This window comes from Anomaloglossus baeobatrachus, chromosome 1, assembly GCF_048569485.1.
Source record: "Anomaloglossus baeobatrachus isolate aAnoBae1 chromosome 1, aAnoBae1.hap1, whole genome shotgun sequence".
NCBI lineage: Eukaryota > Metazoa > Chordata > Amphibia > Anura > Aromobatidae > Anomaloglossus > Anomaloglossus baeobatrachus.
The window spans coordinates 165,691,356-165,763,444 of NC_134353.1; positions in this window are offsets into that span (position 1 = coordinate 165,691,356).

Consider the following 72,089-nt stretch of genomic DNA (forward strand, 5'->3'; position numbering starts at 1 on the left):
TCCCATCGCCCAACGACTCCAGTTCAAAACATTAACCATGACATACAAAGCCATGCACAACCTGTCTCCTCCCTACATCTGTGACCTAGTCTCCCAGTACCTACCTGCACGCAACCTTAGATCCTCACAAGATCTCCTTCTCTGCTCCTCTCTTATCTCCTCTTCCCACAATCGTGTACAAGATTTCTCCCGTGCATCCCCCATACTCTGGAACGCTCTACCTCAGCACATCAGACTCTCCACTACCGTGGAAAGCTTCAAGAGGAACCTCAAGACCCACCTCTTCCAACAAGCCTACAACCTACAATAGCCCTCAGCCCAGTAGACCACTGCGCAACCAGCTCTGTCCTCACCTATTGTACCATCACCCATTCCCTGTAGACTGTGAGCCCTCGCGGGCAGGGTCCTCTCTCCTCCTATACCAGTCTGTCTTGTACTGTTAATGATTGTTGTACGTATACCCTTTCACTTGTAAAGCGCCATGGAATAAATGGCGCTATAATAATAAATAATAATAATAATAATAAAGGATTTTTCAATGTGTTCTGTTTATTTCTGTTGACTTACAGTGTTAGTAATGTTTAGGTCTCATAGACCTCTCCCCATTACTAACCTCAGGCTTGATGACTGCTCTGATATTTTGACAACTCACAGCTGTCACTAACCCTTATATTACCCCAATTGCCACCCCACTGGGGCAATAGGCATGAGTAGGAGAAAGTGCTGGAATTAGCGCATCTAATAGATGCAGGTATCCAAAATAATTTTAATATTTTTATATAGTCATACATATTTTATCCAATTCCCTTCTCACTGTGTTTAATTTATTAGCACAGCAGTCAAATACATAATCCCGTTGTTTTTTTTACCCTGACAGGTTCATGCAGACCCTGTCCACTGCTTGCAGCTTTCAAAATTGTGAGACTAGCTATCTTCTCAATAAACCCCATTTGTTTTAGAGTTGATACTGTCCCCTTTCATCTTTTTACGTGAGCGCTAGTGTTATGTTTTAAATTGTGATTTACACCTAGGTACCGCATCGGTAACATATTCTCTGATTAAAGTCCTTCCCATCACTTTTGTCTGCATGTAGTACACATGCCAATGTGAGATTCCATACCCACAGCTTGTCACTTCAGACTTCTCTCTTCTCCGGTTTTCAACAGCTCTATGCAACATAGTACGCTTAAAAATAAAGGTATCATTATATTGCCCCATAAATAAAAATATATATACTGTGCCCATGAATAATTTTCCCTTACTGTGCTTTCTGCACAAAATATCTCCCCACACTGCTCCTCCCCATAATATTCAACCCCACTGCCCCTCTCCATATTATTATGCACACCACCCCTCCATAATATTCCCCCATTGCCCCTCTCCATAATATTACCCACACTGCCTCACTCCATAATATTCCCCATATGGCCATTCTCTATAACATGCACCATACTACTCCTCTCCATAAGGTTCACCATGCTGCCCTCTCCAAAATATTCCCCACACTGCTATGCTCCAAAGTAATGTCCCCCATTTGCTACCCCTCTCCTTTATATTCCCCCACAGCACCTCTCTCCGTAATATCTCTCGACATTGCCTTTCTCCATAATATTCCCCATACACTTCATAGTAACCTTCCACTTTGCTCTTATCCATAATATTCCCCACCCTGCTTCTCTCCGTAAAATCCCCCCACACTGCCCCTGTCCATAATGTCCCCCACACACTTCTCTTATACATAATGTCCGCTACACTCCTCCTATTCATAATGTCCCCACAAAGTGCCCTGTTATGATCCGGAACCATGGAAGATCACAATAGATCATTGGCAAAAATGTGACAAGAGCATTGGCAACTAATCTGGCTGCCATCCCTTTACTAACCATCAACACTAGAAGTAGCTGAGGGGTGAACTATCATCCTATGCACCGCAAACCCAGCCGGTGAACTAGCTATCCTAAAGGAAGGAAGGATGAATAACTCTCTGCCTCAGAAATAGACCGCAAAAAGTATAGCGAGCCCCCCACATTCAAAGACATATACATGATATAGGAAAATACAATACACAGATGGATGATAGGATTAGCAAAGGTGAGACCCCACTAACTAAATCGGAAAGGACAGGAAAGAGTCTGATGGTGGCCAGAGAAAAACCCTACAAAAACCCAAATACCTGATAGCACAAAAAGTTCCTCAGATCGCACGATCAGCACTCCATCCTATATCAGGCGCTCTTGTCATACCAATGAACAGAAAATAATAACAATTACAAATTCAAGAAGCAACAAACACATGGACTTATAGAAGCAAACATTCCAAACATAGCTGCAGGGAGCTTTCCAGCTAAGCAACAGCGAGGGAAGATTCCTGCATGCAAATAAACTGACAATAACCACAATAATTGACAACCCAGATAAGAACAAAACAACTTAAGGCAATGTGCGCACGTTGCGTACAGTCACTGCAGAAATTTCTGCAGCGATCTGAAGAGCACATGTGCGCTTTAAATCGCTGCAGAAATGTCCGTAGTGAAAAAAAAAAAAGCCGATTCCATGCGCTCTGCCTGCAGCTCCTGCTGTAGACAGAGCAGGAGCTGCCGGCAAAGCGCAGGAAAGAAGTGACATGTCACTTCTTAGAACGCAGCGCTTCGGCAGTAGCCGAAGCGCTGCGCTCTAAAACGCCACGTGCGCACAGCCCCTGCACAATCTCCATAGACTGTGCAGGGGACGCAGGACGCATGCAGTTACGCTGCGCTACAAAGCGCAGCGTAACTGCATGTATTTACGCAACGTGCGCACATAGCCTAAGAAAGAACCAAGCACTTATCTGAGGTAGATGTAGTCTGGAGCAAGATGAAAAGGTTGGTGAACCACAGAACAAATGATAACCGGCCCAGACAGCCATGAAGCAAAAGCTTAAATAGGCAGAGAGTTAGCAATGGAAACACCCATTGCTCCAGCACACCTGGTCTCTGTCCAAACCATTCCTGGCCACAAGAGGGAGCCTCACAGCAGCAGAAGCATAACTGACATTCACAACAGTGCCCCTCTCCATAATGTTTCCCCCACACTGCCCCTCCCCATAATGTCTCTCACATGCGGCCTCTCTTTGTAATATTCACCCACACTGCCGCTCTATGTAATATCCCTCACGTTTCCTTCATCCATATTATGCCTCCTCTTTGACCATATCCATAATGTCCGTCCACACATACTGCACCTCTCCATGCTGCCCTTCTCCACATTATTCCGGCACACCACTCCTTGGCATAATGTCTTCCCCCACCGCCCCTCTCAATAATATCCCTCTACCTTGCTTCTTTCTGTAATATCCCCCAACACTACCCATCTCCATAATGTCTCACACACATTGGCCCTCTCCATAATGCCCCCTCTACACTGCTACTCTTCATAGTATTTTCCCCCCTCCCAATTTGATCTTACAAATAATGTCCCCCCACACCACCCCTCTCCATAATATCCCCCATCCTGCTTCTCTCTGTAATATCCCCCACACACTGCGCCTCCCCATGATATCCCCCTCACTGCCCCATTCCTTAATATCTCCTACACTGCTCCTATCCATATCTCCCACACTGCTCCTATCCATAATGTCTCCCCACACTGCTCCTCTTCGTAATATCCCCCACACTGCCCCTCTCCACAATGTCCCACACAAACTCCCTCTCTCTATAATGTCCGTCACACACTGCTCTTATTCATAATGTCCTCCCACACACTCCCTCTCTCCATAATTTTGCTCCCACACTGCTGCTATCCTTAATATTGCCCTGACACTGCTGCTGTCCATAATATCTTCCTTATTGCATACTATGGCTCCTTAATTTCCCCCGTTGTCCTATAAGGTGCCCTTATAGTAATTGTAATACTAATACCACTCTTCCCTCCTATAAGATATCTAATCTTTGACTCCTCATGGAGAAAATTTTGATTCCAGCCAAGTCTTTGCTTCCTCTGTGCTGCGTTGACAAAAGCAGCAGTGTGATGAAGTCACAGTGTGCTGACGTCAGCACACTGGTGCTTGTTGGGGCAAGAGCTGAATAGCTCTCCCCTGCTCTGTCACTGTCCCAATGGTAAAGTATTTAACTGTATTGACGTCTAAAAGACACCAATACAATCGAATATGGGTAGATGAGAACTGGAGCCTCCTGGTTCTCCCAAGGCATCCTGCTCTGCTTGAGATAATTATCTTACTCTAAAGTCCAATGACTCTCAAGTTTCAGTTCCTCTGAAAAGCATAAAGTGAGGAATTCCATTGTTTGCATTTATATTTACAATTAGCTGTGCTATCCGACTTCGCCCGGGTGAATAACTGTTGTTAACAAAATAGAATGTATTAACATTCCCGGGATAGAATGTATAAATAGAATGTATTAACACCCGGGATAGTAACTGTCTCTTTGTTTCTCTCCCATTCTCTGTCTGTCTCCCCCTCTGTATATATCTCTCTGCCTCTCTCTCTATCTCTTTGTCTGTCTGTCTCTTTCCCTGTCTGTCTCTGACTGTCTCTGTCTCTTTCTCCGTCTGTCTCAATCTCTTTCCCTGTCTGTCTATCAATCTCTGCCACTTTCCCTGTCTGTCTCTTTCCCTGTATGTCTCTTTCCCTGTCTCTCTCTTTCCCTGTCTGTCTCTTTCCCTCTCTTTCCCTTTCTGTCTCTTTCCCTCTTTCCCTCTGTCTCTTTCCCAGTGTCTCTTTGTCTGTCTCTTTACCTGTCTTTGTCTGTCTCTTACCCTGTCTGTCTCTTTCCCTTTCTTTCCCTGTCTGTCTGTTTCCCTGTGTCTGTCTCTGTCTCTTTGTCTGTGTCTGTCTCTTTCCCTGTCAGTCTGTCTCTTTGTCTGTGTCTGTCTCTTTGTGTCTGTCTCTTACCATGTCTATGTCTGTTTCTTACCCTGTCTGTGTCTGCCTCTTTCCCTGTCTGTGTCTGTCTCTTTCCCTGGCTGCATTGTGACACGCCAACATTCCATATAAGGGCGTGGCTGTGCATTCTTCTGAAGTTCTGGCTGCACTGTGGCTATCAGCTCCATTCGCTTTATTGGAGGCAGGTTTTTTGGTGAATAACTGTAAAGCGCGAGGTTAAAATTTCCCCTCAAAACATAGCCTATGACGCTCTTGGGGTCCAGACGTGTGAGTGTGCAAAATTTTGTGGCTGTAGCTGCGACGGTGCAGATGCCAATCCCGGACACACACACACACACACACACACACACACACACATTCAGCTTTATATATTATATACTTAAAACAATAATCTTCATTATTGCAACCTTACGTGCTACTAGTGTCTGGCAACAAATACAGTCATATGAAAAAGTTTGGGCACCCCTATTAATGTTAACCTTTTTTCTGTATAATAATTTGGGTTTTTTCATCAGCTATTTCAGTTTCATATATCTAATAACTGATGGACTGAGTAATATTTCTGGATTGAAATGAGGTTTATTGTACTAACAGAAAATTTGCAATCCGCATTTAAACAAAATTTGACCGGTGCAAAAGTATGGGCACCCTTATCAATTTCTTGATTTGAACACTCCTAACTACTTTTTACTGACTTACTAAACCACTAAATTGGTTTTGTAACCTCATTGAGCTTTGAACTTCATAGGCAGGTGTCTCTAATCATGAGAAAAGGTATTTAAGGTGGCCACTTGCAAGTTTTTCTCCTATTTGAATCTCCTATGAAGAGTGGCATCATGGGCTCCTCAAAACAACTCTCAAATGATCTGAAAACAAAGATTATTCAACATAGTTGTTCAGGGGAAGGATACAAAAAGTTGTCTCAGAGATTTAAACTGTCAGTTTCCACTGTGAGGAACATAGTAAGGAAATGGAAGAACACAGGTACAGTTCTTGTTAAGCCCAGAAGTGGCAGGCCAAGAAAAATATCAGAATGGCAGAGAAGAAGAATGGTGAGAACAGTCAGACAATCCACACACCACCTCCAAAGACCTGCAGCATCATCTTGCTGCAGATGGTGTCAATGTGCATCGGTCAACAATACAGCGCACGGTACACAAGGAGAAGCTGTATGGGAGAGTGATGCAAAAGAAGCAGTTTCTGCAAGCACGCCACAAACAGAGTCACCTGAGGTATGCAAAAGCACATTTGGACAAGCCAGTTACATTTTGGAAGAAGGTCCTGTGGACTGATGAAACAAAGATTGAGTTGTTTGGTCATACAAAAAGGCGTTATGCATGGAGGCAAAAAAACACGGCATTCCAAGAAAAGCACTTGCTACCCACAGTAAAATTTGGTGGAGGTTCCATCATGCTTTGGGGCTGTGTGGCCAATGCCGGCACCGGGAATCTTGTTAAAGTTGAGGATTGCATGGATTCAACTCTGTATCAGCAGATTCTTGACAATAATGTGCAAGAATCAGTGACGAAGTTGAAGTTACGCAGTGGATGGATATTTCAGCAAGACAATGATCCAAAACACCGCTCCAAATCTACTCAGGCATTCATGCAGAGGAACAATTACAATGTTCTGGAATGGCCATCCCAGTCCCCAGACCTGAATATCATTGAAAATCTGTGGGATGATTTGAAGCATGCTGTCCATGCTCGGCGACCATCAAACTTAACTGAACTGGAATTGTTTTGTAAACAGGAATGGTCAAATATACCTTCATCCAGGATCCAGGAACTCATTAAAAGCTACAGGAAGCGACTAGAGGCTGTTATTTTTGCAAAAGGAGGATCTACAAAATATTAATGTCACTTTTATGTTGAGGTGCCCATACTTTTGCACCCATCAAATTTTGTTTAAATGTGGATTGCACATTTTCTGTTAGTACAATAAACCTCATTTCAATCCAGAAATATTACTCAGTCCATCAGTTATTAGATATATGAAACTGAAATTGCTGTTACAAAAACCCAAATTGCTATAAAGAAAAAAGGTTAACATCAATAATTTCATATGACTGTATATATACTTCTTGGTATTTTTCTACTTTTTTTTCTAAATCCAGGTACAAATGTTACAAACAGTACATTTTTTTGGACATATATGAACCTTCGTAGAAGGTTCGTAAATGAAATTAAATTTCTAAAGAAACTATAGAGGAAGCCTTAGCTCCCCAATCCCATCAAACCTTATGATGTAAAAATGTTTCTGAAAGCGCAGCAACTACCTTAATGTATGCAATAATTTAATTTAAAAATTAGAATTATGGTACTAGAAAACCTATCTGCAGGAAGAACAGTCCTCTGATGATCCCTTTATGCCTTTGTTATATCAATTAGTGGGAGTTTTAGCACCCTGGCCTCCACAAACCTCGTGACGTTTTCTGAAAGTTCAGTTTTATCTACAAAACCTACACAATACAATTTCACAATATATGCACATAAAATATAATGTTACCTAAGTGTCCATTTTGATGAACCGACCAGCGGCACGAACAGACCGCTAATTGGTAAACTTTTACCGATAAATGGTTGTGGAATGCAGGATTACTCAGCGAACTAAGTGATCTATACTAGATAATTCAGCGTGTATAGGCTGCCATGTTTCTTGGCATTGCAATTCCTGTTTACACAGTATGAGGCATTGCCGAGAAAGATGATATTTTATGAGAGATCATTTCACTAAACCAAGTGTTTTGTTCGTTTATAGTTTGATCGGCAGCCTGTTTACATGGTAAGATAGAACTGTTATCAAAACTAATGCATGTCTTTATCAATACATTTTGCTGCTCTTGGATTAAGTAGCAAAAACCAGAACAAATGATTGGTTTCTCTGATTCTCAAAATTAATGAAGACTATGGGTTGGAATGGCTAGACCCCTAGTGGTCTAACATTTGCAGACAGCCCTTTGAATGTTCAAGGATGGAAAACCCATTAAAGTCGTAAAATGCTAAGATTTGTAAAGAAAATTGTTTAAAAGCAGAAATTATCCAATGAACAGTAGAAGTAATGAATGAGAAAAGTTCTGTTACTTTATATATTTTACAGTTCATTAATCAAATTTTCAATCTCATGCTTCATTCATCAGCTATCTAATCTTGGTTTGTTAGTACAGGAGGTGGTTAGTGACCGGATGTCAAGAACAAAATCTGGCACAGGTAAATCGTGTAGATCACGCATACAGGAGATTCAGGAGACTGCAGGAGATGATGATGGATGACAGTTCTTGGTTGTTTCACCCTGGGAAGTTTAGTGCAGAAGTGTTTCCCAATCACTCAAATTATAACTGGCTTTGTTTTAAACATAATATAAAGTCTTCCAGAGACATAAAACATATTGTTGTAAAGAAAAGCACTGGATAGTGAGCGAAAAGAACGTTACAAAGCAGATTTGATGCCTTAAAATAAGATAATAAATTACTGAATCATTTACAACTGTTTTCAAACTCCCATCATAAAAAGCCTGTGAGATTGATAGGGTCTATTTTTGTTTCCTGGTGGTCGATCTATTTATACACTTTTTGCAATGGCCATTAGACAGAAGAGTTGTGTTGTAAATTTAAGCTGAAGGAAGGATTATGGGATGAATTCTCTTTTTCATAGTTTTGTTTGGAATTCCAATTTTTATAATAACATTGGGCATCCATGCCAACAGCTAAGCTGGCTAAGCTACAGATGCATCCGACCTAACGTTTGTGTGATTTTTGGTAAAGATTCTACTTTCTCACAGAACAATTCAATATGCAAGTAGCCTCTTCAGATAGGAAAAGAGCAAGAATTTTAGTACCACCTATTGGAACTGGCAGTATCGACCCTTTAAACGGTTATGCCACACAATTTAGGATAACTAAGCCAAACCCTAAGACTATAGATGGGTGAATAGTCAAATAATCGGGTTCGGATTCTTCATGCTGAATAATTTCTATTATTTGTGTATTCTTACTGAATAACAAACCTAATGCAAGTCAATACGAGACCGAATAATTTTCTGCACGACCTTAGAAGTAGGTCTGGGAGGGCTGTACAAATGCTGTAACGCATGGAAAAGTGCTGAAAGTGAATGAGAACAGCATGAGGAATATGCCCGGATGCATTTCTGACTTTCAGTGGTTTCTGGGAATGATGTTTTCGGAGTATTATGGGGACTAAAGCATGAGAATTATACTTACTGTTCCTTGTTACTGTGACACTGCTTCCTGGTCCAATCATTAAAGTTCATGAATATGCACTGCTTCCCCCGCCCACCCTCTGTAACAGTACTCATTTTAAACCTTTTTGTTTTTGCCATACTAGTGAAACTCTGCATACTACTTTGGATCTACATTACCTCCTTAAAGATCAACCTCCAAAACTGCAGGTATCCAAAATATTTTTAATATTTTTATATATTCTTACATATTTTATCCAATTCCCATCTCACTGTGTTTCCTTTATTAGCACAGCAGTCATATACATAATCCTAGGTGTAAATGTTTATGTGTGATTCTACGTCTCAATACTGTGGGTCCTATATGGTCCAGAGTCTGATGATGGCTGGTAACAACTCCCAGTATCTACTTACCATTTTAAAGGACCTATTGGGAGTTGCAAATCCACATAAGTATATTTGATGCTGACCTAAAACTGCAATTAATCATTGTACTGAACTGGATTAAAAGAACTGAGAGTCCTCAGCGGTTGATACCTTTTAATGGCTAACTGAAAAGATGGTAATAATAGCAAGCTTTCGAGACTGCTCAAGTCTCTTCATCAGGCTCAGTATAACATCAAGTCTGAAGAATGAGATATTTATATTCAACATGACATTGAATAGTGCAGTAAATAAGACAAGTTATGTGAAGCAGAACTATTAGTATGGGAAGGGGACAATCAGTCGTGGCAGTAAATATTAACCTACAATTTGGCCACCAACCATAACAAGCCAGTTCACATGCCAATATAACCAGGTAGTAACACAGTGGCAGAATTTAAACCTAAAATACTACCCAGAAAGAAACACAAACAAATGTATAGAAATATATAAATTTTATTATTTTTTAAAAAAATATTGTTGTCTTTAAAAGGTAGTACAGCAGAAAAGAGTACAAAAAAAGTGTCAACAAGGGCGCCCTTGGAGAAAGCCACGGCGAAACGTGTCAGGGTGTGAATGGTGAGGCTATAATCTAATCTAGCACTGTGTATGATATTTCTTTAGCAGGCATGTCCTTAGATGTTATTGTCTTTTGATTGCTTTGGGCTCTATTTCAAGTCCTTTTCTGCATTATTTAAGTCACTTTTAACATCCCTGCCTAATCAATACCATCTAATCACGGTTGCTAAACACATCTTATAACCTGTATCCTCCTTTGTGTAAAGAACTCTTTATGGGAATATATGATATTCTGTCATGAATTAATGTTATCAAGATTACTATTATTAATTGACAGACTCCTTTTGTAATCAATTAATGGTGTCTATTGTTGACACTTTTTTTATACTCTTTTCTGCTGTACTACCTTTTAAAGACAATATTTTTTTTAAAAAATAATAAAATTTATATATTTCTATACATTTGTTTGTGTTTCTTTCTGGGTGGCAATAAATATTGCAGAAGTTCATAGATAAGGAGTGTGAAAGTTTTATTGACCTCTGATTGAGTTCTGGTCCAGATTTGTGATGCCCCCAGGTGCTCTGAGGAGCAAAATCTCCAGACCTGAACCCCATTGAAAACTTCTGGTATGTAATCAAGAGGAAGATGGATAGTTACAAGCTATCATCAAACAAAGAAGAACTGCTTTGCACCAGGAGAGGCATAAGGTCACCCAAAAGCAGTGTGAAAGATTGGTGGAAAGCATGCCAAGACTCATGAAAGCTGTGATTAAAACTCATTGTTATTCCACAAAATATTGATTTCTAAACTCTTCCTGAGGTAAAACATTATTAGTATTGTTGTTTCTAAATGATTATGAACTTGTTTTCTTTGCATTATTTGAGGTCTGAAAGCAATGCATTTTTTGTTATTTCAACCATTTCTCATTTTCAGAAGATAAATACAAAATGTATTGCTTGGAAATTTAGAGACATGTTGTCAGTAGTTTATAGAATAAAAAAAAATACATTTTACTCAAAAATATACCTATAAAGAGAAAAAGTCAGAAAAAAATGACAATTTTGCAGTAGTCTCTTAATTTTTGCCAGAGCTGTATGGTGGAGGAGGACAACAAGAAAAATAAAAAAAAACATGAACTGTATACCTTTTATAGGATGGGAAGAATAGGAATAAACCTGAAAAAAATGAACATTTGAATTGGCTTTATGTTCCGCTGATGACATCCGCTGGAATTGAGAAGTTGGGGCCAATTCAGGCCTTGTTAATTTTGAGAACAGTCAGCCTGTCATCATTTTTCTTTGTCAGGCGCATGAGCCTATTAGTTAATATGCCCCTCGTGGCACTAAAACCCATGGAATAAACTTAAGCAGGAAGAGACCAGTGACTGCTGCCTGCAAGCCTCAGATTTGCCTCAACTCCATGCAAAAAATAAATAAAGATGTATTCATGATGTATTCATACAATGGGAGAAATGCCCAAAGGCACTTTTTATGTAAATAAATGGACAAAGGATTTGTGGTGTTCTTTCCTTTCAGAATGAATCGGAGAAGTTCATGGTTCATGAATTTTCATTGGCAATGGTCTACAAGGAGATAAAAAAAAAAAGGTTAAAAACTCCTGCTTCAATCTATTTGAAACTTCAGGGCTGCCCGTTGCCTTGAGCCAGCACGGGAGGAACTGCCGCCCACCTTAGGTGGCGCAACATCGGAGTCGGATGTCTGATGGTCCTTGTAGTGCCACTTGTACTGTGAGAAGTGGCCTCAGGGACTCCTTGTTGTTGGCCAAAGAAGTCCCTCTCCTTCTAAATGTACAGTCATATGAAAAAGTTTGGGGACCCCTATTAATGTTAACCTTTTTTCTTTATAACAATTTGGGTTTTTGCAACAGCACTTTAAGTTTCATATACAGTTAGGTCCAGAAACATTTGGACAGTGACACAATTTTCGCGAGTTGGGCTCTGCATGCCACCACATTGGATTTGAAATGAAACCTCTACAACAGAATTCAAGTGCAGATTGTAACGTTTAATTTGAAGATTTGAACAAAAATATCTGATAGAAATTGTAGGAATTGTACACATTTCTTTACAAACACTCCACATTTTAGGTTGTCAAAAGTAATTGGACAAATAAACCAAACCCAAACAAAATATTTTTATTTTCAATATTTTGTTGCGAATCCTTTGGAGGCAATCACTGCCTTAGGTCTGGAACCCATGGACATCACCAAACGCTGGGTTTCCTCCTTCTTAATGCTTTGCCAGGCCTTTACAGCCGCAGCCTTCAGGTCTTGCTTGTTTGTGGGACTTCCCGTCTTAAGTCAGGATTTGAGCAAGTGAAATGCATGCTCAATTGGGTTAAGATCTGGTGATTGGCTTGGCCATTGCAGAATGTTCCACTTTTTTGCACTCATGAACTCCTGGGTAGCTTTGGCTGTATGCTTGGGGTCATTGTCCATCTGTACTATGAAGCGCCGTCCGATCAACATTGCGGCATTTGGCTGAATCTGGCTGAAAGTATATACCTGTACACTTCAGAATTCATCCGGCTACTCTTGTCTGCTGTTATGTGATCAATAAACACAAGTGACCCAGTGCCATTGAAAGCCATGCATGCCCATGCCATCACGTTGCCTCCACCATGTTTTACAGAGGATGTGGTGAGCCTTGGATCATGTGCCATTCCCTTTCTTCTCCAAACTTGTTTCTTCCCATCATTCTGGTACAGGTTGATCTTTGTCTCATCTGTCCATAGAATACTTTTCCAGAACTGAGCTGGCTTCATGAGGTGTTTTTCAGCAAATTTAACTCTGGCCTGTCTATTTTTGGAATTGATGAATGGTTTGCATCTAGATGTGAACCCTTTGTATTTACTTTCATGGAGTCTTCTCTTTACTGTTGACTTAGAGACAGATACACCTACTTCACTGAGAGTGTTCTGGACTTCAGTTGATGTTGTGAATGGGTTCTTCTTCACCAAAGAAAGTATGCGGGGATCATCCACCACTGTTGTCATCCGTGGATGCCCAGGCCTTTTTGAGTTCCCAAGCTCACCAGTCAATTCCTTTTTTCTCAGAATGTACCCGACTGTTAATTTTGCTACTCCAAGCATGTCTGCTATCTCTCTGATGGATTTTTTCTTTTTTTTCAGCCTCAGGATGTTCTGCTTCACCTGAATTGAGAGTTCCTTAGACCGCATGTTGTCTGGTCACAGCAACAGCTTCCAAATGCAAAACCACACACCTGTAATCAACCCCAGACCTTTTAACAACTTCATTGATTACAGCTTAACGAGGGAGACGCCTTCAGAGTTAATTGCAGCCCTTAGAGTCCCTTGTCCAATTTCTTTTGGTCCCTTGAAAAAGAGGAGGCTATGCATTACAGAGCTATGATTCCTAAACCCTTTCACCGATTTGGATGTGAAAACTCTCATATTGCAGCTGGGAGTGTGCACTTTCAGCCCATATTATATATATATAATTGTATTTCTGAACATGTTTTTGTAAACAGCTAAAATAACAAAACTTGTGTCACTGTCCAAATTTTTCTGGACCTAACTGTATCTAATAACTGATGAACTGAGTAATATTTCTGGATTGAAATGAGGTTTATTGTACGAACAGAATATCTGCAATCCGCATTTAAACAAAATTTGACCAGTGCAAAAGTATGGGCACCTCAACATAAAAGTGACATTAATATTTTGTAGATCCTCCTTTTGCAAAAATCACAGCCTCTAGTCGCTTCCTGTAGCTTTTAATGAGTTCCTGGATCCTGGATGAAGGTATATTTGACCATTCCTGTTTACAAAAAAATTCCAGTTCAGTTAAGTTTGATGGTGGCCGAGCATGGACAGCATGCTTCAAATCATCCCACAGATTTTCAATGATATTCAGGTCTGGGGACTTGATGGCCATTCCAGAACATTGTAATTGTTCCTCTGCATGAATGCCTGAGTAGATTTGGAGCGGTGTTTTGGATCATTGTCTTGCTGAAATATCCATCCCCTGCGTAATTTCAACTTCATCACTGATTCTTGCACATTATTGTCAAGAATCTGCTGATACTGAGTTGAATCCATGCGACCCTCAACTTTAACAAGATTCCCGGTGCCGGCATCGGCCACACAGCCCCAAAGCATGATGGAACCTCCACCAAATTTTTCTTTGGGTAGCAAGTGCTTTTCTTGGAATGCTGTGTTTTTTTGCCTCCATGCATAACGCCTTTTTGTATGACCAAACAACTCAATCTTTGCTTCATCAGTCCACAGGACCTTCTTCCAAAATGTAACTGGCTTGTCCAAATGTGCTTTTGCATACCTCAGGTGACTCTGTTTGTGGCGTGCTTGCAGAAATGGCTTCTTTCGCATGACTCTCCCATACAGCTTCTCCTTGTGCAACGTGCGCTGCATTGTTGACCGATGCACATTGACACCATCTGCAGCAAGATGATGCTGCAGGTCTTTGGAGGTGGTCTGTGGATTGTCCTTGACTGTTCTCACCATTCTTCTTCTCTCCCTTTCTGATATTTTTCTTGGCCTGCCACTTCTGGGCTTAACAAGAACTGTACCTGTGTTCTTCCATTTTCTTACTATGTTCCTCACAGTGGAAACTAACAGTTTAAATCTCTGAGACAACTTTTTGTATCCTTCCCCTGAACAACTATGTTGAATAATCTTTGTTTTCAGATCATTTGAGAGTTGTTTTGAGGAGCCCATGATGCCACTCTTCATAGGAGATTCAAATAGGTGAGCAACTTGCAAGTGGCCACCTTAAATACCTTTTCTCATGATACACCTGCCTTTGAAGTTCAAAGTTCAATGAGGTTACAAAACCAATTTAGTGGTTTAGTAAGTTAGTAAAAAGTAGTTAGGAGTACTCAAATCAAGAAATTGATAAGGGTGCCCATACTTTTGCACCGGTCAAATTTTGTTTAAATGTGGATTGCACATTTTCTGTTAGTACAATTAACCTCATTTCAATCCAGAAATATTATTCAGTCCATCAGTTATTAGATATATGAAACTGAAATAGCTGATGCAAAAACCCAAATTGTTATAAAGAAAAAAGGTTAACATTAATAGGGGTTTTCAAACTTTTTCATATGACTGTAAATGTCTTCTGAGGCCCTACTCTACATGTGTTTCAGGGTGTATTGAAGTTTCTCCATCTAAATTTTGGAAGCCCTTGCACATGGTGCAAACGTTTTACCTGTCTAGGAGTACCACTCCTTTCAAATGGGGAAAAAATATTTTCTGAGGCCATCCTCTATGTGTATTCCAGGGTGTATTGCGCTCTCTCTCCTTTCAATTTTTGATAGGCCTTCTACTTCGTGCATAGGCGTCACTAGTCTAGTCCCACTCTTACAAATTGCAAAAAGAAATCAGAAATCTCATGCACATGATTCCTTTGTTACCTGACTGAAATGGAAAAATGCTGCATTTTTTTAAAGAAAGAGCATTTCAGTGCTTTAAGTATTTTTTTTTTTTTTGCAGCATTGTGAACATAGCCTAAGGGGTGGAGGAGGCGGTTTTTCTCTTATTTTTCAAATTTGACTTAAAGATAATTCATTGTACAGTAAAGACTGTTTCCTACAAAAAAATGTCGTACGAAATCTATATTATCTCCTTTTTTATGTTTTATAGTTAGTCAGTAAAAGTGGAGTAATACTCTGACAACATTGTTTCTAGCAGCGATCTGGAACTCAGATATGTGTCCAGGCATCTTCTCCATGCAGTTCCCATTCCATTTTAGCGATGTTTCTATCAATTTCAGCAATTTTCTTGCCCTCACCCCCCCAGAACTCTTGGGAGGCTCTACCAGAAAAATACTTGAGTTTTCCATTGACTTTCATTATGCTTGTTACTTGAGACAAGTACCTGAGCATTATAAATTGCTCAACTTGAGTAACGATTAGGGCTGAGCGGATCCGAACTATTAAAGTCCGGATCCGCGCGGTTTCAACGATATCAGGGTGCCAGACCCGGGGCCGGGATTCCGGGTGCACGATCTGGATTGGCAATTAAAGTAAAAATAAACATACTGTGCATGTATACACATAGCTTTCCGTGTTTTCCCCACCCACCAGCCGTCCTCTCATCTGTGATTGGTTGCAGGCTGACGCGCCCCCAGCCTGTGACAGTATCTGCCTGCCGTCATCGCTCATTGTGGCTCAGTAATAGGCTACACACATAGCTGGCAGTCTTCTCTATGGCTGCTAGCTGTGAGATGTAGCAGAGCTGGATGTGTCGTTGTGGGACCTCGTGTGGACTCGTGTGGACTACGCCGGAGCTGCAGGGTGTTGGGATTAATAAAGTGGTGAAAGAGGGTGTGTTTTGTACTTTATTCCAAATAAAAGATTTTTCTCTGTGTCTTGTTTATTTACATTCATTTACAGGTTTGTGATGCAGGTATCTCATAGACTCCTGTGCCATTACAAACCTAGGACTTAGTAGCAGCTGTGCGTTGTTATTAACCCCTTATTACCCCGATTGGCACAGCATCAGGCCAACGGGAAGGGCCGGTAATGCACCGGGATTGTTACATCTAATAGATGCAGCAACACCGTGCGGCTGCGGGCTGAGAATACCAGCCCACAGCCGGCGTTATCATGGCTGGGGATGAAAATTATTTATTTAAATTAAAAAAAGCTGAGTCACGCTTGTGAGGGATACACTGCATTCCCCACCCACCGACCGTCCTGCCGCCTGTGATTGTTTGCAGTCAGCTGACACACTGCCACTCAACCAATTACATGCGCCGGTGGGTGGGCAAAGTAGTGAATATTGAATTGTCGGCTCCGGAAGGGAAAAGAGTAACCCGGAAGGAGTGTGCCGCCATGACACAGCCTCAGTGAGTATGCTGTGCTCGCTCCTACCCCTCTATCCCCTCCACAAATGTTTTTAATCTCTGGATTCTGGTCCCCATTGACCTATATATCGGACTCTTTTTAAAATCTGGCAGTGATCCACGGTCCTGGTTTTTGGGGTGTTCGATCAGCTCTAGTAACGATCATCCAAGCATATTAGTGCTCGCTCATCACTATTTCTTATCTATACATTCCAAGCTACACTGATAGCATTCGTTAGTTCTGTGCATATACTATTTTTGGTTTATAACTGGATATATAACTAGAACTTAATATTTAAATTGCTGAGTCTTTGTCCAATTTCCAAATAGAGAGATTTAATAAATTAACTCTCAATGCAGACTAAGACAGACTCAAGTGAGCAGATTATTTATGAGGGATGATTTGGTTATGATTGCTGGAAATGCTTTGAGATTGCTTCATCCAAGGGAAAGGTTATCAGCCTATATCTTATTTTAGATTTTAAGAAAATAAATTAGATCATAGTTTGGTCTTGCATCTCGATGACAAAGCTAAGGAATAGTACGTGCAGTTATTTAGAAAATGTCTTATGGAATCTGAAGGGATGCAGCCAGTAAACTTGGGTCAGTATATGGTTTAGAAGGAATGGAAGTGGTATATTGACTGAGTATAGGATTCTGATAATAGACATTTAAAAATGTGGTAAATGGGATAAGTTTGAACTGTAAAGGAACTAATGGAACATCGTGTACAATTAAATAACTATTTGCCCATCCTATTATCTCCATTTTTAGAAGCTTCATGGCAGTTATAAAAGACTAATAACTCTTATGATCTATCTTCATCCCCTCCATTAAAGGGGTTGTTCTTTTATATTTTTATTTTAATAAATGTTTGTGAACCTATCTTGTATTACATACTAATACATACAGTGGGTGAAATACATGTTTGAGAAAGAGACGAGACCTCCGAAACATCGCTGCATGTGCAAACCTCGGATCATCAGACAGCATCTCTGCCTCCCTACCTCCATATATCTGCCTCTACTGTACTTAGAGTTTATGGACTGTGTGCATGGAAGTCTGTGACCTTTTTTCACTATGGGAATTATAATGATCGTTAATTCAGTGACCTGAGTCTAATGTCATTGTAAGGATTGATATATAAACAATATAAAAAAAACTATTGGAACAGATGAATGTATTTGATGCCACTTTTTAATAAGTTAAACCCCATGGAAAGTCATGACACCAGGTGAAATATATCAGTAATTAGAAAGCAATCATGCCACGTAGTGAAAAAGATATATAAGCTGGTTCAACTGAGGACCTATAAAAAGGTGTCTCATTACCAAGGTGCCACACAAGAAACATCTCATGATGGGTAAAACCAGTGAGCTATCTCAAGACCTTTGCAACCTTACTATTGTAAAACATACTGATGGCATTGATTGCAGAAGATTTTCTAAACTACTGACGTTTCATAGAGCACTATTGCGGCCATAATCCAAAGTGGAAAAAGCATAATTTCACCATAAACTGGCCACAACAAGGTGCAAACTGCAGGATGCACTCAACCTCCAAGGCCTCTATGCATGATCACCACACGAAACTCCATTGCTGAACAAAAAGCATGTTCAAGCCCTTTTACAGTTTGCTCAACAACATTTATACAAGTCTGTGTAATACTGGGAGAATATGTATAGTCTTGTCAGATGAAATTAAAAATGTAACTTTTTAGATGCCATAACACACACCATGTTTGGAGGCCAAAAGCACTGCATATCACCCCAAAAATGCCATACCAACAGTGAAGTGCGGAGGTAGCAACATCATGGTGTAAGGCTGTTTTTCAGCATTCGGCACTGTCAAACTTCATATGATTGGATGGATGAATGGACAAATCTATTGCCATATACCAGGTTGATGAAGCTGAAACAAGGGTGGACATTTGACCAAGACAATTATCCCAAAATACAGCCAAGGAAACTATCAAATTGTTTGAGAGAAAAAAAAATAAAACTGCTAGAATGGGCAAGTCAATCACCTGACCTGAATCCAATAGTAAAATTATGGAAGGAACCAAAACTCATTGTTCATAGAAGGAGCCCAAGGAATCTTCACGATCTGAAGAGTGCTTGAGCGGAAGAATGGAACCGAAATCAGACCTGAGCAAGGCATGCGGCTACTTTCTCCATACAGGAGGAATTTTGAAGCTGTCATCACCAAAAAAGGCTTTTATATGAATTATTAAATACATTTTAGTAAGTGTGTTTAGTACTTTTTCCCGGTGTCATTTCTCATTATTACATATCACTAAAATTAGGAACATTTATGGTTTGATTTCTTTGCCTGTGTAGATTGGATGGGATGTTACCGACATATGGTGAGAAATTAATGTCAATAAAACCTTTAGAAATATACTGTATTTACTTAGAAAATTGGTGACATGTTCAATATCACTCACTGTAAAGGCCACTTTACACACAGCAACATTGCTAGCAATGTCGCTGGTGAAAGCACCCGCCCCCGTCGGTTGTGCGTCACGGGCAAATCGCTGCCAGTGGCACACAACATCGCTTACACCTGTCACACATACTTACCTTCCTAGCGACATCGCTGTTGCCATCGAGCCGCCTACTTTCTAAGGGGGCGGTTCGTGCGGCGTCACAGCGGCGTCACTAAGCAACCGCTGATACGGGGAGACTGGCAGATTAGGACCAGGGGGTATATATCCCAATCGCCAGTCGGGGCCCACCGTGCTACAGATGGTAATGGAGCTGCTGGCACCCTGTGGCTTAGGTGGAGACTATAGAGTTGATGACTCAGAGATAACCCAGGAGACCTGGGAACCGGTCACGTGTGTAGGGACACATCAACCCGGACGACAACCCAGTTAGCGTTTCGATGGAGTGGGTGCTACTCCGACCACGTGTGTAGGGAACATGTCAAGCCGGATGGTAACCAGTTAGCGTTGACCAAGAAGACCGCTGTGACAACGCCCTGTTGGCCACGTGTGTAAGACACGTCAGGCCGAGTGGTCCTCCGATTAGCGTTTCTGGTCACCACTCGACTGGCAACATCAGTGAAGGACACCTCAGACCAGGTAGTCACAAAAGTAGCATTTGACTGGGAAGCCGAGGAGGGAAATAGGGTTCACACACCCAATCCAGGAACACCCTGTTAACTCCACAGGGGTTCTGGAATACGCTGTCCATGCGCATAGAGGGTACAACCAGACCGGTGGCGCAGCAGGTACACTGTCCGTGTGCATAGAGGGCACTCTCGGACAGGTGACGCAGCAGATATGCTGTCTGTGTGCGTAAGAGCCACAAACGGACAAGTAACACAGCAGCCGCAGTCCAGTTAACGCCATTGGACTGCTGTAGCACAACTGGAACGACAGCAAGGAAGCGCGGCACCTGACCCTGATGTGCTGAGCCACGAATTTTGGCGTGACAGGCACCATTCGCCTAGCCCTACCTACCGCTTCCAACAAAACTTATGCCACCATGAACTCTAAGTGCATATGAGAAGACAGCGCACCTCCATGTTGTATCCAGCCCCTTTTATAACCTGGGTCTGCCCCAAACCCAGGGTGGAACTACCAAGGTCCAATAGCAGAGTACCATGTCATCAGCAACATCACCAACGGCCTATCCGGAACCGCCACGTCATTGCTGACCTCATGGCAGCCACGCCCCAAACACTTCACCAGTCATCGTCTGACAAACAATGGTGAGGTGCCAGATCATATGAGTGGGCCTCTGCGAGCCAGTCCGGAGTGGCCACGTCATCAGGACACCTGACACCCTCTGCCCTATCAGGACCTGCCACTTCCCGGACATGCTCAGTGAGGTCCTTACCGGACCTAGCCTCTGATGCATTAAGTGCCTGAGCATGCTCAGTAGCCTGAACAACAGACTTAGAAATCAGACTGTCTGCCTGAGCATGCTCAGTAGGCACATCCCAGAACTTAGACACAGCACTAGGTCCAAGTACCTGTGCAAAGAGGCTGTTAGGATTAATTGTGGAAGCATGCTCAGTAGCTTGAACTGAGGACTAAAGCGGGCTTTACACGCTACGATATCGTTAATGAATTATCGTCGGGGTCACGTTGTTTGTGACGCACATCCGGAGTCATTAATGATATTGCAGTGTGTGAAACGTACGAGCGACCTTTAGCGATCGCAAAAGAGGGCAAAATCATTTGCGGCGGAGAGGTCGTCCTGAAACAAAAAAAACGTTATCTGCTTTTTAGCAATCTGGTTCGTCACTTCTGCGGCATCACACATCACTGTGTGTGACACCGCAGGAGTGACAAGCATCACCTTACCTCCGTCCACCAGAAAAAGAGGAAGGAGGTGGGCGGCATGTTCCGACCGCTCATCTCCTCCCCTCCTTTTCTATTGGGCGGTGGTTCAGTGACGCTGCTGTGACGTCGCTGTGACGCAGAACAAACCACCCCCTTAGAAAGGAGGTGGGTCGCCGGCCAGAGCGACATCACAGAGCAGGTATGTGCATGTGACGCTGCCGTAGCGATAATGTTCGCTACGGCAGTGATCACACAATATCGCACGTATGACGGGGGCGGGTGTTATTGCGCTCAACATCGCTAGCCAATGCTAGCGATGTTGCAGCGTATAAAGCCCGCTTTAGTCTCCGAAATGACACAATCAGGCTGAGCCTGCTCACTAGGCAAAACACCGGACTTAGACTCTGGCTGGGGTAAATCGGCGCGCGCATGCGCACTAGCCGCCTCTCCACACTTAGACGTGGTGGAAGGAGCAGCCAACTGGACGACCCGAGGCACGGCCAAGAACGTCAGTCGACGTCTGGGCGCAACAGGAACCGCAGCAGGCTGCTTGCGGCTATGGCGGCGCCAGTTCATAACAACCGCCCAATAGAAGCGGAGGAGAGGAGATGAGTGGCCGTAACATCCCGCCCACCTCCTTCCTTCCTCATTGCCGGCGGCTGCAGGTATGATGTTGTTCCTCGTTCCTGCGGTGGCACACAAAGTGATGTGTGCTGCCACAGGAACAACGAACAACCTGCGTCCAAAAGCAGCAACGATATTTGAGATTAGAACAACGTGTCACTGCTCAACGATATGGTGAGTATTTTTGTTCGTTAGCGGTCGGTCTTATGTTTCACACGCAACGACATTGCTAAAGAGGCCGGATGTGCGTCACGAATTCCATGACCCCAACGACATCTCGTTAGCGATGTTGTTGCGTGTAAAGTGGCCTTTAATATTAGAGGTTCTCCTTCTACACTTGTTAATAGAGCCTTACCCAAGACTGCGTAGCTCTCCTGTCCACAAAAAGGCTGAGGAGGGCTTGTTTTGGAGAATGAGTTGTAGTTTTGAATGACACCATTCGCGTTACCATATAAAGTAATTTGTAAAAAAAAATGGGGGAAAAAACTCTAAAGGCTACTTTACACACTGCGATATCGGTCCCGATATCGCTAGTGTGGGTACCCGCCCCCATCTGTTGCGCAACACGGGCAAATCGCTGCCCGTGTCGCACAACGGCCGTCACACATACATACCTGTCCGGCGACGTTGCTGTGACGGGCGAACCGCCTCCTTTCTAAGGGGGCGGTCCGTGCGGCGTCACAGCGACGTCACTGAACCGCCGCCCAATAGCAGCGGAGGGGCGGAGTTGAGCGGGACGTAACATCCCGCCCACCTCCTTCCTTCCTCATAGCGGCCGGGAGGCAGGTAAGGAGAGGTTCCTCGTTCCTGCGGTGTCACACGGAGCGATGTGTGCTGCCGCAGGAACGAGGAACAACCTCGTTACTGCTGCAGTAACGAGATTTGAGAATGGACCCCCATGTCGCCGATTAGCGATTTTGCACGTTTTTGCAACGATGCAAAATCGCTTATCGGTGTCACACGCAACGGCATCGCTAATGCGGCCGGATGTGCGTCACGAATTCCGTGACCCCAACGACTCCGCATTAGCGATGTCGCAGCGTGTAAAGCCCGCTTAAGTTGGGTGAAATGTAAAAAAAATGCTATTACACTTGTTTTTTTTAATTCTTTTTTTACTTAGGGAAACTTAAGATTTTATTTTTTGGAATATATTTTAAAACATTGGTTTTTTTCTATTAATTTTTATCCTTGAATTGATTTTGTATCCTTAGAAACTGACACAGCTCTGTATATTGTGTAGTGGCTATAAATGCAGCTGCAGGTCTTCCCATTTAAGCAAATGGGAGGAGAGAGGTAGCATCATTCCGAGACACAACACAATGTAGGGAGCTAAATAATTTACAATGCACAATAATAACATTTATTCATTTATATCTTTATTTATAGCGTTATTAATTCCACAGCACTTTACATACATTGGCAACACTGTCCCCATTGGGGCTCACAATCTTAATTCCCTAGCACTGTGTCTTTGTAGCGTGGGAGGAAACCAGAGTACTTGGAGGAACATACAAACTCCTTGCAGATGTTGACCTTTTTTGAGAACGCAGGACCCACTGAACCACCATGCCGCCCACTATAGTGCCTTTGATCAGCTGATGATTGGGAGTGCCAGGAGGGAGACCCCTGCCAATCCGAAAGTTGATAACTACTTATTCTATGACTAGATCACCAAAACTAAAGTCCTGGAAAATGAAAACTAGCCATTAATTGTAGTTACAGTGCATTACAGTAGATCTAAATAAATGCTTGCATAAAATATGTTTTGGCCCAAGAAAAGAACTGTAATTTCAGTTTGTCATTCTACTATGTTACCACATTATTCAAAAATTATTTTTAGCTTTTTTCCCATCTAGAGTCCTGGTAATAGTCAATGTTTTCTCAGCAACTCCATACAATAGTAAATACAATCTGTACAAGTCATCTGTACAAAACTCCACTGCTCAGATATATTAGGAGCGGTACTGTTGATGTTTTATCTGTAGTTTCCAGGGAAGAGAGCTGGGGAGATTTGAGTAGAACAAGGAAAGTATTTCGAATAACCTTGGAAATTACTATTTCAATTCTCTAAGGTCAAAAGACCTGCCATGAGCAGCTTGTGAATCATTCTCTCGCTTTGGTTATGTTGAAGTTGGCACAACTATTGTTTTATAGTCCGCGTATCATTGAATTAACCTTCAACATGGGGGTTAAGGCAAAAGTGTTGGATGAAATGTACTCACACTATAAAATGCAAACAACTGCTCCTAGGCTTTAGACAGCACTACATGAGGTTCATTTTTTCCTCGGCAAAAAAAAAAAAAATATTACCTGACAGTAAGACAGTAAGTGGATTGGAAAGTCCAACGCATGCTGCTATTTTATATTTTATTATGTAGATTGAAGAATTAACCTCTTAGTTCCTAGACAATTTCTGCTGAAAAATTATCACTTAAGACAATGAGGGGCCAATTCATTAAGACTGGCATTGTGCACTCCAGTCTTAATGATGGGGCTCGCTGGAGTACAGTGCTGCTTACTGATTTAAGTGCATCTGTTAGGGGGGCTTTGCACACTACGACATCGCAGGTGCGATGTCGGTGGGGTCAAATAATCGAAAGTGACGCACATCCGGCGTCGCAGTCGATAACGTAGTGTGCAAATCCTTCTTGATACGATTAATGAGCGCAAAAGCGTCGTTATCGTATCATCGGTGTAGGGTCCGACATTTCCATAATGCCGGTGCAGCGACAGGTACGATGTTGTTTCTCGTTCCTGCGGCCGCACACATCACTGTGTATGAAGCCGCAGGAGCGAGGAACATCTCTTACCTGTGTCCCGGCTGCAATGAGGAAGGAAGGAAAGCAGGTGGGCGGGATGTTTACATCCTGCTCATCTCCGCCCCTCCGCTGCTATTGGCCGCCTGCCGTGTGACGTCGCTGTGATGCCGCACGACCCGCCCCCTTAGGAAGGAGGCGGTTCGCCGGCAACTCCGATGTCGCAGGGCAGGTGAGTGCATGTGAAGCTGCCGTAGCGATAATGTTCGCTATGGCAGCTATCACAAGATATCGCTGCTGCGACGGGGGCGGGGACTATCGCGCTCGGAATCGCAGCATCGGCTTGCGATGTCGCAGCGTGCAAAGTACCCCTTACACGATGTGCTCAACCTTCAGAAATTAACTCTAGTCAGGAATAATAGAGACATATATTTTAATGAATTTGATGGGACAATGTCGCCACGCCCCGTCCATGCTGCGCCCATAATGGACTACCAGCTCCCAGCTGTTTGTTTTATCATGGTTTCAAAACTGGGGGGACCACACACTGTTTTCTAAAATTATTTATTTACATAATTTAAAACAAAAAAGCTGCATGGGGTTCCTCTTATTTGATACACAGCCAAGATAAGTGCGTGGCTGGGGGATGCAGCCTGTAGCCTTATGCTTTATCTGTGCTGGATATCATAATAAGGTGGGATCCTACACGAATTTTTTTATTTATCTATTTTTCCATCACTCTAGATACAGACACAGTGCTTCTGATTGGTTGCAGTCAGACACGCTATCTAACCACAACCAATCAAAGACGTCGAGACTGCTGATGGGCGAAGGAAGCGAAGCAGTGAATATGTATGTAGGATAATGAGGGGCCCTAGAAGTAGAGTGAGTGGCATGGAAGCAGAGTTACAGCTGCTGGAGATCAGTAAGTATAAAGTGCTTGCTTTTTTAATCTTTTTTTTATTACCCAGGTGTCTGGACCCGGAGTTTACTGAGAACTTCAGGCCTGGGTCGGTATTCGGGTTCTTTTGAACCCGTACGGATCCGGACTTTTACAGTCCTGGTTTTCCCATCACTGTAAGTGACATTTCATTTGCAGACAAAAAAATCTGCTGTAAATTAAATTTCCTGTTAAAATCTGATCTCATCATATCTGCTCATCTTTACTATTTTTACATTCCTCAGCAATAATAACTCGAATATTTTTCTATCTTCATGTTTTACTGCTCTTCAAAAGCTAAATTTGTTTTCTTGGCATTACATTAGTTCACCCTTTTATTGATAGTAAGACATTTGATTTCCCAACCCGTCAAAGAATTATAGAGTTAATTATCTGGTTGTACTTTTGTTATCTGGCAAATCATCCGTATCTAATACAAATGGTTGTATAGTGAGAACACAAAATGTTCATACTGATAACATATGGACCAGATTGATCTCTCACCTCTAATGAATAAAGCAGAGTAAATCAAGAATACCTGGTGAATGTTTTCCAACATGGCAAAAGGCTTTTTTTTTCCATTGTTTAATAGAGAAATGAGGAAGAGATGATTTATTTCTGGAACGTTGTCCTTCATCAATACTTCATTTACCAATGGAACATAAAGATATCAAGCCAGAATAATAAAGTCCAGTAATATATGGAACTGACAGATGATTAAATAGAATTGTTTGTGATACCATCAAGCTATTTATAATTTTTATCTTTGTGGTAACATCATGAAAGTGATTACAAGGGTGTGTCAATAAGAAAAAACACATTGACACAGCTTGATATCTTCCATATGTCATAAAACCAAGAATTAATGTACACTTGTATTATCTAGCTTGTGCTGCTTTAAAGGGGTTCTCTGATCTAAATCCACAAGTTTACAGTCACTTAATGTGCATGCAGAAACTTGTGAATCCTCACATTGTAGGCACTGTGCAATGTGAGGATTCGCTGATCTCAGGGTCAGGAATGGTGGTCACAAAGCCGTGAGTGTGTGATATGCAGACATCCACCCAGAATTGCATTGGCCTTTACTTAGAGCCAAAAATTGTGAGGCTCATTTTGATTTTGCCAAAAGACATGTGGGAGACACCTCAAATTTATGAACGAAGGTGAATGGTCAGATGAGACCAAAATTGAACTTTATGGCCACCAATGTAAACGATATGCCTAGCAAAAAAACAATGAAGCTCATCGCCCCAAAAACACCATTCCCACAGTGAAACATGGCGTTGGCAGCATCATGCTGTAGGGATGTTTTTTCAGCAGCAGGGACAAGGAAAAAAATCTGAATCGAGGAGAAAATGGATGGTGCGAAATATAGGGATATTCCTGAGCAAAAAATGTTTGTCTCTCAGTGATTTGAGACTAGGACGGAGCCTCCCCTTCCAACAAGGCAATGACCCAAAGGTAAAGCAACACTCAAATGGTTTAAGGAGAGACATGTACATATATTGGAGTGGCATAGTCCTTAGTCCTAGTCCAGACCTGAATCCAATTGAGAATCTGTGGTCAGACTTGAAGATTGCTGTTCACCAGAGGAAGCCATCTAACTTGAAGGAGCTGGAGTAGTTTTCCCTAATGGGCCAATATTCTAGAGACAAGTTGTTGAAAGCTCATAGAGACTTATCCAAAGCAACTTGCCGATGTAATTGCTGCAAAAGTAGGCCCTTCAAACTACTGACTTTAGGGGGGTGAATAGTTATGCACACTGAAGTTGTCAGTTATTTTGTCCTATTTGTTGTTTTCTTCATAAAATGAAAACTAAATGCTCACATGTTCTTTACATGAACTGATGCAAACTCTCAAAAAAACAATGAAATTCCAAATTGTGAGATAGCAAAAAAATGAAAAATGCCAAGAGGGATGCATACTTTCACAAAGCACTGAAGGGAATTGCTGTACCTGTATAGTCAGTCAGTGTGACTATAACAGATTGATCTATGATATCCTACAGTAATAGCACCTTAGTAGCTGCAATCTTTTTTCACATTTCACAGTGTTAGCAAGAAGGGTCTGCAATAAACCTGTGATTGTTAATTGTGCAACTAAAGCCAAATATTGAATTCAAAACTTGTGTCTCACTTAACCCCTTCACAATCTCGGGACGTAATGGTACATCTTACTTAACTTAACAACCAGGGACGCACCATTACGCCCCAAAAATTGTGGGGGCACAGGGGGCTGTGCCCCTGCGATTGCGGTTTTTGACTTGGCTTACCCGACAGCCAAGCCTCTGCCTCGCAGCCAAGGACAGTGCCGGCGTCGATGCGGTTGTATAGTTTGCTGGTTACCATCCATTTTACATTAACAAGACAGGTTGATGTCACTTGGACATTAAAAAAGCTGTGTTTGCAATACAGATCTTAATATGGGTTCAAAATATTTGAGGTCTGGGGCAGCGTGCTACATTTGTAAGGCATTAATGGTCCTTAGTTTATGCACAACTAGGACACTGGCAATATCTATGCAAAGTACTGTACTTTTGACAATGTATTATGTACTTTACATTCATTTGCATATTTCCAGTGCATTCTGGGAAAAAAAAGAGACTCCTTAAACTAAACGAATGGAACATACACATAGAAGTACACAACTTATTCAAAAAGAATAGAACTAACAAAAGAGGTGGAGTTTCATTTTATGTAAAAAATAAGAACACATCTCCACTGAAATTACAGTTTCAGAGAATTAGAATCTATTAGAAAATATTTGGTTACGAATTCATGGAGTAAACAAGAGGACGGACATCATAATAGGTGTTTATTACAGACCACCGGGTCAAACAGAGGATATGGATGAGATCTTTTCACATGCAATGGCCACATTCTCAAAAAAACATGAAATAGTGATCATGGGGGATTTCAACTACTACTAAAGGCTCCATCCAATTTTAATTCTGCCTTGCAGACAACTTTCTCTCCCAGGTGGTAAAAGAAAATACAAGGGGAACGGCAATTTTGGACTTAACCCTAACAAACAACAAGGATATGGTTAAGGGACTAAGGGTAGCAGAGACACTGACACTCAGCGATCATACTATTCTTGAATTTGGGGTTGCAAGATGGGGAACACCTAAGAAGACACAAACGTCAAGGCTTGACTATAGCAGAGCGGACTTCAAGCGCCTAAAGGCAAGGGTTGGTACAATTCCATGGCACCTAATTCTTAAGTACAAAACTGCACATGAAGGATGGGAAATCTTTAGTAAGGAAATCCTAAATGCACAAGAACTAACAATACCTAAAAGGAAGAAAAATTGGTAAGACCTAAAGAAACCAGGATGGATGACCAAAAAGTTACATCACCTGCTTAAAAAGAAAATTTACAACAACTGGAAGATGGGGATTATATCTAGGGAAGAACTAGGTGACAGCAGAGGAGAAAAGGACTTGTAGATAATAGTAGTAATAGTAGATCCCAGATTCAACATGAGCCAACAGTATGGAGCTGCAGCTAAAAAGGCCAACAAAATTCTTGGATGTATCAAGACTAGCATTGACTCTAGATCAAGAGAGGTAATCATTCTCTTATACTCTGCCCTGGTCAGACTCCACCTGGAATACTGTGTAAAGTTCTGGGTGCCCCAATTCAAGAAAGACATCAATATATTAGAGCAAGTCCAGAGAAGAGCAAACAAGACGTTAGAAGGTATGCAAATCATGTCATATGAAGACTGGCTAAAAGAGCAAAGAATGTTTACTTTGCAAAATAGAAAGCTGAGAGGAGACTTAATAGCGGTCTACAAATATCTGAAAGGTAGTCACAGTGCAGAGGGAACTGCCCTATTCTCATTAGCACAAGGAAGTACAAGAAGCAATGGGATGAAACTAAAGGGAAGGAGATTCAGATTAGACATTAGGAAAAACTTTCTGACAGTGAGGGCAGTCAGAGAGTGGAATAGGCTATCATGGGAGATGGTGAGCTCTCCATCAATGGAAATCTTCAAGCAGAAACTGGATAAACATATAGCAGGGATGATTTAGAAAAACCTGCACTTGCAAGAGGTTGGATCCGATGGCCCTTGAGGTCTCTTCCAACTTTATCATTTTATGATTATATTACTTGTGTAAAATAAATAACTGTTAGTCACTACTGAGTTGCCTTTACTGCGCAATTGCATTCTTGTACCCTGTTTACATCTTCTACCCCAAAATAAATTCATGAGTGACCAATTGCCTCCAGAAGTCACATAATTAGCAAATTGAGTCCATCTATGTGTGATTTATTCTCAGTATTACTACAGCTGTTCTGTGAAGGGTGAAGGCCTTAGAGGTTTGTTTGAGTAAAAACAAAATCAAACAGCATCATGAAAACCAATGAACACACCAGGCAGGTCAGAAATAAAGTTGTGGAGCAGAGTAAATCAAGGTTGTTATAAAAAATAGCCCAAGCTCTGAGCACTGTTCAATACATCATCCAAAAATGGAAGTAGTATGGCATAACTCTAAATCTATCACGACATAGTCGACCACCTAAACTGACATCCCAAGCAAGGAGAGCACAAATTAGAGAAGCAATTAAGAGGTCCATAGTAACTCTGGAGGATCTGTAAATATATACAGCTCAGGTGGGAGCACCTGTCCACAGTACAATTATTAGTCATATACTCCACAAATCTGGCCTTTATGGAAAAATGGCAAGAAGAAAGCTATTTTTGAATACCAGAAGAAGTCCCATTTGCAGTTTGCAAAAAGCAATATAGGGGAAACAGCCTGCATATAGTAGAAGGTGTTCTGATCAAATCAGTCCAAAATATAACTTTTGGGGAAAAGTGCAAAATCTTATCTGTGGGAGAAAACTAACACTTCGCATCATCTTGAAAACACCATCCACACCATTAATCATGCTGGCATGCAGTGGGGATGCTTTTTTTTAGTGGGCGGCATGCTGGAGATAATCAGAGTTGAAAGGAAGATGGATGGAGTTAAGCAATCCTCAAGGTGAATCTGTTAGAGGCTGCCAAAGACTTGAGGCCAGGGTATAGGTTGACTTTTCAGCAGGACAATGACCCGATATATACTGCCAGAAACTTCAATGGAATGGTTTAGATCAAAGCATATTCATGTGTTTAACTGGCCCAGTAAAAGTCCAGATCTAAAGCTCATTGAAAATGTTGGCAAGACTTTAAAATTGCTATTCATAGACACTCTCCATCCAGTCTCACTGAGCTAGACCTACTTTGCAAAGAATGATGTGCAATACTTCCCTCTAGATGTGCAAAACTGGTAGAGACATACCCCAAAAGACTTGCAACAGTAATTAGACTGCTCTCACACTGCATTATTACCTACATTCACTGGTCCTGTCGGGGCTTTTGTACAAACCCCCACACAAAAAAAGGTTTTGGACGCATGCTCCGACGGGGTCATTAACTACAATGATGCAGACGGAGTCCCTGTGTGCTCTGTCTTGCACCATTTTTGGGTGCATATGGTTCTACAGGCAGACAGACTCAGACTGCAACTTGGGGGCCCTGCATACAAAGACATGTCACAGTTTTCAGACTTACATGGTTTTCCAAATATATTAAAAAATATATAATTTCTTTTACATTTCAGAAATACTTACTACTTAATGTTGGTATATCACAAAAAATCCCACCAAAATACATTTAAGTTTGTGGGCGTAATGTCAAAAAATGTGAAAAATATAATGGAGTATGGATACATTTTCAAGATTTTTCAGATTTATTTTCTGGTCTCTTTTTACTTTATGAAGTTTCCAAAAAGTTTGAGGTCCTCTTTAACGTTACAAGGGTGATACCTAAGATTCATAAAAGTTAGGTATGCTTTACATTTCTGTCCATCTTTCCTATTTCAAAAACCTGGGAGAGATTATTAGCCCCTCTATATGTTTTAAAGAACCAACATCAAAGCAGTTCACTAGCTCCTAACAAGAACTTCAGAATCATCTTCTTATTCCACCGACTAGTGTGTCCTGCACGCAGTCACTCTTGTTTTCATTTTCTTTTCTATGTTATAAAAGAAAGAACAATTAATATATTTGCTAAATCAGAATTAGTTTCATATTGAACAACAGGTAGCTCTATGGTAATGAAGGAAGAAAAGGATCTGAAACAAAGGTAAAATGTTATTAATTAATATGCAAATTGTCTCTCTGTAGAGGAATAGGACTTGAACTGTAGTGTCACTTATATGATGTAGGAATCCCATTAGTTAGTTTTGACCCTTTAACAAACCTAGTTAATCCAGAAACGCAATTTGTAGACAAATGTTTCATGGTGTATGTCGCTCATTAATATAAAGTGTGACGCCCTGACAGGTCAGGTAGTCACACATAGGCCCCCACATAACACCTTCCCTCACCTAGGTTACACACAGCCAACAAGAAAACCCTAGTCACCTCCCCCAGGGAAAGACAGACACACCAGTGGGCGGGACCAGACGGAAGGAAACGCCCACCTAGGGGTCTGGAGAGCCCAGGGCAGGAAAAAGCAGCGAGTTCAGTAGAGTCAGTTAAGAGTTAGAGAGTGGAGTGGAGTGGAGTCCAGGCCGCTGCTTCAGGCCTGAGGCTGAACTGACAGGTGTCAGGGTCGGAGGCCGGACACATTGGCTAGGTAGCAGATGGGTTGCCCGTAGCTAGCAGGAGACGGGAAGATGGCTCGGCAGATCCAAGGTGGACCGGGACAGGGTTGGAGCCTGCCGGTACCGACACCGGAGACCCGACCGGAAACCGTGCACAGAGGCGGTACTCGGACCCTGAAGCCAGGACCGACACCAAAGGCCTAGCTAATCAACCGATTGAGGGCAGGATTATAGGTCCTGTCCCAACCTAAGTCCCGAAAAGAGACAACCACCCACAGAGAGGGATAGGGCATCCGTCAGAGCCTGTAGATCCCACGGGTAAGCGTCAGTGGGCATGGCTCCCAACAGTATTACCGGGAGCGGACTCCCGCGTTCCAACACGGGAAGTCCACAACACTACAAAACAGTGCAGAGGGAAGAGATATGGACCACCAGCCCTGGTGGGGGACCAGAATACATCCGGTCGCGGTGGCCGGCCACCATTACCTTGGTTAACCGATGGACTTGTCTGACTTCTTTAATCGTGAGTAAGCTGAGACTCCCTGGTCTGACCAGGCGCACCAGTCCCTGTCATTACCATCCCCTGCACCAAGTCACCGGGTCCTGGGGCCACCATCCCTACCCATGGAGGGGTTAACAACAAGCTGCCACCCCATTGCCCCGGGTGTCCCACAACAGCAGCGGTGGTGCCATATCTCACCACACACCGTGGGTGGCATCACAGACAGTTTACTACCATCCCCATACAAATACGTCCCCTTTTAGTCAGAGTGTCCGCGCGACTCCCAGGTCTGGCAGAACCCCTCGAGCCGTACCGTGGATCCGGATCCGAGCAGCGCCGGCTGCTGGCACGGGGGCGGCAAAAAAGCAGGAGCTCTGATTTGGTTGAGAGCAGGAATGGGCAAATCCATGGATATTCAGGTTCCCTGAACTCGCATGGACTAAAAGATAAAGTACAGTTTGGGATCCAAACTTGTCCCTGGACAACGAACCCCATACAAGTTAATGGGGATTCGAGGTTGTGTGCTGTAAAATAATCGTAGTAAGAACTATGGGGCTGTAAAAGGAAGCTAAAGGGGGGTAAGAGCATACCAATTGCCCTGCAAATGCAAATAGGGAAGGGGTTCTGTCACCATAGCAATTATGGTTTCATCTAATATATAAAGCTGAATGTGTGTGTATGTGTGTGTATGTCCGGGATTGGCATCTGCACCGTCGCAGCTACAGCCACAAAATTTTGCACACTCACACGTCTCGACCCCGAGAGCGTCATAGGCTATGTTTTGAGGGGAAATTTTAACCTCGTGCTTTACAGTTATTCGCCAAAAAACCTGCCTCCATTAAAGCGAATGGAGCTGGGAGCTACAGTGCAGCCAGAAATTCAGAAGAATGCGCAGCCATGCCCTTATATGGAATGTTGGCATGTCACAATGTAGCCAGGGAAAGAGACAGACACAGACAGGGAAAGAGACAGACACAGACAGGGAAAGAGGCAGACATAGACATGGTAAGAGACAGACACAAAGAGACAGACACAGACAAAGAGACAGACTGACAGGGAAAGAGACAGACACAGACAAAGAGACAGAGACAGACACAGGGAAACAGACAGACAGGGAAAGAAAGGGAAAGAGACAGACAGGGTAAGAGACAGACAAAGACAGGTAAAGAGACAGACAAAGAGACAGACACAGGGAAAGAGACAGAGGGAAAGAGGGAAAGAGACAGACAGGGAAAGAGACAAACAGGGAAAGTGACAGAGATAGATAGGCAGACAAGGAAAGAGATAGACAGGTAAAGAGATTGAGACAGACTGAGAAAGAGACAGAGACAGTCAGAGACACACAGACAAAGAGATAGAGACAGAGAGATATATACAGAGAGGGAGACAGACAAAGAATGGGAGAGAAACAGAGAGACAGTTACTATCCCAGGCGCAATTGTGGCGCCCTGGACATGCCAGGGCCCACAGGTAACAACACACACACACCCCCACCCCCAGCAGTTCACAGCAGTCATCCCCAGTGAGACCTGATTTCCTCCCTCGGGTTCAGACAGACACACCAGGTGGGCGGAGTCAGGCAGATAGGCACACCCACCGAGGAGTCTAGCTGGCCTGAGGCAAAAACCAGCTAAGACAAGTCCAGGCAGAGGAAGAGAGAGGAGGTCTGCAGAGAGGCAGACGCAGACTGGGGCCTAGGTTGGAGCCTAGGTCCCTCGTGTAGCCAGTGAGGCAGACGGTAGTGGCCGTCTGCAGGAGCCGGGAAGACAGTCTTGGTGGAACTGTAGGTAGCCAGGACAGGGTAGTGGCCCGTCCGGTACCGAACCGGGGAGCCAGCTGGAAACCGGAGCGCAGGAGGAGCGTACACGAAGGGACAGGAAAGGACTTACACTACCAACCAGGGGTCAGGGGAAAAACACTGCAGCCGCCTGTGGGACCCATCCATCCAGCCATTTGTTTTACCGGAGACTTTGCATTCTTCATTGGCTGAGTGAGTACCACCGTGCCGTGCGGCACAGCGCTGCCCCCCGACGCTGCACCTCACCAGGCCCTGTAACCCGCCTGCCATCCATCCCTAAACCCCTCACCGGGGCCCCGGGACAACCAACCCCCCTCCCCACGGAGGGGAGAACCAACATCCAAGCTGCTCCCTGTCATCGCTCCCGGGATCCCCGTCCAGAGCAGCGGTGGTGTCACAACCTCATCACAACCGTGGGTGGCGTCACGGACAATATTCCCAAACCAAACCACCCCCTTTCACTCACGGGCGAGGAACGCCGCTCGAGTCCCCGGGATCCGGCCCACCGCTCGAGCCACCACCGAGCAGCAGCAGCAGCAGCTAGACCCGAGCAGTGGGTGAGCGCAGCGTCCCCTCCTCCGCCCGCGACATAATACATTCTATTTATACATTCTATCCCGGGAATTAACATTTCGCGGCCGCAGGGTTGAACCATAGCGTCCGAATCTTCTACTTGGGGGTTCTCACTAATCCATTTTCCCGGGGACTCTCCTGTCCCCTCCCCATTGTCTTTTCCTTATATACCCCTATCCTCCTCCTCCTATCACACTTTCCATGCCTTCACAGAAGCCAGGAAAACTGTGCTGCAACACTGCTACTTGGTGGTGAAATCACACAAGCAAGGCATTTACTCTTTACAATAATGCTTTACAGTTAAGTCACTGGACATTAGTGTGCCGGGTACAGATGCAGGGGAGGGCCTAACACCTAGCCCCCCTACAGTCTCATATGTGCCAGGCTGCCCAGCGGCAACAACAGCCTGTCCTCAATCGCAGGTGTCTGGACTGGTTCCTTTATCTCCTCAGCCACATTGCAGTGATGCCCCTGAGTACATTTCATTATCCCTCTGCTGTGCAGACAGTTGTTCCTCCTCCTGTGAAACTGTCCCCTGGCTGGGAAGTTGTTCAGTTTAGGAGAGGAGAAGCGGGGTTAATGCTGCGCTGTCGCCTAAAAAGGAGGAAAATGTTGATTTGCTAAATACAAGTATTTTATTTCTGACCTATGAAATAAAATACTTGTATTTAGTAAATCAACATTTTCCACCTTTTTGCAACAGCGCATCATTAGCCCCGCTTCTCCTATCTTTACACGTGGGGCTGCGGCAGCCACCATTAACTTTATGCCTGCATAGGGGTTGTGACTTTCACAACCCCAAAAGGTGAGTGTAATATCTTACACATTGCACTTTTTATATCTGGTAAGACCCTATTTGCGCTCTTTGTCCTCAGCTTTTACATTTACTGGCTGGAAAATTGGGGACATGCCCGCTGTAAGGGGTGCTTCACACACAGCGAGATCACTACTGAGATCGCTGCTGAGTCACGGTTTTTGTGACCTCATTAGCGATCTCGCTGTGTGTGACACAGAGCAGCGATCTGGCCCCTGCTGTGAGATCGCTGCTCGTTACACACAGCCCTGGTTCGTTTTTTTATTGTTGCTCTCCCGCTGATAAGCACACATTGCAGTATGTGACAGCGAGAGAGCAACAATCCTGAATGTGCAGGGAGCAGGAGCCGGCGTCTGACAGCCTGCGGTAAGCTGTAACCAAGGTAAACATCGGGTAACCAAGGTGGTTACCCGATATTTACCTTTGTTACCAGCCTCCGCAGCTCTCACGCTGCCAGTGCCGGCTCCTGCTCCCTGCATAAGCTAAGCGGTGTGCGCTGGTAACTAATGTAAACATCGGGTAACCATACCCGATGTTTACCTTAGTTTCCAGTGTCCGCAGCTTCCAGACGCCGGCTCCGTGCAAGCGCAGCGTTGCTTGCACGTCGCTGCTGGCTGGGGGCTAGTCACTGGTCGCTGGTGAGATCTGCCTGTTTGACAGCTCACCAGCGACCATGTAGCGATGCAGCAGCGATCCTGACCAGGTCAGATCGCTGGTCGGATCGCTGCTGCATCGCTAAAGTGTGAAGGTACCCTTAGGCCAGGAATGCAACCTTGGAGCCCTGTGTGGACAAAAGCCCTGATAAACGTGTTAACATTACCTGTTCCTCCTGTCCTACCAGCTCATCCTTTATGGCCTGAATTGTTTTTTGAAGCAGGTATAAAAGCGGTGTTGCAACACTGATAAGTGTATTATCAGTGCTAATCATGTTAGTTGAGTATTCGAGGCAGCGCAATACCACATACAATTCCCGCATGGAAACCAACTCAGTAGTGAAGTGATGTTCTTCCGAGTTGCGGATCTGCCATGTCTGCTGCAGCTGAAACTCCACTATTGCTTTCTGTTTCTCGCACACCAAGGTAGAGTTCCACCTCGTTGGTACATCGCATATGAGGCACTGAGCGGGAAGTCCAAAGTGACTGTAGTAGAGACAGGCAAGCAGCAGGGTGAGAACGCCGACAGTGCACAAAGACTTACTGCTTCACCAGTAGCTTTGATATATGTGGGTAATTTTTAAGGAAGCTCTGCACTACCAAATTCAACACATGCGCCAGGTAAGAAATGTGAGTCAAAATGCCTAGGCCCAGAGTTGCTACAAGATTTTGCCCATTATCACACACACAGCAGGCTGGGCTTCAGGTTCACTGGCAACAGCCACTCATCTGTCTGTTGTTTGATTCTAGTCCACAGCTCATGCGCGGTGTGAGATTTATTCCCCAGACAGATGAGCTCAGCACAGCCTGCTGTAATTTCCCTCTGGCAGTGCTGAAGTTGATTGTGCAGGTCTTACGCTGATCAGATGAGGAGGAGGTGGAGGAAGTGGTGAAGTATAAAGTGGCAACACTGACGCAGATGTTTCCTGCAATCCTAGGTTCTGGTAGGACATGAGCTGGAATGCCTCCGCCTCTGGACGAATCACCACTTAATTTACCCAGTGGGCAATTAGGGAGCTATAATGTCCCTGCCCATGCTTACTAGTCCATGTATCTGTGGACCTTTGCAGGGATAGTGTGGCGCCCTGGCCTAGCCAGGTCGTCACAGATAACACACAAACACCCCCACCCCATTAGACAGGGACACCAGCCAAACACAAAATCCTTGTTGCATCCCTCCAGGGTCTGATGTCCACACCAGGTGGGGCGGAGTCAAGCGGTTGGCCCCACCCACCGATGAGTTCACAGGCCTGGAGGCAGGAAAAGTGACCGTTTTAGTTGGAGAGTTCGAAGTGAGAGGAGCAAGCACTTGGGTGTCTGGGTTTGTGGCCCAGGCACTAACAGCAAGGTTGGCAGACGGTGGTGGCCGTCTGCAGGAGCGGTGGAGCAATGCGGAGCCGTAGGACCGGGGATGGGCGACGGCCCGCCGGTACCGACCGGGGAGTGAAGTGAAGCCAGCACACACAGGCAGGGCCATCGGACCCCGACCAGGCTTCGAGCCGCCGACAATAGTCAGATCTGAATGTGACTGGAACCCCAGGGGTTTCACAACAGCAAAAGTCCCGATTGAAGGCAACAGCCCACACTGTGAGGGTATACAGCTACCGCCTAAGGCTAGAGACCCAAGGGCCAACGTCTGCGGGCAAACGGGCTCCTCCGAAACCCATACACCGGGGAGCGGACTACCGTTGGGAATCCATAGTAGTCAGAAAGAGAACATTAAGGTGCAGGGAAAGACAGCCGCCATCACCTGTCCGGGAAGAAGCACTGCAGCCAGCTGCGGGAGCCGTCCATCCAGCCGTTTGGTTTACCGAGGACTATGTACCTTTCTTGCTGAGTGAGTACACCCGTGCCATCCGGCACCGTGCCGCGCCGTCCCTGCAACCCTGCACCTCACCGACCCTGCCTCCCCGTCACAACATCGCCGGGCCCCGGGACCACTGACCCCTACCCACGGAGGGGGGAAAACAACATTCCAGCTGCTCCTTACCATCGCTCTTGGGATCCCCATCATCAGCAGCGGTGGTGCCTATCTTCACCACGACCCGTGGGTGGCGTCACAAACTAAATCCCCCAAACCAACCACCCCTTTCACTCACGGGCAAGGAGCGCCGCTCGAGTCCCTGGATCCGGCCCACCGCTCGAGCCACCGAGCCGCAGCAGCCGCAGCAGAGCCGGACCCGAGCGTTAGCGAGAGCACAGCAGCGACGGCGTCCTCCCCGCCCGCGACAACAACATTGTGCAGTGCCCAATGGATTTGGTCTACAACATGTGTGTGCCAGGCAGGGATTGAAAGCCTTGAAAAGTACTGCCGGCTGGTAACAACGTATTGCAGGACATCCAACAACATCACTTTTTTAAAACTGTCGGTCTCCACCAGCCAGATTGGCAGTATTTCAAAGGCAAGCAATTTTGAAATGCTGTCATTTAGGGCCAGAACCCAGATTTGGGTAGAGAGGTATTTCCTCTTTCTATCAAGGGTTTGGGGTATGAAGAGCTGAACACTTCCATGGGAGAGTGTGGAAATGGTAGGTGACACTAGTGGTGGTGGTCTTGTTGGCACATGTGTTTGCGGGGAGGTAGATGGCCCTGGTAATAGTGAACGGGAGGAAGAGGCCACTACAGCACAAGCGGGAGCAGAAGGAGACTTATTTCTTTCCTGATTTCTCAGGAAACTATTCCACTGCAGCTCATGCTTAGAATTCAGATGATGTTTCATGCAGGTGGTGCTCAGGTTGTGAAAATATTTTACTCGCTTCAGTGCATGACGGCACAGAGTGCAAAGTACTGTCTTTTGTCAATGGAAAAAATGCCACTCCAGGGAGCTCTTTTCAGCTGACTTAGGTGTGAGGTTTTCCAATGGCGTGGCGGCTGGGAACAGCTGACGTACTGGCTATGGGCCAGCTGCTGGCTCCAAGTGGAGTCTAGCACCTTGTCATTCATCACATCATCTTCCACCCACTTCTCACCTTTGCCCTTCTTGCCAGTCTGCACACTGCAGAAAGTCACAGCAGTTGGCACTTCTGCTTTGCTATCCTCTGTGATGTAGTCTGGTGCTCTGCTGACCATGTGCACTAGCCCTCCCATGGACTAATTCTCCAACACAATAAGTGGTTGGGCGTTAGTGCACATGGTCCCTTCCACCTCTGGCGAATAGGCAGGTGGATGGGCCATGGGACCCCAGTCAGCAGACTCATCAAAAAGAATAAGTAACTGCTGTATGATTTGTGGCTTACACTGCTTGCTTGTTTTTGAAGGGGGTAGGGTGGAAAAAAGATGACCATGAACCTCAGGTGCCAGCGCTTTCATCTATGGACTGGCTGGAAGACAATGCAAAGAAACTAGAGGCACTGTTAGCCATAATTTGTCCTGAACATTCATGCTGTGGTGTTTGGGCCTACAAAATGATGATGGATGGCCTGGGGCCTGCATACACCAGAGGAAGGTATTTCATTTTGGCACGTAGCAGGCACAGATTTACCTCTTCCTCACCCTGAAGCAGCTCCACTTCAAGCACCACAACTACGGCCATGTCCCCTTTTTAATGTTCTCCTCATTATATGGCCACCAAAATAGGGCAAATTAATAGACTGCCTGTATGGTGAGTGCCTCTGGCATGCCCAACTCCAGGGCCGGGGGTGCTTGGAACTGGGCCGGACTAGTCCGGGGATGTCAGCGGTGGCGGGGTCTGGCTCCGTGACCCTGGCTGTGTCTTTTTTTCAATAAAGGGGATGATAATAGGAGTTATATTCACAATAATATAACGTTTGTGACACCACCTGTGGTTTTGCGGCTATGTGGGCCGCCGCTGCGCTGATTTTTCCCCAGGGCAGGTGATGATGGCGCAGCTGAGGTAATCTTGCTCCCCACAAGTGGAGCGGGACCCCGAGGCAACCGTTGGAAATATGAAAAGTCTATGAGGGCAGGCTGTGATGCAGAAGGAATGCTGACGACACCGGGGCTTTGCAATAACAGTCTTTTACTCACTGTACCGGTTCCAAGTTGACAGCCAGCTTAGTCCACCACGTTATGTTGGGATCTCCAGTGATGGGCATCCATCGCTCCCAAGTAAGTCTGAGGCCAGTACCGATTCACCTTCGTTTGCCTTTCCTGGTCGTCTCGTCTGTGCTGACTATCTCCCGCCGGTCCTGCGCCTCCACACACAGTGTCACGGACCCTCAAAGGGAATTCTGCCTGCTTGGATCCCTGATCGTTTGTGACCCACTTCCAGCGGATTCGTGTACTGCTTGTGGCCCAAAGGTGCGCACAGCCACCCTGGCCTCTGGTGTTACTAGAAAGTCCTAAAGTTTTGTTCTAGCCTAGGGACAGGGACCCCGATTGCGACCAAATCCCTCCACTTTGGGATGGTGCTTGTGGAACAAGACTATAGGGGAGTCTGACACCTCTTCTCCAAGTCTCTGGGATTCTCTCCTCAACGTCACCAGGGTCGAGGAAGACCCTCAGGGTCCAAACCCCTAGTCGGTCTCCTCCCTGCTCCTGACTGACCCTGTCAACCATCAACTGTCAACTTTTTAAACTTAGCTCTGCACATTTTACCTCAGACACCTCACTTACCAAGCTCCACCTCCTGGCTGGTTCTAGAGACAGTGCATGGGGCTTAAGTGCCAATACTAGACTACTGGTTGCTATGTGCGACGCCCTGGACCCCCAGGGGTCACAGTACACTAACACCACACACACACACCCTCCCCTGGTTAGGTGACAGCAGTCAATCAAATCCTTGTTGCCACCCTCCAGACTTGATGTCCACACCAGGTGGGGCGGAGGCAGGCGGTTGACCCTGCCCATCGAGGAGTTCACAGGCCTGGAGGCGGGAAAAGACAGTGGAGTTTGGGGTAGATAGTGAAAGTGAGAGGAGTGAAAAACTGTTGGTGTCTGGGTTGGAGCCCATGCACGTTCAGCAAGGTCGGCAGACGGTGGTGGCTGTCTGCAGGAGTTGGTGTAGGTCAGCGGAACCGTACGACCGGGGTCGGGCGGTGGCCCGCCGGTACCGAACCGGGGAGCAGATTGAAGCCAAGCACCAAGGCAGGGTACTCAGACCCCGACCAGGCTAGGAGCTGCCGTAAAGGTCAAATTATCTGATTGCGGTCTGGACCTCAGGGGTTCATTCCCACCCAAGTCCCGTCAGAAGGCAACAGCCCAACCCGTCCAGATAAGTGCCACCGCCAAGGGCCAGAGATCCAAGGGCCAGCGCCTGCGGGCAAACGGGCTCTCCCGACACGTACAAGCCGGGGAGCGGACTACCCGTGGGAAGCCATAGGAGTCAAATACACTTACACAGGTGCAGGAAAACGACAGCCGCCATCAACCCGTCCGGGGAGAGTGAGAACACCGCAGCCGGCTGTGGGCCCCGTCCAGCCAGCCGTTTGGTTTACCAGAGACTCTGTCCTTCTGTGTCTGAGTGAGTACAACAGTGCCATCCGGTACTGCGCTGCACCGCAACGTTGCACCCGTGCCAACGCTGCCTCCCCGCCTCGGCACCTGCACCTATACCTCCTCCCTACTCCCCAACCGGGGCCCCGCGACCAACAGCCCCTACCCACAGAGGGGTGAAAACCTTAGCTGCTCTCCGCCATCGCTCCCGGGATCCCCCGTCACCAGCAGCGGTTGTGCCCACCATCACCACAACCCGTGGGTGGCGTCACGACCGACATCCCAAACATCCACCAAAAACCTCCCCTTTTCACTCGTGGGCGAGGAGGCGCTGCACGAGCCCCAGGTCCGGCCCTGTGCTCGAGCCACCGAGGAGCAGAAGCACCGGACCCGAGCACCAGCGATTCCAGACGAGCGGCGTTCCCATCCCCTCCGCGCGCGACACTAAGCATTAATGGGACCTGCCCCGGCCCTGATCTAATGTGTGAGCTAACAATTGGGTGTCTGCAGGTTTTTTGGCACGTGAACCGGTAGATGGTCTTCTTCTTACCCAGGATGGGGCACCACACCTCTGGCTGATGTGCAGTACCTCTGTGGCGACAGTAGTCTCAGGGGTGCCACACTTCCACAGACCCTTTTCAAACAGTATCTACACAGCCCCTTTTTATAAGTATCTACACACAGCCTGCTGCACTGAAATACATTTTTTTTCAGATTAGGTCCACAAAAAATGAGCCACAGTTTACACAAACATAGCTTTGGTGGCAGATTCAGGAAATATAAACTGCTGTACAGTGTCCAACTACTAATTATTAGTTGGCCCACACAGGACTTGGTGGCTGCACTGACATTACTTTTTTTTTCAGAGATTAGGTTCAGCAAAAAGTGAGCCACAGTAAATACACACAGCTTTTGTGGAAATTCAGGAAAGAAAAACTGCTGCACAGTGCCCAACCAGCTACTAATTATTACATGACTCACAGAGGATTTGGTGACTGCACCAAGATTATTTTTTTTCAGAGATTAGACCCACAAAAACTGAGACACTGTTTACACACAGCTTAATGTAGATTCAGGAAATACAAACTGCTGCATAGTGGACAACTATAAGTTATTAGATGATGTGGAGACACAAGGGTCAGTGGGTGCTCTCGTCCCCTGGCCTGGCTGTCTTCAGAAATACTGCATAAACCTGTGGGCAAAACACTACTCAGACAACACAGGTGAGTGAACCACACATTTATAAGAATTTATTGGTTCGCCAACAGACAAAAACATATTGTACATTCCCAGCAAGAGCACAAGATGGTGCAAGCAGCACAGTCTCACCCTTCTGCTGGCCCACCAAGAATTACAGTCTTTGTGACTTTGGGGCTTTCAGGCATCTATCCCAGTCCAGCAGCACTCTGCTTTTGGAGGGCACACACTGAGAAGAAATAGCGGCAAGCTTTGGAAGCTGACCGAGCACAGCAAGTTATGTAGCCAGGCAATCGAGTAGTCCCAACTTGGGTTCTCCAGGCAATTTAGTGGGCTCAGTGTTAAGCATTGAAGCCGATCTGTGAACCTTCAGCTGGAGGCATGGATCCTAAGCTGAAATCCTGTAGAATATCCGAAGTGAAGCAGTTCTGTGATTCCCCAGCTGGAAGCGAAGTTCCTCTGCTGATGGCATGTAGAATCCTTGAATTGAAGCTGTTCTGTGATTTCCTAGCTGGAACCAGAGTTGCTTGGAGGGGCCCTTTTATATCCCTCAGTTCTCAATTCAGGGTATTGTCTCTTCCAGGATTGGTTGGAAATGGCTGCTCTCTCATTGGTTGCAAGTTCAATGCTACTGAATAATTTTCCTCTGAACTTTTTAGCCAAAAGGGCTGAAGCACATTTACAGATAACAAGGCTCCGATCAGTCTGGAAAGAGACAATGGTTAAAGGAGTTGTACGACATAAACTCAAAAATTTTTGTTACGCTAATATGTGCTGTATTGTCATATAAAACACCCCTACATTCTTATTTTTTGTTTTCTAACTTTTGTTCCTCTTGAATTCACCCTTTATTCTCTTCAGCTCCTTGTTTACATTCAGCACCAGCAAACATGATAACTTCCTGTGCAAAACCTCAGTCAGAGCTGGCACCGCCCAACCTCAGTGTCCAGCCTCGCCCTCTGCCCGCCCTCTGCACACACATTCCCTGTCAGTATTCTGCCCCAGCACCTGACCTGTTATCACTACAGCATTGCAAATAACAGCCCCACATCAGGCTCTGCACCGCACACCACATCGGGCTCTGCATTGCACACGCACACATATGGCTCTGCACCGCACACGCAAACATATATGGCTCTGCCCCGCACACGCACACATATGGCTCTGCACTGCACACGCACACATATGGCTCTGCACCGCACACATATGGCTCTGTACCGCACACGCACACATATGGCTCTGCACCGCACACGCACACATATGGCTCTGCACCGCACGCGGCGCTCTGTACCACACGCGGCGCTCTGCACCATCCCCCCACCATCCCCATCGGGAACACCTGTAGGGAGTACATACTCACCCGTCCTCGGTCCCCGCCGCTCCTGCACGTTCGAGCGCTGTCTGTGCTCTGGCCATATCAGCACAGTAGTGACGTCACCGCTGTGCTGAAGAGAGCACAGACAGCGGGAGGTACAGTGATGAGAAGCAGCGCTGCGCTGCTTCTAATCAGCACTTTCAAATGTACCGGCATCTGTGATCTGTGATGCCGGTACATTTGAATGTGTGATCCTGAGCAGGGCTCGGTGCTGGCGCTGACACCACGGCAGCCGCTGCCAGGCCCCGCCCCCAGGTCACGGACCCCACAGAAGTGCAGGTGGAGGTTGTGAGCAGAGTACGGGGTGCGGGGGAATGTGTGGGAGGGTGCAGGGAAGGGGGTGGGGACTCACACACTGTACCCGCCCAGCAGGGAGGCGACATGCTGTTCCAGATTTGCATGTCAACATGGCCCTGCCCATGTTGACATGAAATGACTGGAAGCAGCAAAATCGCGGCAGGAGCGGTCACATGACCACTCTGAGCCGGGGGAGAGGGGCTGACAGCAGGGCAGGTAAGTGGTCACTATCTACTTACCTGCCCCAATGTAGCCCAATAGGGAAATAAAAAAAAAGTCAAAAGAAGCCGGATAACCCCTTTAACGTCTCTTGATTTATCAATGGACCCATACGTCTGGCCAAATTAAGAGCAGTACACCCCACACAAGTGGCCAAATGCTCGTCACAGATGGCCCACAGAGTGCTGCACCGAGATTACATTTTTTTCAGGGATTAGGCCCACAAAAAATGAGCCACAGTTTACACACACAGCTTTTATGGATATTCAGGAAATACAAACTGCTGAACAGTGGAGAGCTAAAAATTAGATGGTCCACACAGGACTTGGTCGCTGCACCAAGATTACATTTTTTCAGAGATTAGGCCCACAAAAAAATGAGCCACAGTCTGCACACATAGCTTGCGTGGATATTCAGGAAAGAAAAACTGCTGCACATTGCCCAAATATTAAGTATTAGATGGCCCACAGAGGACTTGGTGGCTACCCTGAAATAAAACTTTTTTCAAGGATTAAGTCCACAAAAGAAGGATCCACAGTGTACACACACAAAGCTTTTGGTGAGACTCAAGCCACAGTATGTGTTGTACAGTGGACAATTACAGCTGCTTAGATTTGCCACAAAGGGCCTACTGCAGTGTATTGAAATTACATTTTTTTCAGAGATTCAGAGGGCTAAAACTGAGCCACAGTGTAGACACACACATAGCTTTTGGTGGGATTCATGCCACAGCATCCGCTGTACAGTAGCTAATTACAGCTGCTTACATTTGCCATGCAGTGCATTCTTCAGTAAAGTTAAATATAATTGTTTTTCACAGAGTGAGCCGACAAATGTGTCACAGTTGCCACATAAGGCTTTTGGTGCTGTTGTCGAGGGCGGGGGCCGGCTTCCCCGTCGCTGGGGCTGGTCGGGGAGATCACGCCCGGATCCGGTGCCTTCTTGGTGGCTCGAGCGGGGCCGGACCCGGAGCTCGAGCAGCGCTCCTCGCCCACGAGTGAAAAGGGGGTGGTTTGTTTTGGGAGATAGATCGTGACACCACCCACGGGTCGTGGTGATAAAGGGCACCACCGCTGCTGGTGACGGGGATCCCAGGAGCGATGGTAGGGAGCAGCTAGGATGTTGTCCCCTCCGTGGGTAGGGGTTGGTGATCCCGGGGCCCGGTGGCGGTACAGGGAGGCAGGGTAGCTGGGGTGCAGGGTTGCAGGGGCAGCGCGGGGCGGTGCCGGATGGCACTGTGGTACTCACTCAGGCACAAATTCACAGAGTCTCTGGTAAACCAAACGGCTGGATGGACGGGTCCCGCAGCCGGCTGCAGTGTCCTTGCTCTCCCCGGACAGGTTGATGGGGGCTGTCTTTCCCTACACCTGTGTAGAATGTATTGACTCCGATGGTTTCCCAACGGTAGTCCGCTTCCCGGCGTGTATGTACCAAAGGAAGGAGCCCGTTTTGCCCGCAGGCGCTGGCCCTTGGATCTCTAGCCTATGGCGGTGGCTGTTTATCCTCACGGTGTGGACTGTTGCCTTCTGTCAGGTCTTGAGTGTTAGGAAATCCCTGGGGTTCCGGTCACTCTCGGATTTGACCGTTGTTGGCGGCTCCTAGCCTAGTCGGGGTCCGATGGCCCTGCCTTTGTGCTTGATGCAAATCTGCTCCTCGGCTCGGTACCGGCGGGCCACTGCCCATCCCCGGTCCTACGGTTTTGCTGACTTGCACCACCTCCTACAGACGGCCACCACCGCCTGCCGACCTTGCTGACAGTGCTTGGGCTCCTACCCAGACATTAGCAATTTCTCCACTCCAAACTCAACTCCTCACTCCACTTCCACTGAACTCCAAACTCTAACTCCACTGAAACTGTCTGCTTTTTCCCGCCTCCAGGCCTGTGAACTCCTTTGTGGGTGGGCCAACCGCCTGGCTCCGCCCCACCTGGTGTGGACATCAGGGGGTGTGTGTGATGTTATGTCTGTGACTACCTGGCTAGTCCAGGGTGTCACACTGTCCCTCCTCCTCCCATCCTATCCCTGTGCTAGTCAGAACAAAATGGCTGCACGACCTGTGATCCAGGCTTTATATAGCCCAGATCACGTGTTGTGCTTGCCAATCACAGCCATGCCAATACTTGGCATGGCTGAAATAGCTTTGTAAATGCACACAGCCTAAAAGCTTGCTGATAGGCTGCTTTGCTGTCTTTCAACATGCTTTATTCAGCTATTAAAACCAAACAGGAACTGGACGTACACTGAAACGTTTACGCTTGGGTCTGAGACCCAAACACCCAGTGTTCAGCACTAACCCCAAAATTTACGGGTTTGCTCATCCCTAGTTGAGACTGAAATGCCTCTAACAAGGGGTCTAAAAAGTAATGTTTCTGCTTGTGGAGAGTGGTGTGATATCAACAAAAGGAGACTTATAAGCTAGGCAATGCTCCTCAGGGAATTTAAATAACAATTTTTAGGATTTTTACATCCAATAGATGGCACTAAAATTCAAGTCCTCTTCCTCTTGCACATCTAAATTCCCAGAGGAGCATTGCATGTCCTATAAGTCTCCTTATGCTAACATGTCACCAAGAGAAACATTACCCTTTAGAGCCCCTGTACTAGTACAGAAATGTTCATAATATAGTTTTGCAGTCCTCTTAATTATATACATTATTTGAGCGTCTTTTGTACGGTCAGTATATGGAGAATCGAAGATGAAGGTAATAGTCCAAATACTGTATCTTCTATGCAGTTTGAGCTGCTAATAAAGGTGAACATACCACGAGTTTCGGAACTAGGATAACATAGTAATTGAAAATTGTTATCTAAAGATGGAAATTTCATCTAATCCTTCCCGTTATGCATTAGCTCCCAAAAGTTTCCATGACATCGTTGTCATTGTTTAACTGCTCTGTTGCAAAATCCACATTCCAGATAAAGTATCCTATATTAACTTTAAATTAAATGTCCCCATAAAGGGAAAGGGAGCACAAAGTTCAAAGTCTGTTTTGGATGTTAGATTTCTTTTACAAGATACATTTACTTCAATGGACAAAAAAAAATATTTGCATTTGATCATTATTTCATTTTTTTCATTATATGCAATGGGTTTTGTGACAGGCAAAGCCATAGACACTGAATTTACAGCCTGCAATCTCTACCAAGTGATTGTTTGGCTGGTATTTCATATTAGAAAAAGATATTGAAACATAGTAAATCACTTTTTTTTCTCTCTTGTTCTAAACTTGGTATAGAAATCTTAAGTCATATTGGCTGCATAACTTAGTTGCCTGTTTCTAGTTAGGTTAATGACCTTAAGAATATGCTAAAAGAAAAGGAATTTAGCTGACCTGTGAACAATTTTTATTAGGGCAATACTTTAACTATAAATGCATTTTTAAGAGATCGATGATACACAACATATTTACATTACAAGCTGAATATGTTATATTTCCAGATTTTTTTGTATTTACAGTGTGGTATTTTTTTTCATCTTTTCGTAAGTATGGTAAAATAATATAAATAATATTGTACATCGTTTGTGTTATGTAGTCCAGATATGTGACCTATGAAAGGCTTTTTGTACTGTCCGTTAACCATAGTGATGGAATGCAAACCCAGCTTTGGATACGAGAAGGGAAAATTAAGAACGTATGCAGATCTTACTCATGAACAGATGGATTCTGCATTGTTGTGGCTGAAGATGCCACTGAATTCCTTTCTGTGTTGTGTGTATAAAATTGCTAATAAAGTCAAGGAATGTTTGTGTGGTTTGCATTCAAAGTGAGCACATTACAATTCTGTCTTTAGTTTATATTTATTCTTTTTATAAAAAAGTTGATTTTTATAAAAATGTAAAGTTTTTCAGATCTGAAGATAAATGAAATCAGGTCATGAATCATGATGTGATAAAGTTGTTTTTGAACCATCCTGAGGCCCAATAAAATAAATAATCTGTGTAGTAATGGTATTTTTTATAGCATATTCTCCATCTATACCAATTTTCATATAACACTTTATATGTTCCGCAAAACATGATTTAATTATATAATTCCCCTACAAGAAATGGATAAAGGTCACATCTATTACCAACCCACAGGAGGACAGGACTTTCGTGACAATGTCTAATCCTTATGCTGAGTCACAAAGACATGTTTTCAATTTTTGCTTCACGAAGAGATAGAAGGTAAAAGGCCACTTTACACACAGAGATAAATCTGCGGCAGATCTGTGGTTGAAGTGAAATTGTGGACAATCAGTGCTAAGTTTGTGGCTGTGTACAAATGGAACAATATGTCCACAATTTCACTGCAACCACAGATCTGCCAAAGATTTATCTCTGCGTATAAAGTGGCCTAAAGTCTTTTAATAGGTTTGTCCTGTTGAATTGGACACAAGATGTAAATGTGGCTGTAGAGTGGCATAAAAGATCTTAACTTCTCTTAAGTCGGAATTGGTGTTAGCAGATTTTTCGCTTGGGGCGTGTGTACTTCTCCCTGTATGGTACTGACCAATCATAAGCAGCCAGCTGTGGAGACACGAGGGTCAGTGGGTGCTCTCATTCGCTGGCGTAGCTGTCTTTAAAAAAGTCCGCACATGAGGTTTATCCTATTGATCCCCCACACTCCTTTCCTAATCAGATTAATTGATTTTATATTTTGATAGATCGGACTTTTCTGAAAGCAGCGATACCAAATATGTGTATTTTTTTAAAAAAAAATAACCCTTTGGCGAATGGGGGTGATTTGAATTTTTAGGTTTTTTTACTTTAAGTTTTTTACAACTTTTTTTTACTTTTTTTTATTTTACCAGTCCCCCTAGAGAACTATAAGGATCAGCAGTCTGATCACTTGTTCATTTCTGTTGATCAGAGCATCACAGCTCTCATCAGCAGAAATGCTGCATTCTTGTTACAGCCCCTGCTCTGCCGGCTGTAACAGTAACTATGTCATGATAGCAACAGGAGTCATCCCATGATCCATCACTACCATGGCAACCATCGGCTCCCCGTGATCACGTCACAGGGCCACCAATGGCGGTGATGAAAGACAATTTCCCTTCCATGGTAATTTAAATCATGCTGTCACATTTTGACAGCGCGATCTAAAGGGTTAACAGGCGCATCCACCTGCACCTGCGAGGCACACATGTCTGCTGTTTAAATCAGCAGACATGTGTGGGAAATGCTGCCGGCTCACTGCAGCAGCCGGCGGTGATTACCCCTTTATGATTTAGGACGTATCGGTACATCCTAGGTCGTGAAGGGGTTAATAGCTAGGCCATCTCTCACCCTATCTCCCTGTTGCCTATGACTATAGTAGATGAGGTAGTATAGGGGGAAATAAAACTTCACCCGCCGGTAGTCACCAGTAAATGTAATTGTAACATTTTACTACCTTATCTGGGCATGTGATATGTGCGACATGGTCAGACACATCCTATTTAAATTATGAATGAGGGACTCTGAAGTTCAGAAAGCCTATAAGGACAATACAATAACTCTGAAACACCCTGTGTTAAACATAAAGAAGGGCCTCACACACATTCTGTTAAAATTGTATGGTAGCGGGACTCCTAGACTGGTAAAGCCTATGCACTATGTGCAAGGGCTGCCAAAGATGAGAAGGAAGCACTTCATTACACCTTGGAAGACAAGTAGAGTAGAGCATCAGAAAACATATTTTTAACATTTGGAAAGAGTGGGACTTCTTTGGCCAACAACAAGAAGTCCCTGATTTGAGGCCACTCAGGGTACAACTTTCACAACAAAGACCTTCAAGCATCCAACTCCAATTTTGCTCCAGCTAAGGTGGGCAGCAGTTGCTCCTGTGCAAACACAGGGCATCAGGCCCCCTCGAGGCATCAAATAGATTGAAATAGGCATTTTAAAATATTTTATAAGTTTGCCTATGAAAATTCATGAACCATGTAGGGGAAAATTCTCCAACCCATCCCGGGGAAAGGACACCACAAGTCCTTCATCCATTTATTCACACCAGAGGTTTATTTGAGCCTTTCTCCCATTCAATTAATGCAGCACCAGCTTTACTTTTCTTGTCCACAGAGTTGAGCCAAATCTGAGGCACACAGGCCACAGTCATTGCTCCCTCCCTGCTAAAGTTGATTCTGCGTGTTTTTAGTGCTGCTGGGGGCATAATAACTGCTAAGTGTGACGCGCCCACATGGTCTGGGGTTACACATCACTGGGCCGCGATGCTGCTCCTGGGTCGCTGTGGTGGCCTTGCCCGGTTTTGTGACCCCGGTGGTGTCAATAAAAGCTGGGGATGGGGACGATGGGGATAGTTGTTTGTGATGCCACCTGTGGTGTGCAGCAATAATGGGAGCTGCAACTGCGGAGGGTCTCTCTCTTCTGTGGCTGATGGTAATGCAGCTCGGGTGTTGCAGCTCTCCACAGGTAGACCTTGGCCCAAAGGAGGATAATAGCAGTGGTAGTTGCCTATGGCGCAGGGGCGAGATGTCGAGAGCGCCGGCAGTAACAGGACGACACAGAGGGTGCAGTTTAAATTCTTTACTCACTGGGAGTGTCGTGGGCGGCGGGGCGCTGCGCTCGCTAACGCTCGGGTCCGGCGCTGCTGCTGCTGCTCGGTGGCTCGAGACGTGGGCCGGATTTGGGGACCCGAGCGGCGCTCCTCGCCCGTGAGTGAAAAGGGGGTGGTTTGTTTGGGGATTTAGTCTGTGATGCCACCCACGGGTTGTGGTGAAGATGGGCACCACCACTGCTGGTGACGGGGATCCCGGGAGTGATGGTAGGGAGCAGCTGGGATGTTGTTTTCCCCCTCCGTGGGTAGGGGTCGGTGGTCCCGGGGCCCGGTGGTGTGACGGGGAGGCAGGGTTGGTGAGGTGCAGGGTTGAAGGGAAAGCACGGCGCGGTGCCGGATGGCACGGGTGTACTCACTCAGCAAGAGATGCACAAAGTCTCCGGTAAACCAAACGGCTGGATGGACGGGTCCCGCAGCCGGCTGCAGTGTCTCTCCCCGGACAGGTGATGGCGGCTGTCTTTCCCTGCACCTTTGTGTACTGTCTTGACTACGATGGGTCCCCAACGGTAGTCCGCTCCCCGATGTATGGATGCCGGAGGACCCCGTTTGCCCACAGGCGCTGGCCCTTGGGTCTCTAGCCTTTGGCGGTAGCTGTATACCCTCATGGTGCGGACGGTTGCCTTCTAACGGGTCTTTGGTTGTTAGGAAACCCCTGGGGTTCCTGTCACACTCGGATTTGACTGTTGACGGCGACTCCAAGCCTAGTCGAGGTCCGATGGCCCTGCCTGTGTGTACTGGCTTCACTTAGCTCCCCGGTCCTACGGTTCCGCGTTGATCCACCACTCCTGCAGACGGCCACCACCGTCTGCCAACCTTGTTGTCAGTGCCTGGGCCACAAACCCAGACACTCTCCACTTTACTCCTCTCACTCCAACCTCCTAAACTAAACTACTCCTTTTCCCACCTCCAGGCCTGTGAACTCCTCGGTGGGTGGGGCCAACCACTTGGCTCCGCCCCACCTGGTGTGGACATCAGACCCTGGAGGGAGGCAACAAGGGTTTTGTGTTTGGCTAATGTAACTGTCTAGTGGGGGTGGGGGGGTGTGTGTGTTACCTGTGATGACCTGGCTAGTCCAGGGCTGCGCCTGGAGCTGTCTGACTACTGAGTGTAATGGATCCTAACACCCCTGTTGGTGCCCCACCTCCCGGGTTCCTGAACTGGTGGACAAGAGGTTCCATACCTCATGTTGGCCACTCCAGCACTTATCATAGCCCAGTCCCAGTGGAAGAGCTCCCATGTTATATGTTGGTTGAGTGTGTTGGTGGTTTACCAGTGACAACCTCCTCCGTATCCGAGATAAATACTGCACCTCGGGTGAGGTACAGTACCCTGTGGTGCCTGAAGCCGCAGGGGCACCACAAGTGCATCTGCCTTTCAACTGAAAATGCTGACAAGCTGATGACAGTATCGGAACATTAAGCCAATTCAAATGTTCCTTTTTTTCTGGTGTATTCTTGTGCACTCCTTTCCACTGAAAAAAGGGCATATGGATCATGGTTTCTTCTTTTTCTTATCCTTCTCCTCCACCATATCAACAGGGTCATCATGGAGCCCTCACTCCAACTTTTTGGAGGGCCATCAGGTGGTCCTTGTTCACAATTATAAAGCCAATTCAAATGTTCCTTTTTTTCTGGTGTATTCCTATGCACACCTTCTTACCCCAAAAAAAGATATACAGTTCATGGTTTCTTCAGTGTACTTCGTTAAACTCAGTGACCCCACCTGAGGTCAGGTACTTGCTGTCACAGGTGGAGGACCGTGGGAACCTCTAGCTGTGACTGCAACTTACCTAAGTAACGTCACTGCTGATCGTGGCTCATTCTCTGCCTGAATTTACAGAGTGCGGACTTGTTCTTTGGCCGCATGCTGTAATTTCAGATGTAGCAGAGCTGAATTATCATGGGACCTCATGTGGATTACAGCGGACCAGAAGAGGTGTTTTGGGGGTTAATAAAGTGGTGAAAGAGGGTGTTAGTTTGTATTTTATTCAAAATAAAGGAATTTTTTGGTGTTTGTGTTTATTTACTTTCACTTACAGATTAGTAATAGGGAGGTGTCTCATAGATGCCTCCCCCATTACTAACCTAGGGCTTAGTGGCAGCAGTGGGCTGTTATTATCCCCTTATTACTCCAATTGCCACCGCACCATGGCAATTGGGAACAGCCTTGGTAAAGTGCTGGGGTTGTCGCATCTAATGGATGTGACAATTCTGGGCTGTTATTTTTAGGCTGTGGGCTTCCAATAACCATGGGTCTCCCCAGCCTGAGAATACCAGCTCCCAGCTGTTGTGCTTTATCATGGCTGGGTATCAAAATTGAGGGGACTGTACACTGTTTTTTTTTTTTTCAATAATTTCTTTAAATAATATTAAAAAAGCCACATGCCCACATGCGGTTGCCCTTATTTTTATACACAGCCAAGATAAGCGCAAAGCTGAGGACTGCAGCCTGTAGCCGTATGCTTTATCTGTGCTGGTATCATAATATGGGGGACTCTATGCCAATTTTTTATTTATTTATTTATTTATATTTACTGCACGATATTGACCCGCAGACAGTGCCTGTGATTGGAAGCATCACTCACGGTGCCATTTAAGGTGGGCTACCTGCAACCATTCACAGATGCTGTTGGGTGCGGAAAGAAGTAAATATGCAAGGGAGGTAATGAGCAGCCCCAGAAGCGAATGAGCTGCAGTTGCAGACATGCCGAAGCCTTAGTAAGTGTAATGCGCTTGCTCCGATCCCCTTATCCCTACTAGCACCATTTTTAATCTCCGGATTCTTGTCCCCGTAGACTTATATGGGTACCACAATCCGGACAGATAACTGGGATCAATTACGGGCCATAAATCAATTTTTTTATATAATCCACCGATCCCGGTTATCTGCGAGTCCGTCCATCACTAGGGATTAACTATCCTCTTGTAAGTTTACCTTACACAGCAGTGCACCCATCCACTGCAGTCTGCACCATTCATTTGAATGAATGTGCATCACTGTGTGGGGGAATGTTGTAGTATAGGATGTGCAGCATGCCCTCTCAGCGTTCAAAAGGGGTCTCAGGTAACACTCTTACTGTTTCGTTAATACTGTGGTTACATATCTTAGCTAGATATGAATAAGATGTGAAAAACCCTTTTAAGACTTGAGAAAACAGAATTATGTTTTGTCTCTATATAGTTCATTAGTTAGGTACTGTATTCTCCCATAGTAAAAAACAAAAAAAAACACATTGGGGGTTGGGGGCTTGAGAGTGAAGTGACAAAACATGAGCTGAAAGAGAGTAGGTTGGGGAGCACCATACAAGATTGTAAAGTTTGAAGTATTTTTTTTATTATTTGTGGAAACAATTTAGAGGAAATACGTTATTGGAAAATAGAGTTTTCTCATGAATTGTCCTATTCAACAAATTTAAAAATTGTGTCTATTAGATATACAGTGCCTTGAAAAGTATTCATACCCTGTGATTTTTTTCCACCTTGTTTCATGTTACACCCACAAACTTAAATGTATTTTATTGTGATCTTAAGTAATATATCAACACAAAGTAAAAAGTATTTGTGATGTGTAAAGAAATGATACATGGATTCTAAATATGTAAAAAAAAACATGTCCTGGGTTTGTATTTAGCACCTAGTTGTCTGATATCCCGAAATAAAATTTCGAGTGACCAATTATCTCCACAAGTTACGAAATTGAAATTAGTAAATTGAGTATGCCTGCGTGTAATTTTTCTCATTAAAACTATAGCTGTTCTGTAAAGACTTCAGTGGTTTGTTTGACAATATTAGGGATCAAACAGTCTCATGAAAATAAAGGAACATACTAGACAGGTCATAGATAGAGTTGTGGAGAAGAGTAAAGCAGGGTTATGTTTTTATGTCTTTATGGGTTTTAGGTTTTATAGGTTTACAGATTTTAGATTTTTTATAAAAAAAAACAGTCCAAGTTCTGAACATTTCACAGAGCACTAGTAAATCCATCATCTAAAATTGGAAGGTGCATGGCCCAACTGCAAACCTACCAAGATGTTTCTTCCCACCTATACTGACATACCAAGCAAGGCGAGCACTAATTAGCGAAGCATCCAAGAGGTCCATGGTCACTCAGGAGGGAGAATTCATCCATAGAAAAACTATTAATCATATACAAATCTGGCCATTATGTAAGAGTGGCAACAAAAAATAAATTTTTGAAAGCAAGACATAAGTCATTTGCAAAAAAAACATGTACAGGACACAGCATGTGGATGAAGGTGCTTGAACTTTTTGGGCTAAATGCAAAACACTATGTGTGGCAGAAAACTAACACTTCACATCACTTTCAGTAGGGATATGGAAGCTGGTCAGAAATTATGGGAAGATGGATGAAGCAAATACAATCATGGCGTAATCATATCCCTATCACAGTGGTGGGGAACCTTTTTTCTGCTGGGGCCATTTGGAAATTTCTACCAATCTTCAAAAAATTCATACATCATAGGAGGGGCTGGGGACATACATACATCACAGGAGGGACTGGGGACATACATATATCACAGGAGGGGCTGGGGGCATGCATACATTACAGGAGGGGCTGGGGGCATACATACATCACAGGAGGGGCTGGGGGCATGCATACATCACAGGAGGGGCTGGGGGCATACATACATCACAGGAGGGGCTGGGGGAATACATACATCACAGGAGGGGCTGGGAACATACATACATCACAGGAGGGGCTGGGAACATACATACATCACAGCAGGGGCTGAGGACATACATACATCACAGGAGGGGCTGGGGACATATATAAACACAGTACACATTACAGGAGGTGCTGGGGAAATATATACTAGCTGTAGTACCCGGGCGTTGCCCGGGATAGTAACTGTCTCTCTTCGAGTTTCTGTCTGTCTCTGTCTGTCTGTCTCTGTCTGTCTGTATCAGTCTCTCTGTCTGTCTCTCTCTATCTCTATGTCTCTCTATCTCTGTGTCTCTCTCTTTCTCTGTGTCTGTCTGTGTCTGTCTGTCAGTCTCTTTGCCAGTCTGTCTCATTCCAGGTCTGTGTCTCTTTCCCTGTTTGTCTCTTTCCCTGTCTGTCTCTTTCCCCGTCTGTCTCTTTCCCCGTCTGTCTCTTTCCCCATTTGTCTCTTTCCCCATCTGTCTCTTTCCCCGTCTGTCTCTTTCCCCGTCTGTCTCTTTCCCCATCTGTGTCTGTCTCTTTCCCAGTCTCTTTACTTGTCTGTCTCTTTACTTGTTTCTGTAGTTATTTGTGTTTTTCTCTTTTCTTGTCTCTGACTCTTTCCCTGTCTCTTTCCTTGTCTCTATCTCTTTCCCTGTCTGGCTGTCTCTTTCCCTGTCTGTCTCTGTCTGTCTCTTTCCATGTCTGCCTGTGTCTTTCCCTGTCTGTCTGTGTCTGTCTGCCTCTGTCTCTTTGACTGTCTGTCTTTCTCTATCCGTCTCCCCACCGACATCTTATTACCTCACACATAAGCTTCATATACTAACAATTTATTTTGTTCCTATAGCAACCACTCACAGCTGATATTAATAAGCTAATAGCTCGCAGCTCCATTGACTTTAATGAAGGCAGGATTTTTGGAGAGTAACTGTAAAGCGTGGGGTTAAATTTTCCCATACAAACATAGTCTATGACATTCCCTGAGTCACATGGAGTGTCTGTGCAAAATTTCGTGATTGTAAATGCGACGGTGCGGATTCCTTTAGCGGACATTCATACACACATACAAACATACATACACTCAGCTTATATATTAGATATATATCTATATATATATATATATGTATATATATATATATATATATATATATACACATATTACAGGAGGGGCTGGGGCAAATACACATCACAGAAGAGGCTGTGGACATATATATACATCACAGGATGGACTGTGGACATACGGTATATATATATATATATATATATATATATATATATATATATATAGACACATTACAGGAGGGGCTGGGGCATATACAAATCACAGAAGGAGCTGGGGCACAGACAGTACTGCCGGGCAGGGACAGCAGTAGAGGGGCACATGGACAGGACTGAGGGAGCACAGACATCCCTATGGGTAACACAGAGCACTGGGTTGGTGGTACACAATACTAGGGGCATACACAGCAGCGGGAGGCAGGAGGCTCACAGCATTGGAGGCTCACAGCAGCGGGAGGCAGGAGGCCCAGGGGGCGCGTCCATTTCATAGCAGACGCCTTCTGTATGTAACTAAATGGGATCGAAATCCAACCCCTGTCCTCTATGCCCTGGGGGCTGCCATAAAGGAGGTGAGTAACTGTCGCTACAAACATCAAATCCATGATGGCAGGCCCCAGTGCATCAGTAAAACTAGAATTAAATACAATCTAAATAAACAGTGAGTTTAATTTTGCATTAAAAATACTTGATTTCATAATCACTATTTTTAATACAAAAGTAAAAAAAGGCGACACCCTTCCTTGAAGGTCTTTGTTCCTGTGTGCATTTGCAAACATTAATCTGTTTTTCAAAAGTTTCCAAAGACATGGCATCATTATATGGGCTGGCCCATATTGTTTAAAGGCATAGCACTCTTAAGGCCGCTTTACACGCAACGACATCGCTAACGAGATGTCGTTGGGGTCACGGAATTCGTGATGCACATCTGGCCTCGTTAGCGACGTTGTTGCGTGTGAAACGCACGAACGACCATTAACGATCAAAATTACTTACCTTATCATTGATCGTTGACGCGTCGTTCTATTCCCAATTATCGTTGCTGTTGAAGAACGCAGGTTGTTCGTCGTTCCTGCAGCAGCACACATCGCTATGTGTGACACCCCGGGAACGAGGAACAACAGCTTACCTGCTTCCAGCCAGCAACGAGGTCGGCGTGTTAATCCTTCGGCTGCTCTCCACCCCTCCGCTTCTATTGGCCGCCTGCCCTGTGACATCACTGTGACGCCGCACGAACCGCCCCCTTAGAAAGCAGGCGGTTTGCCGGCCACAGCGACGTTGCAGGGAAGGTAAGTATGTGTGACGGGGCCTAACGATGTTGTGCGCCACGGGCAGCGATTTGCCTATGACGCACAAACGATGGGGCGGGTACGCTCGCTAGCGAGATCGCAGCATGTAAAGTGGCCTTTAAGGCCGCTTTACACGCAACGACATCGCTAACGAGAAGTCGTTGGGGTCACGGAACTCGTGACGCACATCTGGCCTCGTTAGCGACGTCGTTGCGTGTGAAATGCATGAACGATCATTAACTATCAAAATTGCTTACCTTATCATTGATCGATGACACGCCGTCCATTTCCCAAATATTGTTGCTACTGCAGGACGCAGGTTGTTTGTTGTTCCTGCGGCAGCACACATCGCTACGTGTGACACCGCAGGAACGAGGAACATCATCGGGATGTTCATCCCGCTCATCTCCGCCCCTCCGTTTCTATTGGGCGGCCACTTAGTGATGTCGCTGTGACGCCGAACGAACCGCCCCCTTAGAAAGGAGGCGGTTTGCCGGCCACAATGACGTCGCAGGGAAGGTAAGTATGTGTGACGGGGCCTAACGATATTGTGCGCCATGGGCATCGATTTACCCGTGACGCACAAACGATGGGGGAGGGTATGCTCGATAGCGATCTCGCTAGCGAGATCGCAACGTGTACAGTCATGGACAAAAGTTTTGAGAATGACACCAAAATTATATTTTCACATGATCTGTTGCCCTCTGATTTTTATTTGTGTTTGTCTGATGTTTACATCACATACATATATAAATATAATTGCAATCATATTATGAGTACCAAAAGGTTATATTGACATATAGAATGAGTTAATGCAGCAAGTCAATATTTGCAGTGTTGACGCTTCTTCTTCATGACTAGAGATGAGCGAACCGGTCGTGGTTCAGCTCGAGTTTGGTTCGCCGAACCGAGGTCTGGTTCGTGTTCAGGTTCGGTGAACCGGTTCGGCGAACCACTCGAACTGCATAGGAAACAATGGGAGGCAATCACAAACACATAAAAACACCTAGAAAACACCCTCAAAGGTGTCCAAAAGGTGACAAACAACTCACAATACAACACAAACACATGGGAAAGTGACAAGGACATATACTCATGCGAAAACAATAGAGCTGGACAATGAAAAAGAGGAGGAGACACGGATATAGGCATGGCATGCCCTTCTAAAATGATGTAAAACACCGCAAGGTGACTCAAAGCGGAGTCTCCCTTTTTTCCAAAAATTGGGCCACACAGACACCCCTTCAGTGGCAGCACTTGTGCCCCAGTTGTACACTTCACAGGTAGATTTGCACCAAGCACATTCAAAAATACGCCATCCTTAACTGTACCCAGGATGACACCGGGGTAGGTAGCAAAGTCTTTACTGATGCCAGATCTGTTCATCTTGGATCATTTTTAGAAACACAGCAAGCAAGGGTTACTCCAAGCAGAGTCTCCCTTTTTTCCAAAAATTGGGCCACACAGACACCCCTTCAGTGGCAGCACTTGTGCCCCAGTTGTACACTTCACAGGTAGATTTGCATCAAGCACATTCAAAAATACGCCATCCTTAACCGTACCCAGGATGGCACCGGGTTAGGTAGCAAAGTCTTTGCTGAAACATGACTTGTTCATCTTGGCTCCTTTTTAAAAACACAGCAAGCAAGGGTTACTCCAAGCAGAGTCTCCCTTTTTTCAAAAAATTGGGCCACACAGACACCCACCCCTTCAGTGGCAGCACTTGTGCCCGAGTTGTACACTTCACAGGTAGATTTGCATCAAGCACATTCAAATATACGCCATCCTTAACCGTCCCCAGGATGGCACCGGGGTAGGTAGCAAAGTCTTTCCTGAAACATGACTTGTTCATCTTGGCTCCTTTTTAAATACACAGCAAGCAAGGGTTACTCCAAGCACAGTCTCCCTTTTTTCCAAAAATTGGGCCACACAGACACTCACCCCTTCAGTGGCAGCACTTGTGCCCGAGTTGTACACTTCACAGGTAGATTTGCATCAAGCACATTCAAAATACACAAGCATTTACTCTCCCCAGGATGACACAGGGGTAGTAAATTCCTTGTGGATCCATGACTTGATCATTTTGATCAACGTTAGTCTGTCCACATTGTCACTGGACAGACGTGTGCGTTTATCTGTCAGCACACACCCAGCAGCACTGAAGACACGTTCAGAGACAACGCTGGCAGCTGGACACGACAAGATCTCCAAGGCGTAAGTGGAGAGCTCTGGCCATTTTTCAAGATTTGAAGCCCAAAATGAGCAAGGCTCCAGTTGCAAAGTCATGGCATCGATGTTCATTTGGAGATACTCCTGTATCATCCTCTCCAGCCGTTGACAATGTGACAGACTTGTTGTCTCTGGTGGCCTTGCAAAGGATGGTCTAAAAAAATTATGAAAACATTCAATAAAATTGCTTTTACCAGCACCAGATAGGGTGCTGCTGGTACGGTTAGACTGTTGAAGATGACGAGACCGTCCCATGTTTGTCGAGTTACGACTGGGAGATTCACTCCGTGCACCACGGGTGTTTGGTGGAAAAGCCGAGGTAAGATCGAGTAACAGCTTCTGCTGATACTCCTGCATACGTGCATCCCTTTCTATGGCTGAAATTATGTCACAAAATTTGGACTTGTACCGGGGATCTAATAGTGTGGCAAGCCAGTACTCATCATCACTTCTAATTTTGACAATACGAGGGTCATGTTGGAGGTAGTGCAGCAAGAAGGCGCTCATGTGTCTGGCGCAGCCATGCGTACCAAGTCCACGCTGTATTTGTGGCATAGAGGTGCTAACCGTTCTTTCTTCCTCTGACATCTCCCCCCAACCTCTTTCAACTGAAATTTGACCAAGGTCTCCCTCATCCGCTGAGTCTTCCATGTCCATGGACAGTTCGTCCTCCATTTCTTCATGTTCTCCTGCACCTTCCTCAACATTTCGCCTGCTACCATGCGCCCTTGTTGATCCCTGTCCCCCATGGTCCCATGCCTGCCGCCTTAGTGATGATGAACATCTGGACCTTGGTGATGTTGTTGTGTCTTGCGCATATGAATCCTCCAGTAGTTCCTCCCCTTCCTGTTGTCCCACCCCCTGAGTCTGAATAGTGTTTAGCGTGTGCTCCAGCATGTAAATGACTGGAATTGTCATGCTGATAATGGCATTGTCAGCGCTAAACATATTCGTCGCCATGTCGAAACTGTGCAGAAGGGTGCATAGGTCCATGATCTGAGACCACTCCATGAGGGTGATCTTCCCCACCTCTGCATCTCGTTGGCCCAGGCTATATGTCATGACGTATTGCACCAGGGCTCGGCGGTGCTGCCACAGTCGCTGTAACATGTGGAGAGTCGAATTCCAGTGTGTCAGCACATCGCATTTCAGGCGATGAACCAACAGGCCGAAAGACGTCTGGAGCAATGCAAGTCACTCAGCAGCAGCGGTTGAACGGCGGAAGTGAGCAGACAGTTTTCATGCCCTGTTCAGAAGGCCATCTAGGCCGGGATAGTGTGTTAAAAATTGCTGGACAACAAGGTTCAACACGTGAGCCATACAAGGCACGTGTGTCACCTTGCCCAAGCGAAGGCCCGCACCCAGGTTTGCAGCATTGTTGCACACGGCCTTACCAGGCTGCAGGTTGAGTGGAGACAACCATTTATTAAACTCAGTCTCCAGAGCTGCCCACAACTCATCCGCTGTGTGACTCCTATTTCCAAGACATGTCAAGCTAAAGACCGCCTGATGCCGTTGCGCTCTGCTACCAGCATAGTAATGAGGGGTCCGTGATTCCTTCTGCGCAGTTACAACGCTGGTGGCCTGACCAGACAGGCTTGGGGCGGAGGTGGAGGACCCAGACGAAATTGAGGAGGCAGAAGCAGTGTAAGAACTTGGACAGACAGAGGATTGACACACAAGTCGTGGGGACGGCAAGACTTGTGCAGCAGACCCTTCACCATCTATCACCATAGTTACCCAGTGCCCAGTCAGCGACATGTAACGTCCTTGTCCATGCTTACTGGTCCAAGTATCGGTGGTGAAATGCACCCATTCACACACAGAGTTTCTCAAGTAAGCAGTGATGTTGTGTGTGATATGCTAATGTAGCGCAGGCACAACTTTCTTAGAGAAGTGGTGGCGACTGGGCATCTGGTACTGGGGCACAGCGACAGGAAAAATGCAGGTTTGTGAGGAAAGTGCAGGCGTAGACATGATGTTGCCTTCATTCAACGTTGGTGCTATCGATGTCTGAGAGAGCTGTACACACGCACTTGTTTCCCCTTCCAAACCAACTGACGACCTACCAAGCAAACTGCCTGTTGCGGTTACAGTGGTGGAAGTTGTGCGTGGAAAACCAGGTGTGACAGCTGTCCCCACAGTCCTAGAAGATGAAGAGCGCGCGGATGCACTGGAAGGGGCAGGCGGTGGATGGTCTGCTCCGCTAGGCCGCATTGCAGCACGGTGAGCTTCCCACGGGGACATATGATATTTATTCATGTGACGATTCATGGAAGAAGTTGTCAAACTGCTGAGGTTTTGCCCTCTACTAACAGAATCACGACAAATTTTACATATCACATGATTTGGGCGATCTTTTGCAATGTCAAAAAAGGACCAAGCTAGGCAAGGCTTAGAGGGCATGCGACCTGCTGAGCCACCCCAACTAGTGCTCAGAGGCAGAGTGGTGGCTGAGGATGCAGTTGTAGATGTGCTACTAGTACTCCTCCTCTGTCCAGGAAGGCGCAAGGTAACTTCGTCATCAGTAGCATCCTCCTCCACCGCCTCTGTTGACCTCCTCGAGTGCCTGACTGTGGGTTGACAGTAGGTGGGATCTAGAACTTCCTCATCAAGCGTTGTGTTTGCACTCCCCTCGCCCTCAGACCGAGCCTCGTTCTGCCCTGAACGAATATTTAAGTTGTCATCCCAATCTGGTATCTGCGTCTCATCGTCATCAGTATGTTCCTCATTGTCTATTACAACAGGTGTTTCAGTTTGTGAATAAGGGTCAACATTATGCTCAGAAACTTGGCCATCACAGCCTGAATCTGAGTCACAAAGGTTCTGGGCATCACTGGAGACCATTTCCTGGTCTGTACTCACTGTAGCTTGGGAGCAGACCTCTGATTCCCAGGCTATAGTGTGACTGAACAGCTCTGCAGACTCAGCCATCTCTGTTCCACCATACTGTGCAGGGCGGATGGAGACTTGAGAGCTGGGAGAAACCAAATGTGATTGGAATGACAACTCAGAGGACTGGTGTTTTTTGGATGCGGTAGTTGAGGTGGAGGAGAGGGCACTTGTTGGACCACTTGAGATCCATTCAAGCATTTTCTTTTTTTGGGCAACATCTACCTTTGTTCCAGTTGTTCGTGTTCGTAAAAAAGGGAGCACATCCGATTGTCCACGGAAAGTAGTAGACATCTTACTTTTGCTGGAAGATTGCCTATCTTCAGCAGATGTTAATGGAGCTTTGCCACCTTCCCCACGGACACAAACTTTTTTTCCTTTTCCAACACGCCTCTTCCCCTTTCCACCAGCATCTGTCATTTTGCCACTCATTTTGCTAGCGACAAGATTGTCCACTTAAAATGTGGTAGTAAAAATTGAGAGGTGGCGTAGATTGCAGCGGTGGTCTACCTTTATTGACAGCAGAATAAACAACAACAACTATCCCGGACAATAAAACTATGACCTTTAAAATGGCAGCACAGTTTGCTAGTTTAATAGTTTAGTAAAAATGAGTTTAAGTGTGCAATGCAGAGGTGCTGCAAATCTCTTTGCACTAGTGGGACACTAATGAAGTCCAACAGCCACTTTTAGGATGCCACCAAGTTTTCTCAGTGTTTGGTATTATAATGGCTTTGTAACAATGAGCTTCAGTGTGCAATGCAGAGGTGCTGCAAATAGATTTGCACCAGTGGGACACTAATGAAGTCCAACAGCCACTTTTATGATGCCATTAAGTTTCCTCAGTGTTTGGTATTATAATGGCTTTGTAACAATGAGCCTGAGTGTGCAATGCAGAGGTGCTGCAAATATCTTTGCACTAGTGGGACACTAATGAAGTCCAACAGCCACTTTTAGGATGCCACTAAGTTTCCTCAGTGTTTGGTATTATAATGGCTTTGTAACAATGAGCTTCAGTGTTCAATGCAGAGGTGCTGCAAATATCTTTGCACTAGTGGGACAGTAATGGAGTCCAACAGCCACTTTTAGGATGCCACTAAGTTTCCTCAGTGTTTGGTATTATAATGGCTTTGTAACAATGAGCTTGAGTGTGCAATGCAGAGGTGCTGCAAATAGATTTGCACCAGTGGGACACTAATGAAGTCCAACAGCCACTTTTAGGATGCCACTAAGTTTCCTCAGTGTTTGGTATTATAATGGCTTTGTAACAATGAGCTTGAGTGTGCAATGCAGAGGTGCTGCAAATATCTTTGCACTAGTGGGACACTAATGAAGTCCAACAGCCACTTTTAGGATGCCACTAAGTTTCCTCAGTGTTTGGTATTATAATGGCTTTGTAACAATGAGCTTCAGTGTGCAATGCAGAGGTGCTGCAAATATCTTTGCACTAGTGGGACACTAATGAAATCCAACAGCCACTTTAAGGATGCCACTAAGTTTCCTCAGTGTTTGGTATTATAATGGCTTTGTAACAATGACCTTGAGTGTGCAATGCAGAGGTGCTGCAAATATCTTTGCACCAGTGGGACACTAATGAAGTCCAACAGCCACTTTTAGAATGCCACTAAGTTTCCTCAGTGTTTGCTAGTATAATGGCTTAGTAACAATGAGCTTGAGTGTGCAAAGGGCAGGAGGGTACAGTGGCAGGGTTGTGGGTCAATGTAGAGGAAAGGAAGCCTCACTTTCTATCCCTCCTAATGGTGAAATGCAGCAAGGAACTCCCTGACCTTAGCTACACAGACGCTCTTATCTGTAGCTGTTAAACAACGGTTTCCACGGACCTGACTGTCACCTCTGGCTCTGAGCCTGCTGTAATTAGCCCTTACAAGCGCTGAAAGAAACTTCTATCCCTATTTTGTATAGCACTGTGTGTAGAGAATACACAGCAGTATCGGCGACAGGAGCTGCGCGAGAGGTGACTGACACCCAGGCGCAGAAGGCAGATAATGCCGTGCTGGAACAAAATGTCCGTTTTTATAATGCAGGGTCATGTGACATGGACATCCTATCACACATGCAATTGCTTCTCTGGCTAAAAGTCCACTTAGCTGTGTGTGTGTCTGGGATTGGCTGACATGCTGGCCCGCCCCACTACACGCGCGCTTAGGGAGGGAAGGAAGAACAGGAAAAAAAGAAATGGCGATCGCCATTATCCCAGCAGTAGTGATCTGAACACGCTGTTCCCGCACACTATACGCTGAAATTTCATAATAGTGTGAGTCACAGAGTGACTTACACTATTACAGCGGAAAGCCAGCTAGTAATTAGCTTGGCTTTTTGCTGCTAGAACTGTTCTTGAACGTAACTAGAACTATCGAGCTTTTAGCAAAAAGCTCGAGTTCTAGTTCGATCTAGAACAGCCCCCAAAATCACTCAAACCGCGAACTGGAGAACCACGAACCATGAACCGCGCTCAACTCTATTCAGGACCTCTGCAATTCTCCCTGGCTTGCTTTCAATTAACTTCTGGACCAAATCCTGACTGATAGCTGTCCATTCTTGCATAAGCAATGCTTGCATTTTGCCAGAATTTGTTGGTTTTTGTTTGTCCACCCGTCTCTTGATGATTGCCCACAAGTTCTCAATGGGATTAAGATCTGGGGAGTTTCCAGGCCATGGACCCAAAATCTCTATGTTTTGTTCCATGAGCCATTTAGTGATCACCTTTGCTTTATGGCAACGTGCTCCATCATACTGGAAAAGGCATTGTTGGGCGCCAAACTGCTCTTGGACAGTTGGGAGAAGTTGCTCTTGGAGGACATTCTGGTACCATTGTTTATTCATGGCTGTGTTTTTAGGCAAGACTGTGAGTGAGCCGATTCCCTTGGCTGAGAAGCAACCCCACACATGAATCGTTTCAGGATGCTTAACAATTGGCATGAGACAAGACTGGTGGTAGCGCTCACCTCGTCTTCTCCTAATAAGCTGTTTTCCAGATGTCCCAAACAATCAAAAAGGGGATTCATCTGAGAAAATGACTTTACCCCCGTCCTCAGCAGTCCACTCCCTGTACCTTTTGCAGAATATCAGTCGGTCCCTGATGTTTTTTCTGGAGAGAAGTGGCTTCTTTGCTGCCCTCCTTGAAACCAAGCCTTGCTCAAAAAGTCTCCGCCTCACAGTGCGTGCAGAAGCACTCATACCAGTCTGCTGCCATTGCTGAGCTAGCTCGGCACTGCTGGTAGTCCGATTCCGCAGCTGAAACAGTTTTAAGATATGGTCCTGGCGTTTGCTGGTCCTTCTTGGGCGCCCAGGAGCCTTTTTGGCAACAATGGAAGCTCTCTCCTTGAAGTTGTTGATGATGCGATAGATTGTTGACTGAGGTGCAATCTTTGTAGCTGCGATACTCTTCCCTGTTAGGCCATTTTTGTGCAGAGCAATGATGGCTGCACGTGTTTCTTTAGAGATAACCATGGTTAACTGAAGAGAAACAATGATACCAAGCACCAGCCTCATTTTAAAGTGTCCAGTGGTGTCATTCTTACTTAATCATGACTGATTGATCGCCAGGCCTGTCCTCATCAACACCCACACCTGTGTTAATGGAACAATCACTAAAACAATGTTAGCTGCTCCTTTTAAGGCAGGAATGCAATGATGGTAAAATGTGTTTTGGGGGTTAAAGTTCATTTTCTTAGCCAATATTGACTTTGCAAGTAATTGCTGTTAAGCTGATCACTCTTTATGACATTCTGGAGTATATGCAAATTGCCATGAGAAAAACTTAAGCAGTAGACTTTGTAAAAATTAATATTTGTAGCATTCTCAAAACTTTTGGCCATGACTGTAAAGTGGCCTTTAGTGTATCTAATATTTTGACTTTGCAGACAGTAATAAAAATACCTTAAAGCATTCTCTCTCACTATTCTGGCATTTGGAAAATATAAATAATTTTGGTAATGCTTATTGACCTAAAATGGGAAAGGTTTATTCTGATTTCATTTCAGATAGTGATAAAAACATGGAGATGTGTCTTTTTAGAGAGTGTATGTAAACTTCTGGTTTAAACTGTATCTGGATGTTTGAGCAAACTACCCATGCTATCAATACAAGATCTATTGAAAGGTCAAATTAATGCAATGTTCCCATACGTTAATACAAATCTATGGCCCTGATGATCTTTTGTAGAGATTATGTAACACCTGTTCCAAATCTCAGACCCTACAGAAAGATTACATTCGTTGTTTACAAGTGTGTTGACTTATTCAAGAATTGTGGACAACAGTTACAGTGTTACTCAATTTCTGAGAGATATATGTAATATTTCATCCAGCCAACAGCAGAGTGAGTCATGTTTAATATCTTAGAGGTTTCTACTGTTCCTTTACTAACTAGTCAAGATAAACACATAGTATATGTTTGGGCTGCTTTTTCCAACAAAAACATGTTGCATTGTAGGGGCTCGATGACAAAGTTTGGCCTGGAGAACAATGCCAAATCATTAGCCTAAATTTGTGGCAGACCAATTTTAGCCAGCTTATCTCTGACCTCTGCATTAAAGCGGCAAAGGTAAAAGGCTTTAAAAAAAACGGTGACTGGTATGTAAATATGGGAACAAAACAGAGCTCACTACATAGATACAACAACAGAACCCAGCTTGTTCTGTCTTCTATTCATTAAATAGGATAAGGGTAATATCGTTTGTTGCCCACAAGAGGTCACTGTTGGCTTTCTTATGTTTAAGTGTTTTCTTCATACATCTCTACAGTATTTCTGTGGGTTGGAGCCTGTTGCTTTAAGGAAAAGATACTTCCTTGGACTGCCCCTTTTCCCTTCCCTTCCTGAGTTAGAGACGCAGATGTCTTGGTGCCTCCATAGGATTCAGAGGTGCTTAGCTGGCTCCAGTTCCTTTTCTTCAATCGTTCCTCCTGACTAGTGGATCCCGGTAGGAATCATTGTACTAAACTACATATTTGTGTTAGAATATGTGTACAGTTGTTATGTAGGTACTGTGAAGTAACAGTGGCTCTACTCAGATTACATAGGCTGTGATACATGCAGAGCAGGTGTAGGGCAGCATCAGCAGTGTAAATGTTGTATTCAGTCATATGCATTGCTCTCTATGTTATGCAGATTCTGTAAATACCAGTACTACTATGTATGTAATTCTGTTATTTGTGATATGCCTGTACTGATTTGGATTTGTATCCTTTGTTATAGTTTTTACCAATCAATCATCCATTTCTTATGATCATCCACCTATCCATCATCATTTAATAAATAAAGACTTAAAGGCAACACAGTCTGTTTATTGAAACATTGGATGAAGGTTAGCTGTATGCCGGAGTCCACACAGCTCACACGTGGACAAAGGCAGAACAGTAAAAACGGGCTGCTGGTCGCAGGCAGCGATTGTACGAACTGTACGGGACAGCTAACACCCACGCTACACGGCACACGGGTATTACAGCAGCCGCCATACAGCTACATAGAACAAGAGCGCAGTCCAGCTCCAGTAAAGATAGCCGGTCGCAGGCTGTAGTACGGGACCGCTAACATCCACGCTGTACCGCATATGGATGTCGCAGCAGCCACCATACAGCCGCAGTGACTAGACCGCAGTACGCCAGAAACCACCATTCCACTCTCCACCACGCGGAAGGCCGTCCGCAAATAGACTCTGTTTCCCGCTAAAGTAGTCTGCAGCCAAGTGCACAATGTCTGTCAGCCGAGCGTCTTCCCTTAAGACAAGGTCACGGGCAAGCTCTACTAAGTCCTCAATTAGGGAGCTTGCTGCCGTCGCACGCGCTGAGGCCGAAGCAGCTAAAGTGAGGTCCTCCTTCGCTGAACGGGAAATGCAACTCAAACTAAAACAGACAGAGAGTGCACGTCTGCAAGCGGAGCTAGAAGCAGAGAGTGCACGCCTGCAAGCGGAGCAAGAAGCAGAGAGTGCACGTCTGCAACTGACTCTAGAAAGACTTGCCGTAGAAAAGGAGACAGCGGCCGCAATAGCCAAGGCAGAGTTCCTGGAAGCGACAGAGCACCCCGAAGAAAGACGCAGCGATGTTCTTGGGCCGGACCTAGACCAGCAGGATCCAGCACGGCGCGTCGCAGAATACGTCTACCAATACTCCAGGATAGATGACAGCTCAGATGCGCTTCACCGAACAGACTACGCAGACTGCCAGCCATCCAACCTCGAATTACACCGCTTCAAGCAAGAGAGTGTACAGCACGAGGAGGTTCACCAAAACTACTATCCCACAGAGCGGAAGGTACAACCACCATCTTACCACAAAGAGACACCTTCCTCTCCGGGGAGGTACTATGCTGACTTTCCGATGGCGGAAACACCCTACAGGTATGGTGATACACCACACAATAGACACGACCACACACCGGCTCGCACCAGCACTGACCAAGCCACCATGGACTTTGCAAAGTTCTTTTCTCGTCGAGAACTGGTCAAAAAAGGACTTGTAAAGTTCAATGATCGCGCCGAGAATTATAGGTCGTGGCGAGCCTCGTTCCACAACACCATCAGAGGTTTGGACCTTTCTTGTAGTGAGGAGTTAGATCTCCTAGTAAAATGGCTTGGTAGTGAATCGGTAGAACACGCCAAAAGATTAAGAGACATTAACATTAAAAACCCACCCAAAGGTCTACACTTGGCGTGGAAGAGACTTGATGAATGCTATGGGTCCATAGAAGTTATTGAAAATGCTTTGTTTAAAAGAATTGATGACTTCCCTAAGATAGGACCCAAAGGCTTTCAAAGGCTAAGAGAGCTAAGTGATCTGTTAGTAGAGTTACGGGTTGCCCAAGAGGAAGGAGATTTGCCCGGATTGGCATTCTTGGATACCGTTAGGGGTGTCAATCCGATAGTGCAAAAACTTCCTTACAATCTACAAGAAAAGTGGGTCTCACACGGTTCACGGTATAAGCAAACACATAACGTGCCATTCCCTCCTTTTGTTGTATTTGTAGATTTTGTAGCTCAGCAAGCTAAAATCAGAAATGACCCTAGTTTTGATTTTACTCTGTCGTGTACCACTGCCCCCGGTGTCAAACCCAGTAGGACACCCGTGGCAGTCCACAAAACTAACATTGTCTCCTCAAGTCCTGCTCACAAAGAGAGTAAGCATCCTCCAGAAGAGAACAAACCCCAGGATATCAGTAAACAGTGTCCTCTACACCGGAAACCACATCCTCTACTAAAATGCAGAGCCTTCAGGGAGAAGTCTCTAGAGGATCGCAAAGGCTTCCTCAAGGAACACATCTGCTTCAAATGCTGTGCTGCAACATCGCACATGGCCAGGAACTGCGAAGCTAGTGTGAAGTGTGCAGAATGTTACAGCACAGATCACAATACAGCCTTACACCCTGGACCACCTACACGAGTGTTGCCGCAAGCAGAAGAACACGATGGAAAACAGAAGAACACTGATGAAGACACCACGGTGGTTACCTCTCAATGTACGGAGATCTGTAAAGGTCTCACAGGAGGAAGGTCCTGTTCGAAAATCTGCCTTGTCAGAGTCTACCCAGCAGGCCGTAGGGACAAAGCAATTAAGGTCTATGCAATCTTGGACGACCAGAGCAACAGATCTCTTGCCAAGTCCATCTTCTTCAGCAGTTTCAACATTGCGGGCCCCGGTTCTCCCTACTCCTTGAAGACATGTTCAGGCACCGTTGAGACGGCGGGGAGGAAGGCAACCGGATACAAGGTGGAATCCATAGATGGCCAGACCTGCCTATCATTACCCACCATACTGGAGTGCAACCAGATTCCTGACAACAGGTCCGAGATACCTTCATCAGAGGTAGCAGCTCATCACCTCCATCTGAAGCGTATAGCTCACCTGATTCCAGAACTGGACTCAGAAGCTCCAATAGCCTTACTCCTTGGAAGAGACATGCTACGTGTGCATAAGGCTAGAGAGTCCATTAACGGCTCCCAGAACGCTCCATATGCGCAGAGACTTGACCTAGGATGGGTCGTAATAGGAGATGTCTGTCTAGGAGGAGCACACAAGCCAGCCTCAGTCAACAGTATGCTCACCAACACACTAGAAAATGGACGTCCGTCTTTCTTCCGACCATGTCACAACAGTCTGTTGGTAAAGGAATTACCAAGCAGTACTCCTCTGCCATGTCCTTTCGCAGTTCCTTCCAACGAAGACCACGCTTGTGAGGGCGAACAAGACCACATAGGCTGTACAGTCTTCCACAGGACCAAAGAGGACAACAAAACAGCAATGTCCATAGAAGACAGGATGTTCTTGGATATCATGGACCAAGAAATAACCAAAGACAAGTCGAACAGCTGGGTGGCACCCTTACCATTCCGACCACGGAGACAACGCCTACCCAACAACAGGGAACAGGTCTACAGTCGATTTGTCTCCCTCAGACACAAGCTCAAGAAGTCTCCCGAGATGAGAGAACATTTCTTTACCTTCATGGAGAAGATATTCCGAAATAACCATGCAGAGATCGCACCTACACTACGAGACTCTGAGGAA